Genomic DNA, 72089 nt, shown 5'->3' with positions numbered 1-72089 from the left:
GAAACCTTCTAAGAAAAGCCTTTCTGAATCCCAGGAAAAATTCAAGATGTACCTTACATTATAGTAATGCAGTCCACAGCAGAATTCTAGAAACAAACATAACAAAAAGTGCTGCTGTCCATAAGAATCATGGTTTTACTACAGATAATTGCATCTCGCCACACTTAGACACAAAACACTGCAATTAAAACATTTAAAGGGAAAAATAAATGCACTCTCAAATTAACGTAGAAAATTAAATTGTTAAACACAAACATTTTTTTCCTATACCCTGGATGTGGAGGCTTTCACCAACTCTCTATTTCTATATCTACTGACTGTGAGATCACATAAACTCAGATGAAAGTGAAAGGTATAAAACATACATACAAATCAATTTTTCCAGTTTTAGTAACTATCAAGATCTTCTAAACAAAGTACAATATCTGCAGCAAACCAGGTTCTGATATTCTAAAACATCAGTGACATCAAAATGTGATTCTTCAACTCTGACGTTTTGTAACACAATATGATATCCCACGATCAATTGCAGTGCCCCTAAGAACTCCATACATTATTTATTTTGTTACTTGCATAAGTAAATGTGTTATTTGCTGGATTCCTTTCAAGTATAGCCACATACATGGACAATTAAGTGTAGGCAATCACTCTGCCTCTGGGTAGTGACAGAAAACCCATGCAGATACAAAAGGAATGTGCAAGACTCCAAAGAGGCAATGCAATGGGCTAAGACAAGGACTGAACCTTGAACAGAGAGTTTATCAGTAAGCTATCATGCAATTAACATGTGTCTTCTGCTTCAAGCCTTCCACATAATATGCTAGATATATCACTTGGGTCATAGCACACTTGTTATCTTGTACACAGTATGAATAATTGTTCAGTTTTTATGATCCTATGATCCTATACGGACACAGAATGTCACTTCTCACCTTTTGTTATCTGCATTCCAGGTCACGACAGTCATAACTTTATTAATTATTTAAATTCAGGTTGAACCTTCAGCTCTGATAATCTTAATATTTGCTCCCTTTTACATAGAATGTTATAAGACGGCAACATATTTGTTGTGCATTAGTTGTTTAATCAATTTATTTCTTCTATTCTGTGACATATCCCTGTATCTCACACATAACTGTCCTTGGCTTTGGGGTTACCTGTAAAAATTTTAGTAAGTCCTATATTTACCGCATTTTTAGTCATGATGTGAACAAATATATCTGTTCGGTTCCTCTTAGAGTGGAATATATAACCAGGCTATTTTTAATGCCCATTTATTTTGTTGCCTTTCTTATCTGACTGTATTACATAAACTTGTGTGTGTGTGTGTGTGTGTGTGTGTGTGTGTGTGTGTGTGTGTGTGTGTGTGGTCCCTGCATGGGTATGTTCTGTCACGTGTGTATGTGTGCACATAGACGCTGACATGCAAGAATGCAAGTGTATCTTTTTGGAATCAGATCAATGCAATGTCAAATCCTACAGGAGAACTGGGAGCAAGTGATTCTTCAGGTGAGGTCTCATCGGGACCCAGTGGTGAACTATTAGTTATGTTAAGATAGAACTCATGCCTCTTAACTGTACAGATTTTCACAGACTGTACAGATTTTTTGCCTCATATTTTTTATCAGTTTTTCATAAAATTGCGTTTTTCTGGCAAATTAGTGGCAAATCATTAAAGACCAAAGTTAGAAAATAATGATAGAGTTTCAGACTTCATACCTTTCAGAAAATACATGCTAATGCAAAACCTGTTAGTCTATCAACTTTCTAAGTTTGTAAGAGCAATATTTAAAATTGTGCCTATTTTTGCACCTTTGTCCCACTTTTATTTATAGCTTTGTCCAGATTTCTTGCTCTAAGAAGTTGGAAGGTAGAACTAGTCACTTAGCATCTGACTTTTTGTCTATTTAGTGGCAGTCCTGCAGTGAAGGATTAGATAGACCTCATACATATTGATATTCTAGGCCCACGTCTTTGCTCACCCAGACATATTCCTTTGTGGAGTATATTCTAAAGCAGTTCTTAGTGATCACGTGAAGTAACTGGTATCTGACTATGTCAAATCCTTTTTGAAGATATTAAGGAGAATGGCTTGAAACTGCTAAAACTTGATAGCCACATAATGGATCTGGTACAGTGTGGAACACAGAATATACAAAACACTTCCTTTTGTAATTCACCTATATGTAGAAACAAGATTTATTTGCTGTTCCTTTCAGTTAAACAAGGTCCACAAAACTAAACTACGCCATTTGTGACAGTATGTGATATAGCTAACTTCCTTTTCCCCTTCAGAAAGATCTAGAAGAAAGGCTTTGCTTGCTGTTGCTTTCATTGCTGCCCTTCCCCCACACAATTATATAAGCCTGCAGTGGCGCTGCAGAAATTCTGACGCTGTCCTTCTAGAATTATCCTCTCCATAGTAACTAGGCGTGGAATTGTTTGTTGTCTTAACAATGGTCTGTACACTGGTTTCTTTTGCCAAGCCATACTCTTGCTCATATGCATTTATTAAAATATGTCAGTAATGAATTACATGTAAGAGTGCGTGCACAAACACACAGTGTTTATAACTGGCAGCAAATGCTACTGAATGAATAAATATAGCACACATTCAAACACATGCGCTTGCTACTGGCTTTGCAGACATCCTTCCTCCACCCAAATGTTTATCCCATACCCGCATACATTTCAATGCAGATGCTGTACTGCTTAGATAAGCTTTCAACAGCTCTGCAATCCTTCTTTGTCCTTCTAGCAGCAACTGTTCCTTAGCAACTAAGTGTGCTGTAAAAGTGATCTTTCACAGATCAAAAAAGCTGCAAGTAGATTTCTCTTTACTGACTGTTTTAGAGAAAATACTAACATTATGTACGCTCTCATACAGTCGTATTAAATGTCAGTAATGAATTAAGACAAATAAAAGAAAAAACAGTGTGTACTGGCAGCAAAATACTAATAAAAATCCAATAAATGAATAAATACAGAATGCTTATTCCCCTCCTGTGTTTGCTACTGCCAAAGCCCATCCCCCAGCACAGACATTTTGTGCAGATGCCTTGTAGTGACCTAAGCCTCCAATGGCTCTGCTGCTCCTCTGTTTTTTTCCTTTTATGGTAATGTTTCTGTTGTCGTGGCAGTTGTTTGCACACATCTTAAAACTGCCAGCAGCACTCTTCTTTAAATGATCGTTATTATGGAAATACTCTCATTGTGTACAGTAGATGTGAAAAGTGAACACACCCCTGTTAAAATGTCAGGTTTTTGTGATATAAAAAATGAGACCACAATAAATCATTTTAAAACTTTTCCCACCTTTAATGTGACCTATAACCTGTACAATTCAATTGAAAGACAAACAAATCTGTTAGGGGGAAAAAATACAAAAAATAAAAAAAAAAAAAACATAGAATAAGCTGGTTGGATAAGTGTGCACACCCTTAAACTAATACTTTGTTGTGTGTGCACACCCTTAAACTAATACTTTGTTGAAGCATCTTTTGATTTAATTACAACATTCAGTCTTCTTGTGTACACACCTGCCATCAATTAAGGAGACTCTGATTAAACCAAAATAAAGTTCAGCTGTCCTAGTAGGATTTTCCGGACATTTACAAAGTTGCCTGCTACAGCAAAAGCCATGGTTCGCAGAGAGCTTACAAAACATCAAAAGGATCTCATTGTTGAAAGGTATCAGTCAGGAGAAGGGTACAAAAAAATTTCTACAGCATTGGATATACCATGGAATACAGTGAAAACAGTCATCAAAAAGTGGAAAAAATATGGGACAACAGTGACGATGGAAAGAACTGGACGCCCCTCCAAAATTGATGAAAAGACAAGACAAAAGCTAGTCATGGAGGCTGCCAAGAGACCTACAGCAACACTGACAGAGCTGCAGGAATATCTGGCAAGTACTGGTTGTGTACTACATGTGACAACAATCTCCCGTATTCTCCATATGTCTGGACTATGGGGTAGGGATACAAGACGGAAGCCTTTTCTTACACAGAAAAATATCCAGGCCCAGCTATAATTTCCAAAACAATACATCAAGTCTCCCAAAAGCATATGGGAAAATGTGTTATGGTCTGATGAGTCCAAGGTTGAACATTTTGGCCACAATTCCAAAAGGTACGTTTGGCACAAAAACAACACTTCCCATCACGAAAAGAAAATAAATAGAGCTTTTAGCTACCTTTGTACTTACAGTTTCCAGTAATTAAAATGTGTCATCTATTTTTTTTTTAATCAGGAAATCACGAATATAATGTATAGATAAAGGATGTGCTTGTTTACAAATGACATAATACTTTGTTACAGTATACCTGCAATGTAGCTATAATCAGTGCTTCATTGTTATTAAACAGATTACAAATGTATACAATGAGCTTATTTTGTAACAATCTTTTCAAACATTCTCCTGGGAAGAATGACATTTTGTTCCTACTGGCTTTACAGATGCCCTTCCCCCATGCAATTATTTGCTTGAAGACATTTGAACGCAGAAGTTGCCTTGCAGTTACATAAGTCTGTAATGACACTGTTGATAATTTAAACTGGATCAGTGCAGATCAGTCTGGAAAATTCTGATGTCAGTTTCACGCAAGAGCAGAAAGGTCAAACGTACCTATTAATAATTCACTGCTAATTCCACATTGTGCATTGTTACCTAAGTTCAAAGTTTTTTCCATTCTGGGTCCAAAGGAATGGAACTCCATTCCTGATTCAATACCTTACTACAGATATATATTCTGATCCATAAAAGCATTAATTCACAATGATGCAGAATACAGATTCAGCACTAAAATAGTTACCTAGAAAGGACTGTGGTTGGAGCAGGGAAAGTGGTTGTCCTTTACGTGACTATAACATTATTAAGTATGCAATTTTATTTTTGATCATGGGATAGTCACCTGGTGAAGTGAACACTGGCTCTAGGTGATGGTCACTATTGATGTGACACCATGACTGCGTGTACAAAAATGGGAAAAACGGAGTTGATGTCAGCAACGTACTACAAATTCAGCCTAATATTGTATTGTATTGGTTTACTGTAGTTGCTTAATTTTACTGTAATTGATCTTGTTAATTAGTCTATAAGTTACCTGTAAAATAAAGCAAGACAAAACAAACATGTCTACTTATTTGATGGGTAACAACTGTGCATCATATGTACTTTTAATTCTTCTAGGTGGATACTACTTTTTATGTAATCTGTTGGCATATTTGTTGAACATGAGCACACTATCTTAGAGGTTAAGATCTCACAACTTCTGGCTCTGGGAGTTCAGTCCTGACTTCTGATCACAGCCTGTTTGGAGTTTTCATGTTCTCCCCATCTCTGTATGCCTTTACAAAAAACACATTGGCTACTCTAAACTGACAATATTTACACTTGCCTTTGTAGCCCAGACCCTGGCTGAAAAGGGTCTGAGGACCAGTTCACTTATCCAGTTAAAATTAATAAAAAATACATTACATAAATATGCTGTATTGCATGTGTATTGCGTAATTCATTGTAATTTGTAATGAATTTAGAAGTTTTCCACCCTGACGTGGCCCAATTGGACTTAGTTGCTAGCAGAATAAAATAAAATAAATGACTTTACCATGCATTTATACTGAATAAAAGTTTAGCCGTAATTTCTTCAGTTTTAGCTTATCTTTTCAGTTAACAGAAGTGTGATGTGTGGTCAAAGCATCTCATCATTAAAGATGACAATGCTGGTCGTGTACTCAGCTGTTTCTAATGAAGAATGTCAGTCCAGCATGTAATGCATCAGAAATTCAGATGTCAGTAAATAGTTGATTTGAAAACTGAGGCTGAACATCTTATTAGAATTATAAAGCATTTTCTTGTCAGTACAAACTATCTGCTTACTTTGATTATAGAGGTTCATTGATTAGTACTAGGCTAACTGCCCTTGCGAGCCATTTTAAACCTAGCCAATTATCCCTTGTAAGACTCAAACCCTGTACCTTATGTTTGTAAGGCAAACACCTTAACCATTAGGCCACCTTCCCAACTTGCATATCAAAATACTTACAATATGTCCTTGTATAACTTTCATTATGATGTATATACCCGAATACTTACGATATGTCCTTGTATATCTTTTGTTCAGTCTGTGTGATTATGATATGTCATTGTATATCTAAAGTGTCTTTCCCTCCTGGTCCAGGGTAGTAGCTGAAAAGGGTCACCCAAGCCCACCCACCAATTATTTATTTATTTATTGGTATTTGCTTACTGACTGAGTCGTGTCCTTTTTCGGCAAAGGCCCAGAGAGAAAAATTCCATTATACAGACATCGCAGATGTCATTTGCATTGTTTCATCATTTATAGTCAAGCAGTTGCATTATTTACAAACAGTTTTCATTAAAAATAACAGCTAAATGGGTTGTATATGAATATTTTTTGTAAATACAGGGAGGAATATGCAGTGTAATATCATCAGTATGCAGAGGTCATCATGTTTTATGTAAGAATATTTGTTAGCATACAGACTTAATTAAATAAATACACACATACAGAGTCTATACACACAGACACACACATATATGTTACATTCATGCATTAGCGTGTGTGTGCATATATGTGTGTATGTCTTTGTGCATATGCATATACGTATACACATATGTGTGTGAATATAACTTTATTTTTTAAGAGAGACTTGGATGCATAGAACAACCATACTGAGGGGATTATGGTATCAACAGCACTTAGGACTTTTTAAGATGCATGTGGACAATATATGAGAACTGTAATAGGTATTAGAGGAACATGCTATGAAAACATCATATAAATGCTACACAAATTATCAGACAGGCACCCACTAATATTTAGGTTTTGTTTAGTAGAACTCCACCCTTGTCTTGGTGATACAGTAGTTGAAGTAATGTTTCACTGATATTGTATTTTGCCTTTTGTTTGGTGACACTGTGAGTGATACAGTTTGGCACTGAAACATGTTGCTATCATAGCCCTTTACTGGTCTGATTTGCATCCCTGTTGGTGCTGTCTCCAATTTCCAGTCCTCTGGTTACAGTTCCCACTTCCATTGGAAAGGCTGCACAGCTATCTTGTTTGTGTTACCTCCAGGGTAGCCTACATTATTGTCATAGCATTGTAGGACAGAATACTAGGCTATCAACCCTAAAGGGCCTTTTTAAGCCTAGCCATGCTTCCCAGAAACATTAGGAAGGTAGTGGTCCCCTAGGTTTTGTGGGGGTATATAATGTAGACATGAGTGGTCAAGCATTTACAAAGTGCTTCTGTCTAATAGAGACACAGGTGCCAGACCAGGGGTACCTTTACTGTTCCCCATCCACTGATCCAAATATGGCTTGAATAAGTGCAGGTGATAACATTGCTTCACATGGATGGGAAGGTTGTTCCAGAGAAGCAGTAGCCTCTGAGGCACATACCTGTCTCTCCAGCATGTCCTATTTATGTCGCAGGTGAGGTTTAAGTCCCTGATCAGGTGTTTCTGATGCTACTTGTTTTGTGGATGTGCAACAGGTCCATTAAGTTTGGATCAGAGGATGCTTTGTAGGTCAGGCATAGGTCACCTCTCGGCAGCTTGTAAAAGACCTAGTATAAGTATAAGTATAAGGCTTTGAGGCAGTCTGCATATGACTTGTTTTCTAAACCATATATTAATTTTGAGAGGAATCTCTGTGGACACTCCAGTCATTGTATATGCCTGATCAGGTACATGCTGAAGGGGGACATTGCATTCAATGGTTGGTCTTATGAGGGCAGAGTACAACAGAATGAAGACTTTTTTGGACCTGGATGCCATATCCTGGCTTACAGAGTGTGCAACATAAAATTATTTCCCTATACTGTAGACACACGATACATCTCAACTTCTTAGAGCAAGAAATCTGGACAAAGCCATAAGTAATGGGGAGAGAAAGGGCCAAACTTCCACACCAGTGGTCACCCCCTCATTGGTCAGGTCAGACCATAAGCTAATCACCCTTAACATCCACATCCCATCCCCACCCCCCAGTAAGGAAACCTCCATAAAATCTTCTCCAAAGCCAACTTCATACTACTCAAGTCAGAAGTTACAAACTTCATGACACCCATGCAGAAGGGAACTGAAAGTTCGACTGCGGAGTACTACACTAAGGCACTGTACGAGCACATCCACTCATGCATGAATCATACCATCCCAGATAGAACCAAGATGCTCTCCTCCAAAAAAAGGAAGCCAATCTGGTGGTCTCCTGCCATAAACAATCTTTACAACAAAAGGAAGAAACTGTTGCAGAAAAGAGGAAATCCCAGGATGCAAAAAACTCCCTTACCAGCCTCAGTAAGAAGCTGAGATCCCTCATAAAATACTCCAAAGCTAGTTACGAAAATAAAATTGCCAAAGATTCCAAAAACAACCACAAGGCATTCTATAACTATGTCAAGAATCTAAATGGCTATGCTCAGATCTGCTCTGCGCTACAACAGAATGGCATTAAATATACTGATCCCAAGGATATTGCCAATATCCTGGCAGATTGATTCAGTGCCAACTTCACCCCCCTCTCACCCCCTAAATGGCCCATCTCAATACTGGAAGATTACCAAATTCCGGTAATAATGGCCACACAGGTACAAAACGTACTCTCCAAAGCTAAGAATACAGCATCCATGGGACCAGATGACATCCCAGGCTGTGTACTACATGAACTACAAAATGAACTGGCACCTCACCTACGTGTCATGTTTAATCATAGCCTCACCTCAGGCTTCATGCCCACTGGGTGGTGCACAGCTACAATTATCCCACTCCACAAGGGGGGATCCATCTTGGATCCCGGGAACTACCACGCCATCAGTCTGACGAGCCTGATCTGCAAGGTCATGGAATGTATTACCGTGGAACTTATAAGCAAAGACATTGGCAACCTTAAAACACTGGACCACACCCAGTTTGGGTTCATGACGGGCCGATCTTGTCTCCTGAATCTGATTGACTTCTTTGAATCAGTCTCCAGAGCCATGGATGAGGGGGTAAGGCAGTCTACACAGCCTATCTGGACCTCGCCAAGGCCTTTGACACCATCCTCCACTCTGGAATCATAGATAAATTTACTAAGCTGGGCATTAATCCCTACGTCACTCGATGGGTTGCCAACTGGCTTACTGACAGAACCCACACTGTAAAAGTAGCTGACTCCAAATCCAGCTCCAGACAAGTGACAAGTGGAGTACCTCAGGGTTCAGTCCTGGGACTGCTCTTGTTTGGCATCTACTTTTCTGAAGTACAGGTCAACACTAAGGGACTCTGGCTAACAAAGTTCCCAGATGACTGCAAACTGGGAACTATTATTGAATCCCCAAATGATGTCAGTACTCTACAAAAGGGCCTTACAGAAACAGATGCTTGGAGCCAGAGCCATGGGCTCAAGCTCAATGCCAAGAAATGTATAGTTATCCCCTTTGGGAAAAACATGTACCCATGAATTACCACATAGGTGGCAGTACACTAAACACCGAAAGTGTGATAAGAGACTTAGGGACACAGGCGGATAGTAGTCTCACCTTCAATAACCACATCGCCACAACAGTCAGGAAATCCTTCTATGTGGCACACCTCATCACTAAGAGGTTTTCATCCAGAAAAAAGGAGGTCATTGTCCCACTGTGCTCATCATTCATTAGACCCATTATAGAATACAACACCCCATTTGGTAAGTACCTCTCAAGACATCTGCAACAACTGGAAAGGCCACAGAAATACCCCACTAAAAGAATCACAGGCCTAAAGCAGATGCCCTATGCTGACTGCCTTAAAAAACTCCAGCTATACTCTGTCACATATCATCTACTCCGAGATGATCTCTGCTTAACATACAAGGCCATGTCAAACCCAGAGCTGTTGGACATGCTACACTTAAAGAAATCCCAGTCCCTCAGAGCCACATGCTCCAGGGATCTAAACCTTGTCATCACAATAAACAAAACATGCTGGAGGGATAGGTTCCTGACCCAGAGACACCCCAGACTCTGGAATAGACTGCCCATACATGTCAAGCAGAGCACCTCTTTGGCCCTCTTCAAAAGGAACCTTAATGATTGGATGGGAGAAAGTAAATTCACCCCAGGGATCACGTCAGTCACCCTGCTGACAGGGGCCCAGGGAAGTAAATAGTGTGAGAAGAAATAGCCACGGAATTGTTATGGCTAGGCTCGTATAGGCCCTAGGGCCGATAGCCTAGTACCAACCTATGAACCTATGAACCTATGAAAAATAGGGACAATTTTAGCTATTGGTCTTACAAACTTAGAAAGTTAACAGAATAACAGGTTTTGCATTAACATGGATTTCCTGAAGAGTATGATTTCTGAAAGTCAAATGATGGTCTTAATTTTCTGACGTTAGTCCTCAATGATTTGCCAATAATTTGCCAGAAAACCAAAATTTCATGAGGACAAGACATTCTCTGAAAATCAGAACAGTTGAGAGGTATTGCTTGAAGGTCAAAGGCCAAGTCGCTGTCTACGTGGGTTCCTAAATTCCTGACTACTGGGTCTACTGTTAGGGATGTATTATCAATGTAGTAATTTGCAACAGTGGCCATCTTACCAAAAGATACTATTATGCAATTCTTGGCATTGCGTTTAAAACTGTGATTCTAGCACCAGTTCTGAGTCGTATCAGGCCTTCTTGTTGGGTATTTGTGTTTTGGGAGCATTCAGAATTCAGTGACTGCACCCAATTTGCAATCATCTGCAAACTTGGTCAGATAGAGGCCTTTAATATTGCCCTTGACCTTAGGGAAATTAATGTCAAACAGGAGTTACTCCAGCACTGAGTCCTGAGGCAGTTGACTAGTGACCAGCTTTTTTTGTGGAGGTAAACTGTCCTGTCCTAAATTCTTGGGTGTTGTCTATGTGCCAGTTGGCTATACAGTGGGTGACATTAGGGTTAATACACAAATCAGTGAGCTTGTTTACAATGTCCAGGTGGGGTACTGTGTCAAATGCTTTAGCTAGGTTGAGGTAGGCAGTGTGCAACATTGCTTTGATAACCTTCTAAAGAAATCCATCAGGATGAGAAGGCTTGACATGCACTTGACAAACCAAACTGAGTTGGATCTGGTATTTATACATTTCCTATGTCATCATTTAACATATTCATGATTATTCTTTCCATGGCTTTACACATAAGACTAGTCAGGGATATGGGTCGATAGTTCCCTGGGTCCACTGATGGTCCACCCTTGTGCAGTGGGATAACTGTTGCAGTTGTCCATTTCTTTGGTATGAAGGCTGTTTGGAGACTGTGGTTAAATAGTGCTTCTAGTGGGTCCAATAGTTCAGGTTTCATGTTATTAAGGAGGCATCCAAGGATATTATGAGGGACCACTGATGCAGAAATTCTGGACCATTAAGAGTGCCTTGAGGGCCCGTTCCCCTGTGATAACTGGGGGAGTTATTGTAGTGGATATTTCCTGAGGGCTATCTGGGAGGAAGAGGTGGTTAAAATTGGAGCTAAGTTTGTTGGCCAGTAGATTTGCTATATCTTCTGGCTCAGTACAGGTGAATGTACATTATTATGTATTGCCATTTTTCATTGTGGACATAGCTGAAGAAAACTTTGTTATTGCCCTTATCCTGGGAGCCTATTTTAACCTCATATTTGACTTTTGTAGGCTTGACAAGCCGCTTGAGTTGCTTGTTTAGATTGATGTGATAATATTTACCTTGCAAGGAATTGCACCTCCTAAATTTAACCATGATTTTCCTCCTTTTGTTGTACAACCTATTGATGTCTGAAATTCACCTGTCTAGCTTGTTTTTTCAATTACTCCTGCATTTGTTATGGGTGGGTACAGCTGTCTCTCTACAGTTGTTAATATGGTTATGCTCAGTTTCTGTGAACAATTCTGCATTGGCAGTGGTGTTCTTAGGGTTTGGGGGGTTTCTGCATGATAGTGGTTTCTCTTCTTTCCACTATCAATGAAGGCAGCAATCCATATAGGTTCATAGGTGTGTAGTAGGCTAACGGCCCTAGAGCCTATATAAGCCTAGCCCAAGAAGATTCCCTGGCATCATGCTGCCCAAAGTTAGTCCCCAGTACCCCTGTCAAGCAAGGCCACTGAAGTGATCCCCGGGGTGAACTTCCTATTCCCCATCAAAATGAAGTGCTCTGCTTGATGTGAATGGGCAGTTTGTTCCAGAGTATGGGAAGTCTCTGGGTTAGGAACCTGTCCCTCCAGCATGTTCTGTTTTTTGTGGTAATGAGGTTTAGGTCCCTGGCACGTGTGGTAGTTCATGGGCACCAAATTTTTCCCATTGGGAATGACAATGCACTTTTTGGCACTGAGCTTAAGGCCATGGTTCTGGCACCAGTTATTGGTGTCAGTAAGGCCTTTTTGTAGAATGTCTACATCAGCTGGAGAATCAGTAATGGCTCCCAGTTTGGAATTATCTGCAAACTTGGTCAGCCAGAGTCCCTTTGTGTTGGCTTGAACTTCAGAGAAGTAGATGCCAAACAGGAGAGGACCTAGGACCAATCCTGTGGGACACCACTTGTAACTGGTTGGTAGTCAGATTTGGAGTCCACTACTTTCACAGTGTGGGTTCTGTCAGTGAGCCAGTTGGCAACCCATCTTATGATATAGGGGTTTATGCCTAGTTTAGTGAGCCGATCTATGATTCCCGAGTGAGGGACGGTGTCGAAGGCCTTGGCAAGATCTAGGTAGGCTGTGTGAACTGCCTTGCCCTCTTCCAGAGCTCTGGTGACAGACTCGAAGAAGTCTATCAGGTTGAGCAGGAATGATCTACCTTTCACAAACCCAAACTGCATGGGGTCCCGAGTTTGGAGATTCCCTGTGTCCTTATTTATAAGGTCCATGATGCACTCCATAGCCTTACATATCAGACTCGTCAGACTAATGGGGTGGTAATTCCCAGGGTCTGTAGTCACTCCCCCTTTGTGGAGTGGAATGACCATAGCAGTGTACCATTCAGTAGGAACAAAGCCTGAAATGAGGCTGTGATTGAACAGGGTACTCAGGTGTGATACTCATATGACCTGAGTATTTAAATATACAACAATATAACATTTAAAACATTTGTAAAACATACTGAATACAAGTATGTATATATCAAAAAAACATATTACTAAAAAATGTTACTAAAAAAGTGTGTTACTAAAAAGTGTGTAACTAAAAAGTGCATGTCATAATCTAGACCTACTAAGCTTAACCAAAATTGGTTTAAGGCTCACCATACTGTTTAGGCCAGGTACAGAGTCACTGGCGAGCCTCAGAATCCACCCATATTCCTTAATTTCCAAAATATTATTTGCATCTTCACCTCTAGGAGAGGGCTGGATGGAGTCTATAACCCTAAACTTAAAAGAATGTTGCTGTCCACACTCCAACCTATGCCTATATAGTGCATTCCTATCTCAGATTTGTGTTCTGTAATCCTTATACATTGAACCTAAAGATCATCCTATTTACAGGATGTTCAAATGTACCAATCTCATCATCAATAATATCCTCACAGCAGGAACAATTATGACATTATAATCCTTATAACATAATGAGCTCTTAAGAGTTCTCATATTTCTATAGGCAACAGATCATTAGATGCCATTAAAATTAGCCAATTCTTAGACACAATTTGTTTACTTCAAGCAGTAATGATTTATCATATCCACTAAAAGCAAAATCTGCTAGCATCTCATCTAGCTGTTTTCCAAAGCACTGGTCATCAGTATTAAGTCTACTTAATCTATATAACTGAGACCTTACAGTGGACCTATATATAAAGAGTAAGGACTTTTGTATTTTTAGTATTGATGAAGGATTGTATCCGAAAGCTTTGCTGTTTGTATTAAAGTGTGTTTTTCCTACTGAGTTTTTCATCTAGTGAACTTTGGCATTCGTTTTTGGCTACTCAGGTGTGATGCCAGTTCACTTTGTAATTCATGTAGAACACAGTCAGGGATGTTATCAGGCCCCATGGAAGCTGTATTCTTGGCTTTGGACAGTGCAGTTTTTATCTGTGTAGCTGTGATAATAGGGACTTGGCATTCCTCAGGTATTGTGATAGGCCCTTTAGGGGGTGAAAGGGGAGTAAAGTTTGCACTGAACCTGTCGGCCAATATGTTGGCAATATCAGTTAGTTCTGTATATGTATTACCATTGTGCTGTAACTCAGAGTAGATCTGAGTATTGCCATGTAGATTCTTGACATAACTATAGAATGCCTTGTGGTTGTCTTTAGAATCTGCAGCAATTTTGTTTTTGTAGCTAGCATTAGAGGATTTGATGATGGAGCTCAGTTTTTTGCTGAGGCTAACAAGGGAGCTTTTCCCAGTCTTGGGATTTCACCCTTTTCTGCAACAGTTTTTTCCTTCTGTTGTAGAGTTTGTTTATGGTGGGGGACCACCAGATTGGCTTCCTTTTTTCAGAGGAGAGCTTCTTGGTTCTGTTTGGTATAGCCCGTTCCATGCACTTGTGTATGTGCTCATACAGTGCATTGGTGTATGATTCAGCAGTCATGCACCTATTTTCCATTTGCATGTTTGTTGTGAAGTTAGCCACCTCAGTGTTTAGAATCCCAAAATTGGCTTTGGAGAAGTTTTTTACAGTGGTTTCCTTTAGAGGGGGTGAGGGTGGGATGTGGATATCCATGGTGATTAGCTTGTGGTCAGATCTGACCAGGGAGGAGCTGATTACTGGTGTAGAGCAACGCTTGCCCATGTTAGTAATGATCAGTCAAGGATGTTTCTACCCCTGGTGGGGGTAAGAATGAGTTGGCCCAGGGTGTTGGCATTAATGAATTCCAGAAAACGTTGAGCAAGTGTGTTGGTACATGACTAATTTTCTCAGTTAATGGAGGGGTAGTCTCCTAGTATAAAGGTATTGGGTTGTACCCTAATATTTTCTAGTGTGTTTAGGAATGTGGAGTGGGAGTCTTGGAACATGGTTGGGGATCTATACCAGGTTACAATCTGGACTGCAGTTTTGCCCAGTATTAGTTGGGCTACTAGTCTGGAGGTGTGCATATCCTTTATGAATATGGCGGCACCACCACCTTTAGTGCTTCAATCTAGGTTTAGGGGGCAAAAGGTGTGGTATGAATTATAGACTGGTAGTGCTGGGGTGCTGTCTGGAGCCTTGAACCAGGTCTCGGTCACTGCACAGATATCGATGTTCTCCATTTTAAGGAGTGCTTCGAGTGAGTGCATTTTGAGATTTAGACTTCTAGTGTTGAGTAGCATTACCCTCAGATTTTGTTTGCTTGCAGCTGTTATGGTGGTCATTTTGTCTTCAGGACATTGCCTAAAAAAGGCACTATAGGGGTGGAAAGAGCCTTGGCCAGTATTCAGAATCCCTGGGGTGACAGGTGCAGGCCATCTCTGGTGAAGCATCCAAGTCTGTCAATCATGTCATCCCAAGCAGACAGATACTGGATCTCCTTAGAATGGCACCAGAAACTTAGCCAATTGTTGAAGTCAATCATTTTCTGTTTGTACTGCGGTATCATTGTAGGCGATGGTAGGATGCTGCTCAGGGCTAGGGTCATACCTGCCTTGGCCACATAATCCAAGAGCTCCACCATGTCTCTTTTCATGTAGTCCAGGGAGGTGTGTCTCAGGTCATTCACGTCCACATGGACAATGACAGAGTCATATTTGTACTTGTTGTGGAGTGACCTGAGTGCGTGTGTTATGTGTAGGATTCTAGCACCTGATAGACAGCTGACTGTTACCTTCTCCTTACTCAACCTAGTGAGTGGGACATCAGTGTGCCTCACTATAATGTCACCTATGATTATTGTATTGGGCAAGCTGTTTTGCCTTAGAGGCTTAGGTTGAGGGGTACACTGTGTAGGTGAGCTATGTGTCTTGTGGTTTGTGCTGTGTTGTGGTGGTCGAGTGCATTTCTGCCTTGGAGGTCTCTGCTGTTTGGATAGATTTCTATTGAGAGCCTCCGTGAAGGTTTGTGTTTTTATGTGAGGGCTGTGATGGTGGGTACTCTGGAGGGCTCTGTGTTCCATGTTGTGTGGTGCAGGTGTTGACCTTCTCCTCTTGACCAGCCATTCCAGTCTTGGCCGGAGAGTGCATGGCTTCCAATTTGGAGATATAAATGCATCTCTCACAAGTCTGAGTGTTGGGAAGTAAGAGGAGAGGGCTGTCTCTGTACATGAGGCAGTTGCTACACTACCTCAAAATGCCCAAGTTCATCAGGATAACAGGAGAAAGCACAGGAAACTGACCTTTACACATGCCAGGAGGGATGGTCATCATTACTAAGCACTGGAGCTGTTTCCTTATAGGATGTCTAGTGCTGGTAGCACTTATGTGTGATACAATAATTGCTACAAAAAGCCGGATGAAGTGCTAGGTAAATAAGCTAATTAAAGTGCAAGAGAGAAGAGACCTAGCAAGATCTTAAGGGAAAAATTGAAGAGCAGACTTCTTGGCACCGGTAATATACTTTAAATGCACTGCAAGCTAGCACACTTGAGAGTGAAGCAATATTACAGGAAATGCAGTTAAAATACATGCAGTTAAATGAAAACAACAATTTAAATCAAGTGCAGAAAGCAGTATAATCAAAAAAAAATTCAGTGGGTGCAAAGCAGATATAGGAATGAGAGACCAGGTACTTAAACTTTTTACATATTTAGGAGGTGTAATAACTGAGTGACAGGCTATACGAGTCCTTTTGCAGGAATCAGCAAAGTTGGTGGATATTGTTGCAGATATAAGTGGTGGTATGATATTAAGGTAAGCTGCGAGATTACCTGATTGTCTCGCCTGGTTCCATGGTAGGTCTATAAGGGTTAGGAAGAGAAGGAAGTAGAGAGGAGGGACCAATGGTAGGAAAATGAGGTTAGTATAAGAGGGAAGTGGACAGGATGGAGAGGCAGAGTAAGTAAAAAGACAGGTGGATGTGAAAGGAGGATGTCAGAGTAGTAGAGTAATAGTTGTGATGGTTGAAGTTAGGTTATATCAGATGTGGTGTTAGCACATAAACACAGCCAAGATGAGGAGAGGTGTTGTTTCAGAGTTGTCTTGAAGAGGGTTACTGAGCGGGTGGATCTAAGTGTTTGTGGGAGGGAGTTACAAAGTTTTGTGATGGAAAAGGAGTAAAGCATCTGGGCAGCCAAATGTTTGGGTTTTTCTACATTTACGAGCAGCTGGTTGTTGGATCGGAGTGGTCTGTTAGGATGGTATAAAGTAAGTATAGAAGACAGAGCCAGGCACATGGATGGCTTATGAATGAGCTTGTGAGCTGTAGTTAGTTGGATAAAGGTGAGATAGCTGGGGAGTTCAAGCCATTTTAGGTTGCATAATGATAAGCAGTGGTGGGATGAGTAGGAGGCATTAGTTACAAACTTAGCAATTTTGTTGTAGCATGAGTCTAGTTTGGACTTTAGAGAGGACTGAATGTTGGTGAGGAGGGAGGCACCATATAAAAGAGAAGGTAATATGAAAGAAAAGGCAAGGGAAGGTCGGGCTGATGCACTGAGTAGATGTTTGTGTCAGTAGAGAGTGCCAAGCTTTTGATGTGTCTTTTTGATATTGGACTGGATGTACAGGTCAGATGTGAGGTTTTTGTCTGTGATGACACCTAGGAGTTTTGTGCTAAGTACAATGTTGATGGTGGTACCATTTAGAGATTTAATAGCAAGGTTCTCTTTTTGTAGGGGTATGGACTTTTTGGGGGCAAAGATTACTAGTTTGGTTTTGTTGGGGTTCAGGGCAAAATGATTATTAGACATCCAAATTTCAGTGGTGGTGAGGGCATTTTGGGTGAGTTGGTATAGTTCTGAGGAGTGGTTTGCAGTGCAGATGATAGTGGAGTTATCTGTATACTGGATGACTGAGCCTTGAGAGAGTGTGGTGTGGAAATTATTAATAAATATGCTAAACAGAAATGGGCCTAAAATGGAGCCTTGAAGAACACCAGTGGTGGTGTTTAGGAAAGGGGAGCAAGAGTTCTGCCATTTAGTTGATTGTTGTCTGTTAGTGAGGTAATTAGTGAACCAGATTAGAGTTTGAGGTGAGGTACCTATGTTAGAGAGTTTTATTAGAAGAAGAGAGTGGGATATAGTATCGAAAGCTTTAGAAAGATCAAGAAATAGTGAAGATACGATTTTACCAGAGTCATGGGCTCAGTTGACAGTGTCCATGAAGGATATAAGGGCAGTGGTGGTACTATGTCCTGGCCTAAATCCATGTTGGGTGAGGGAGAGAATGTGGTTGTGAGTCAGATATTCTCAAGAGCAAACTTTGTAGGATGCCTCAAGTTATCTTTATTCCTAGAAAGTTCATATCCTGTAAGACAAACTTAAAAGAACTGTTCCATAAGATAGCTCCTGGACAACTCCATTGCCAGGAATGCTGTCTCCAAGCTAGAGTGCCTCATTTGGAGTAGCTCAATGTGTACTAAAGCAAAAGCACTGGTGATTTCTGGGAATACTGCTCCCATAAGCAAGCCATTATTCAGAGAGGGGAGAATGCTGTCTCTAAGGCTGGATATTGCAAAACAATTGGTTTCTCCCCTGTTGAAATTCATGCTGAATCCATAACTCTATAACTACTTGTTAGAACTGGGCTGGGATGTATGAATTGGTGTGTGTGTGTGTGTGTGTGTGTGTGTGTGTGTGTGTGTGTGTGTGCGTGTCAGTGTGTGCGTGTATGTGTGTGTGTGTGTGTGTGTGTGTGTGTGTGTGTGTGTGTCCAAGCATATGTGTGTCAGTGTGTGTGTGTTTGTGTCTGCATGTGTGTGTGTGTGTGTGTGTGTGTGTGTGTGTGTGTGTGTGTGTGTGTGTGTGTGTGTGTGTGTGTGTGTGTGTGTGTGTGTAAAGCATTGGTCCAAACAGTACTTATGTACGGGAAAAACCATGTACCCATGAATTACCACATAGGTGGCAGTACACTAAACACCGAAAGTGTGATGAGAGACTTAGGGACACAGGTGGACAGTGGTCTGACCTTCAACAACCACATCGCCACAACAGTCAGGAAATCCTTCTATGTGGCACACCTCATCATTAAGGACTTTTCATCCAGAAAAAAGGAGGTCATTGTCCCACTTTACTCATCCCTCATTAGACTCATTATAAAGTACAATGGCATGTACCTCACAAGACATCTGCAACATCTGGAAAGGCCATAGAAATACCTCACTAAAAGAATCACAGGCCTAAAGCAGATGCCCTATGCTGGCCATCTAAAACAAACTCTGTGGCATATCGTCTACTCAGAGACAATCTCTGCTTAACATACAAGGCCATGTCAAACCCTGAGTTGTTGGACATGCTCCACTTAAAGAAATCCCAATCCCTCAGAGCCACACGCTCCATGGATCTAAACGTTGTCATCACAATGAACAAAACATGCTGGAGGGATGGGTTTCTGACCTATAGACTCCCCATAATCTGGAATAGACTGCCCATACATGTCAAGCAGAGCACCTCCTTGGCCATCTTCAAAAAGAACTTTGTCGATTGGATGGGAGATAGGAAATTCACCCAGGGAATCACATCAGTCACCCTGCTAGACAGGGGTACAGGGAAGTAAATATTGTGGGAAGAAATATCCAGGGAATTGTTATGGCTAGGCTTGTATAGGCCCTAGGGCCGATAGCCTAATACCAACCTATGAACCTATGAACCTATGAAATTATGTACGGTATAAAAACTTGGGCTGTGAAGATTGATCAGTTGAGGAGGCTGGAGGTGATGGACAATAAGTGTCTGAGAGGGGTAGTAGGATGGTTGTATATTAGGGATAGAGAAAGAAATGTTGATATCAGTAGAAGCAAAAGTAACTCCAGTTGCAGAGAAGGTCAAAGAGAAGAGTTTAAGGTGGTCTGGACACATGTAGTGGAAAGCAGAAGACAACTGGGTGATGAAGCTTTGGGAGAGACAGTTAGAAGGTAAGAGGAAATAAGGACAGCTATCCAAGAGATTGATGGTTTTCATGGGAAAAGATTTGTGACAGTCAGGCATCACTGTCAAACAAGGTAGGTATAGCACTGAATTCAGAGAGGTGGCAACAGCTGACACAGCACCCTACCTCATGTATTAAATAAGAAAGGGGGGGTGATAATGATGAAATTGAAGGGTAGTTACTGAGTACACTGTCCTCTTTAGGATGTACCTCACTAGAAAAACAAAGCAAATAGAAAAACCCCAGAGATTCCCAACGAAGAGGATCACTGAACTGAAGACCAAGAGAAGCTGGAAGCAAAATGAACTATTTGATGTTTAAGTGAAAATGATTGGGTAGATTATAAGTGATGTATAATGTTTGCAGCTGGGAGTGTGTTGTTGTTTGTGAGGTAAAATGCTTGCAACTAGGATTGTGTTAGTGTTTTGTTTTGATTTATATAAATGTATGGCTCCTATGTCGTAAGTGATGGTTTAATAAAGAGGTTTCTTTTTTAAAAAAGGGCAAGAATTGAATAATTTATGTGATGTTGCTTAGGTTATACGATATATAGCAATACATGTGAAGTATAATGTTTGTAAACATGAAGTTGTTAAAACAGCTGGATTACTTTTATATAAATATAAATTTGCTTGTGTCACAAGTGATTAACCAATAAAGGTGTTAAAAAAAGAGAAGCTGGAAGCACTGCCCTTGCACTCAGTGTCTTGTAGACAGTAGATAGATGATTTACGCCCAGCCTTCCATGCCATTAGACACTCAGTTGTCCTAGACTTCCTGTATTTCTGCAAGTTAAATGATTCTGTTAATCCCAGAACCAGGGACCTAAGTCTTCACCAGCAGATAACTAAAAGACATTAGAGAGACTGATTCATCACACAACACCTCCCTCACCACTGGAATAATTTGCCACATCAGGTCAAAGAGTGTGATACACTATCATTCTTCAAACAGAACCTGAACAATCAGATAAGTCCCTGCAAATTTACCCAAGGATTGACTGTCTTGGAGAAGGGGGCATGAGTGGTCATGAGACTGCATTGTTTTGAAAGGCTGTGATTCTGTGGACAACAAAGAAGGTCACTGTATATATAAAAAAAAGTAAAGGGTTCACCCAGTGTACTTACAGAGACCTCTATAAATGCATGTAATCCATGAAAGGTATAAGAATGATTACTACATTATATTGTTTCTCCGGGTAATGTTTGGAAAAATGCATAAATGACTTCAAATCATGGTGGTGATGGTCAGAGGCTACCTGTTTTTAATCTTTGTGAGGGCCACATACAGAATTTCAGGAATATCAAAGGGGAACATTTAGTCTTAAGTAGTAAAGTTTATGCCTTGTAATGCAATGCATCTTATCTCCCTGCCGATGACATACAGGCACAGTCATGTTTCTGTCTTACCTGGCCTGAAGCAAGCCGGACAGACATCATTCAATACTGGCTTATATCTAACCTAAAACTGACTTTCATTTATAAACAGACCAGTTATTTGCCTGCTAAGACTTGTGAGGAAATACAGTAATTAGAATTCAGCTGTTCTCTCTGCTGCTGAAAAAGAATCAACATCAGTGCCTTGTTGGGATTTTATAAAACTAGGCAGCACAGAGAGTCTTTTTATTCATAAATACCTTGTAAAGGCCAAAGAAGGCTCTGGCAGTCTGAAAAGTGCCTGCCCTTTCAGCCTGTAAGTAACTTTGTATATTTATTTGTTTATGTATTTCTAGTTTGATGACCGGGGATGTCCACTGGGCTCAGAGAGCCCGTTTTCAGTAAAGGCCCGGGGAGAAAAGCTCCATGTTATAAAGTTTAGATACAGACACAATATAGAAAAGAAGAACAATTTACAATTATGTTTCATGCTAGAGAGCATGTGCAATTTCTTAGGTATATGTTACCTTTAGATACAGACACAATGTTATTAATGAACAATTTACAGTTACATTTCATGTTAGAGAGCAGGTGTAAATTCTTAGGTACATGATACAAATTTGATATTTAGAATATGTACATATGTGTGGTAGCCTAAAGATCATAGCTAGAGAGGCTAGTAATGATAGCTGTAGAGGGGGTTAGAAGTGGAGAGAGAATTATAGGACTAGGTGGGGAGACTGCAGTTGCATTTTCTGTTAAAGGTAGGAATGTAACTGAGATTTAAAGTTTTCAAAGTTTGCACAGATCCTTAGAGAAGAAGGAAGAGAATTCCATTTTTTGCTAAGGAAAAGGATAGCAGGAGTTGACCAGCGGGGTGATTGGGTTTTCGGACAAAAATTAGGTTTTGGTGAGTAGATCTGAGAGTTCTCTGAGGGGTGTAGAGGAGAAGGATGTTGCATAGAGCAGGGCACTTAGAGGGTTGAAAGATTAGTTTGTGGGCTGGGGTAATCTGAAGATAGTCTAGATGGTTGGAGAGTTCAAGCCAGTGTAACAAATTAAAGGCAATACAGTGATGGGAGGAGTATTTGGCTTTGGTGACAAATTTAGAAATCTTATTATAACAGACTTCCAATTTTGAAGTGAGTGTGGCAGATAAATTAGTTAATAGTAGATAGGTAATGGCAAATATTTGTCTGTTGGAAGGAGAGAGAAATTTGATGTTCCTGTATAGCATACTAGGTTTTATATGGGTTTTCTTAACGTTTTGCTGGATGTGAGTGTTGAATTTCAGGTGTTTATCAATAGTCACCCCAAGTAGTTTGGCAAAGGGAACAACCTCTATAGTGGAGTTGTTTTGGCTAATGATTTGGAATGAGTTTTTATCAAGAGGGGTAGCTTTTGAGGGAGAGAATAATAGTATTTTGGATTTATTGGCATTTAGTGAGAGGTGATTCTGAAGCATCCAATTTTCAGTGGTGGAGAAAGCAGCTTAGGTCAGTGTCTGAAGCTCTGGCTCTGAGAGGTTGATGGCACTGCAGATTAATGTGGAATTGTCTGCATATTGTACAATTTTGGTATTGGGTATGGCTTTTTGGAAATTGCTAATAAATATGTTAAACAACATTGGACCGAGTATGGATCCCTGGGGAACCCCAGTGGGGGTGGGAAGGAAGGTTGAGGTGCCTGTCCCCCATTTTACAGCTTGAGATATATTGGAGAGGTATCTAGAGAATCAGGATAAGGTATTCTGGGAGAGATTAAGGTCAGAGAGATGGTTTAGGAGATGGGTGTGGGAGATGGTATTGAATGCCTTGGGCAGATCTAGAACAGTAGAAACTATTTTTCCAGAGTCCCGGGCAAGATTTATTGTCTCTAGGAAGGAGAGAAGTGCAGTGATTGTACTATGGCCTGGATGGAAGCCGTGTTGGGTTGGAGTGATTAGTCGGTTATTGGCTAAGAATGGCATGAGCTGAATGTGAATGCATTTTTCTAGTAGTTTGGAAATTGGGGAGAGGATGGATATGGAGCGGAAGTTGGAGATGTTATTGTTTTTGCCTCCTTTATGGAGAGGTAGAATGAAGGCAGTGTGCCATAGTTTGGGAACATAAGATTCTAGCATGGACCTATTGATCAGGATGCTAATGGGAAGAGCGATACCATCTGCGGCTATCTTTAGGAAGGAGGATGGGATATTGTCAGGGGCATTGGAGCAAGGTTTTAATTTGGAGAGTATTTTTTTATATAGGATGTTGAGATGGGTTTAAGGTTGAATATAGGTGGTGGGTTGGTGGCTGAGGGTGTTGTAGGTGGTGGTGACGAAAGGGTGGATTCAGGGGAGGGGTTATTGTTAGGGAAGGTGTTGGTCAGTTCAGCTATGGAGTTAGTGAAGAAGGAGAATTAATGGAGTTCCAGAATTGTTTTGGGCTTTTTAGATTGGTTAGATTGGAGTTTAATATAGTAGGACTTTTTGTCTCTGATGATTTGTGTTTTAGCAAGGTTGCGGAGTTGTTTATATTTAAGAAAAGTTTCAGGCTGCTTGTTTTGCTGATATGTTTTCCAGGATTTGTTTCTTTGTAGCAGCAGAGTTTTTTGGTATCTTTGGTTAGCCAAGGGGCAGATTTGGTTTTTACTCTTTTTGTTCTTGGTGGTGCTAGGGAGTTGAGGATGTTTAAGAAGGAGAAGTTGAAAAATTCTACGGCATTATCTAGTGGAAGGGTTTTTAGTGGGTTCCAATTTGCTTGTTTCATGGAGTTAGAGAAAGTTGTTGGGTCAAAGTTTGTGAGGTTACGTGTATGGATGACTTGGTGTAGGTAAGGAGAGGAGCGGGTAGCTCGGTAGATAAATGCTGGCAGGTGGTCTCCTATAGGGTCGGGTGTGATGCCAGAGTTTAAGATTTTATTGGGATGGGAAGCTAGGCTCCAGTCTAGAGTGGTAGCTGGGGGGGTTGTTTTATTGGGCCTGGTGATGGAGTTAGTAATTTGTGTATAGTTAAATAGATTAATGGATATGGCGGGATTGGAGTTATTGATTTTATGCCAAGTGATGTTTATGTCTCCAAGTATATAGGTCTCCTGCTTAATATTGGCCGAGGTTCAGAGGAGTATGTCCTTCAGGGTAGGGGTGTTGTTACCAGAGGGGATATCGAGAGCAATGATACAAATGCTTTTGTGGTTATTTACTTTTAGCAAGCCTGTTACTTATTCTGCATTATTGAATGTGGGGATAGGATTAGGGTATGGAGTGATGGATAGTAGGTTAGAGTAGATTAAGGCTACCCCACCACCTTTTCTGTTTGGGCAGTTGTGTCTGAGGGATTGGAATCCAGGAGGAAGCATTTCAGAGTCACTAATGTGAGGTTTTAGCCATGTTTCTGAAATGGCTACAATGTCAGGTTGGTTGTAATTCAACCAGGCATGGAATTGGGTTACTTTATTTCTTAAACTTTGTGCATTAATGGTGAAAATTTTGAGGTATTTATGGTTAGCTTTATAGTTTGAGGTGGGGAGATTTGCAGTACAGGTAGTGTTTGGTCCAGGATTTGTATGTATGTCTCCATCTAAGCAGAGGTAGTTGAGGAAGGGTAGTAGTATTTTTGATTTGGTGTTTAGTAGTTGTGAGAAGTAAAGTATTAGCTTAAGAGTGTAGTACTTAGTCGAGGGGGGAAATAATTTTATTTTGAAGTAGTGGAGTGGGTTGGGTTGAACTAGTGAAGCAGATATGTTATGGAAGTATGTTTTTGAGTGATAAGAAAAGAGGTTGGGAGTGGGGGGATAGGATAGGAAGGGTGGGTGGAGTAGGTTGTGGGAGTAGGAGGTAGTGAGATATAAAGGGAGTAAGACTAAAATGCAGATAGTTGGGGTGAGAATGGTTTGAGGTAGGAGTCCAGGCATGGTGGATAAGTGTAATGATATAGTAGTGGGAAATGAATTAGGGAGTTAGGTGGGAGAGGAGGAGTGACTATGATAGGCAGGTGGAGGAAAAGGGGGGTGGGGCTGTGGAGGAGGTGACTGATTGATAGAGGGGGGAGTTAGGTTTCCAATAAAGGTGGGAGTACCTGGGGCGAGTGAGAATTGGGGGCAGAGTAGGGGAGTGGAGTGAGCCCATAGGGTATACGGAGTGGGAAGAGCTAAAGAGAAGTTGGCTAGCTGAAACCAATCAGCCAGCTGAAGCAGAAAAGTGTGCTTTGTGAATGAAGTACAGGGACAGCAGGAGAAAATGAGGCTGAGTGGAGTAAGGTGGTGAAATACAGCTCAAGTCAAGTCAAAGCAGGCCAGTGGGGCAAGTATGAATGGGAGTGAGAAATAGCTTGGGAGAGAAGGAAAATAGATTTGGGAGATCTTAATCAGTCAGTGGGAGCACAGTGTCACCTAGTGGTAAAAATATATATGAGGTAGCATAAGAGGTAAGGGAGTTAAGGACCACTGTAGGCTGCTTGGCAAGTGCGGGGTAAAGCACAGGCACCACGTTGGTGAGCACTAGTAAAGATTGCAGTACATACATTTTATATTTTATGCTGATGGGGCTATAGTTTGTAAGTTTCTTAGAAGGTTGTGGTAGTGTCCCAGAATGGAAGTCCTTTAGGGGTTATTTCCTGGACCATAGTGGGAAGGGTTGATTACATGTGCAGCTGTAGGGAGAAGAGCAGAACAAAACAGGTAAACAAGTAAAAGAACTTACAGAGCAAGCAGAGGGAATGCAGTTAAGGAGTCAGCAGCAAGGAAGAAAACAGTTTGAAAATGGGGCCTGGAGTCCCAGTAGGTAATATCACCTCCTACAGAGGTCTAATTGGTGGGATGGGGGTTATGAGACCTTACAGCACTCTATGTAGGTGGGGCTAGAGCCAAGCCCAGAGTTAAGCACAATCTTTAAAAGCTCTGACAGAATAAGGCTATGACTGTTCATAGTAAGAATAAGAGGTTTTGTTGTGTAGTACTATCAGGTAAGAAATAACTTAAAACAGGCTGGGTAAGAAATATCTTAACATAGGCTAGAGTAAGCATGTAATAGACATAAGTTTGTTGAAACTAACAGGCAGTCTGTTAAGGAATGGGAGAAATGGGGGGGGGTCCTTGCTGCCAAGCTACTTTACAGCTTACCAACTTGCTAGAGAGTACATAGATAATGCCTTAAATAAGTATATTGTATATGTATGAGCACTAACCCCATCTACCGCTTCTTCCCATCCATTTATCCCCACAATGTCTACAAATCTTCACTTCATCAGCGCTATCCATCCTTCTGTCATACAGCCTCAGACACATGCATTCCACAAGGAAGAGTACAAGTAAAGAATGCCAAGCGATCACAGATTCCACATAGGACTGCCCTGTGCAACACTTCTTTCCTGCTAGTTCAACACAGAGAATTTTTCTTTATTTTAGTTACTATTTGTGTGCCTAGGTAAGTGGATTGATCTATTGACCTTTTTCAGCCATGACCCAAGCTCAAACAGCAGAACATGTATCATGGTCTTTCAATCAAAAATGTTATACACAAAACAGGTACATAGCAAAATTCAGAACATACTAAGATTGTATGCAGATAGAGTAACGTTAAGGGTCCAGTCAGAGTGCAGAGAAAAAAAATGTGTGTGTGTGTATACAGAAATACTGAATACAAGTTAAAATGTGCATGAAATACAGTGCAATCATACACATAATACATAAACAAAGCTGTAGATGAGGTTAAGGTGGTTCACACAGCCTATCTAGATCTCGCCAAGATCCTTACAAAGAAGACTATCGGCCTCAAACAGATGCCCTACACAGACTGTCTTAAAAAACTCCAGCTTTACTCTGTCACATATAGCCTACTCAGAGGCGATCTCTACCTAACATACAAAGCTATGTCAAACCCAGAGCTGTTGGACATGCTCCACATAAAGAAATTCTAATCCCTCCGAGCTACACGCTCTAGGGACCTAAACCTTGTCACCACAATACACAGAACATGGTGGAGGGATAGATTCCTGTCCCAGAGACTTTCCATACTCTGGAACAAACTACCTATCTATATCAAATAAAGCTCCTCATTAGCACTCTTCAAGAAAAATCTTGATGATTGGATGGGAGATAGGAAATTTACCCCGGGGATCACTTCTGTGGCTCTGCTTGACCTCTACCTAATAGACTCCTTCTGCACTTGTTTTTAGTCAATCTCCAGCCTCCAGATTTTTACGAAATGCCAAGGTGCCAGCTTGACGCCCAACCTTCAACGAAGGCACGCCCATTTACGCACGCATGTCTTTCGAATGCTACCCAACCGTGGGGAGGACATGCAGACTCCACACAGAAGGCACTCCCAAGCCAAGTCGAGAATTGAACGGGAGAACCTCTTGCTGTGAGGTAACAACGCTACTGCCGTACCACGGTGGCAGTCTACCACCACGGCAGACTCAGGTATTCTGTTCAAATTAAGATTTGCTATGAGAATAGGAGGGACAGTGAGTCATTTTTTGGCTAAGGCAAAGACCATGATATTGATTACTTGGGTTTAATTAGTAGTTTGTTATTAGTGGACCAGACACATTGAAATTGTCCTGTAACTTGGTTTGCAGGTCAGCAGGTCAGAGTGGCTAGTACTGGACTGTAGGAGCAGCATATCATGTGCATACATTATTAATTTAAGATTTGGCAATGTTATGAGGAGATCATTAACAGAAAAAGAGAAGAGGACCCAGCACAGACCCTTGAGGTACACCTGTATTAAGTTTACCAGCAGTAGAGGATGAGACATTGCTATGGACATGGAAGGTTCCATATTTAGGACCACAGACACCATGTTCCACATGAACTCATATACCCCCTTTCTGCTCAAGTTTTAATAACTAAATAACAAAGTAAATAAGTAACTGACTAAATAAATAACCAAAGGAACACAATTTATTATTTATTTTATTTATTTTCAGTTTGATTACCGAGGAAGTCCACTGGGCCCAAAAGTGCCCGTTTTCAGTGGAGGCCTGGGGAGAAAAGCTCCATAAGCAATACAGTAAGGGTTACATCATTTTAAAGGTATAATACATATACAATATCAACACAGTAAGGAAATGCATATGCATAAAAAGTACAGCATACAACACAGTTAACAGATATTAGAGAACATCCCAGTTTACAGGTGTTCTATGAGAACAATTCTATGAGAAACAGTAGTAAGGAAAAGACTTGGACGCAATTATAACTTAGGTAAACACTTTCATTCTCTTTAATATGCTAGAACTTCATCAGAACCTAAAATCCAACTAAATCAACCAGTTTAAAAATAGTACTCAAAAGTCATATGATCTTTGAACAACCAATCAATTTGTTCGCATTATGTTCGTAGAGTAGTAGAAGTAGTGCATATTGCACAATGTAACAGCCTCCATATCATTGTTGGAGCCTTCCTGTTTCCTGACAGAGTGCTCTTCAAACTATCTAGAGATATACAGAGCTGAGTATATTTTCCTGGCACTTAAGAATTGTGTACTGTTAATTGTTGCTTGACTAATTTTATATCATTGCTGGCTGACTTCAGAGTTGTGCACTGTTATTTTTGCTTCACTGCATAGTTTTTCAAATCTCTGCTGAAGGTGTTGTTTTTCCCCTACCCACCCTCCCTATCTTGTTGAAATTTGGAGGCATTTGCAGTTGCCCGCCCCCACTGTAGATTTGATCTGGGACACTCCCCCCAGTCCCATCTCTTTACCTCTACCTAATAGACTCCTTCTGCACTTGTTTTTAGTCATTTTTAATGTAATTGCATTTTTTTAAACTGTTTGGTCTAACATTGCTACTTACTCAAGTGTGCTAGCTTGCACTGCATTTGAATTGATTTTACTGCTGTTTTAGCTACTTTTCTATATATATATATATATATATATATATATATATATATATATATATATATATATATATATATATAAAATCTAAGCCTGCTTCCTACCTTTCCTGTAACTAGTTTAGTCCAGATATAGATTCTTAGTTTTAGCACTTGAATTTGCTTATTCGTGATCAGCACTTGTTCAGAACTTGTTATAAGCATTAAATAACCTACTAATTACTACAGCACTCAAGCTTCCTCATTACCTAGAGGAAAACAGTTTTGGTACTTACTTTCCTCACTTGCTTAGAGAAAAGCAGCTGTTGTACTCACTTTCCTCACTTTTCTAGAGGAAAATAGTTTTTTATTCAGGCATGTCCAAGGGTCAGCTCCCAGTGTTCTCTCCTGTCTATCTGATGAATCTGGGCATCTTGGGGCAATGTAGAAATTGCCTCATGTACACAGACAACCCTCTCCTCTAGCCACCCAACACTACAACCTGTGAGAGATGCACTTATCCTGCCAAACTGGAGGTAAAGCTTTCTCCAACCAAGACTGAACTTGACAGTCAGGAGGAGAAGGTAAACACTTGCACCACACCACACTCATCACATAGTCTCACTAAATCTACACCACCAAAATCCACACATAGAAACACAAAAACATTTGCGGAGGCTCTCAATAATAATAATCTGCTCAAGCAACAGAGACCTCCAAAGCAGAAATGCAAGCAACCTCCACCCCCCAACACAACACAAATGACACATAGCCCGCAGACTCAGTGTGCCACTCAACCACAGCCAATAAGGTAAAACAACGTACTCAACACACTAGTCATAGGTGACTCTATAGTCAGGCACACTGATGTCCCACTCATCAGGCTAAACAAGAAGAAGGTTACTGTCAGCTGCCTGTCGGGTGCCAGGATCCGCCACATAACCCACGCACTCAGGTCACTCCACAACAAGTACAAATATGACTCTGTCATTGTCCATGTTGGTGTAAACGACCTGAGACGTACCTCCCTGGACTACATGAAAAGAAACATGGAAGAGCTCTCCAATCTGGTAGCCCAGGCAGGTATGACCCTAGCCCTGAGCATCACCCAGAATGATACCACAGTACAAGGACAAAATGATTGACTTCAACAATTGGCTAAGCTTCTGGTGTCATTTTAAAGGGAGCCAGTATCTGTCTGCCTGGGATGACATGGTCGACAGACCTCGATACTTTGCCAGAGATGGCCTGCACCTGTCACCCCTGGGATTCCAGTTACTGGCTAAGGTTCTTGCCACCCCTATAGTGCCTTTTTTAGGCAAGGTTCAAATGACAAATTCATCACTGTAACAGGAACAGGCAAGCAAAAACTAAGGGTGATGCTACTCAATGCTGGAAGCCTAAATCTCAAAATGCACTCACTTGAGGCACTCCTTAAAATGGAGAACATCGATATCTGTGCAGTGACTGAGGCCTGGTTCAAGGCTCCAGAGAGCACCCCTGCACTACCAGGCTATAACTCATACCACACTTTCCGGCCATGTAACCTGGACTGGAACACCAAAGGCGGAGGTGTGTCCATATTCATTATGGATATCTACACCTCCAGGCTAGTTGCTCAGCATAATGCATCCGAGGTTATCCAAGTACAACTAACTCTGGGCAAAACTGCAATTCAAATTGTAGCTTGCTACAGATCCCCCACCATGCCCCAGGATTCCCACTTCTCTTCTCTTGATGTACTGGAAAATATTAGGGTTCAACCAAACACCCTAATAATGGGCGATTTCAACTACCCCACCATTAACTGGGAAAACTACTCATGTACCAACTCCTTCGCTCAACGCTTTCTGGAATTCATAAACTCCAATGCCCTAGATCAACTTATCCACACCCCCACCAGGGGCAACAATATCCTAGACCTAGTCATTACCAACATGAGTGACCAGTGTTCCACACCTGAAGTCAATGCCTCATTGGTCCAATCCCACCATAAGCTAATCACCCTAGATATCCACATCCTGCCCCCACCTCCCATTAAGGAAACCATGGTAAAAAATTTCTCCAAAGCCAACTTCATGCTTCTTAAGACAGAAGTGGTGAACGTCATGACACCCATGCAGATGGACAATACAGTTATGACTACTGAATCCTACACAATTGCACTTTATAAGCACTTACACGAGTGCATGGATTGTGCTGTCCCAAACAGAACCAAGACACTATCCTCCAAAAAGGAAGTCAATCTGGTGGTCCCCTGCCATAAACAAACTGTACAACAAAGGAAGAAACTCTTGCAAAAGAGAGTAAAATCCCATGAGTGGAGGAGTTCCCTGGTCAGCCTCAGTAAGAAGCTGTGATCCCTGATAAAATCCTCCAAAGCTAGTTATGAAAACAAAATCGCTACTGATTCTAAAGACAACCACAAAGCATTCTATAGCTATGTCAAGAATCTCAATGGCAACACTCAGATCTGCTCTGAGTTACAGCACAATGGCACTAAATATACAGATCCAACTGATATTGCCAACATCCTGGCAGATAGGTTCAGTGCTAACTTTACCCCCCTCTCACCCCCTAAAGGGCCCATCTCTATACTGGAAGAATGCAAAGTTCTTGTAAGCACGGCTGCACAGGTAAAAACCACATTTTTCAAAGCCAAGAACACAGCATCAATGGAACCAGACAACATCCCAGGCTGCGTTCTACATGAACAACAGAATGAACTGGCACCCCACCTAAATACCATGTTCAATCATAGCCTCATCTTAGGCTTTGTGCCCGCTGAATGGCACACAGTGACGGTTATCCTACTCCACAAGGGGGGAGCCAGCATGGACCCCAGGAACTACCGCCCCATTAGCCTGACGAGCCTGGTCTCCAAGGCCATGGAACGTATCATCATGGAACTTATAAACAAAGACATTGGTAATCTCCAAACTCTGGACCCCACCCAGTTCAGGTTTGTAAAAGGCAGATCATGTCTCCTAAACCTGATAGACTTCTTTGAAGCAGTCACCAAAGCTGTAGACGAGGGTAAGGTGGTTCACACAGCCTATCTAGATCTTGCCAAGGTTTTCAACACCATCCCCCACTCTGGAACTATAGATAAATTCACTAAACTAGGTATAAATCCCTATGTCACAAGATGGGTTGCCAACTGGCTCACTGACAGAACCCACACTGTGAAAGTAGCAGACTCCAAATCTGACTTCAGACCAGTGCAAGTGGAGTACCACATGGTTCAGTCCTTGGTCCTCTCCTGTTTGGTATCTACTTCTCTGAAGTACAGGCTAACACAGAAGGTCTTTGGCTAACGAAGTTCGCAGATGACTGCAAACTAGGAACCATAATCGAAACTCCTAACGATGTGGACATCCTACAAAAGGGCCTCACTGAGGCAGATGCCTGGTGTCAAAGCCATGGCCTCAAGCTCAATGCCAAAAAGTGCATTGTTATCCCCTTTGGTAAAAACTCTGTACCCATGAACTACAACATAGGCGGTAGTATACTTAACACCAAGAGTGTGATAAGAGACCTTGGGACACAGGTGGACAGTAGTCTCTCCTTTGATAATCACATCACCACAGTAGTCAGAAAATCCTTCTATGTGGCACACCTCATCACAAAAGGTTTCTCATCTAGAAAAAAAGAGGTCATTGTTCCCCTCTACTCATCACTCATTAGACCTATTATAGAGTACAATGCCCTTTTGGTATGTATCTCACAAGACATCTACAACAACTGGAAAGGCCGCAGAAATACCTCACAAAGAGGATTACCGGCCTCAAACAGATGCCCTATGCAGACCATCTCAAAAAACTCCAGCTTTACTCCGTCGCATATCGCCTACTCAGAGGTGATCTCTGCCTAACATACAAAGCTATATCAAACCCAGAGCTGTTGGACATGCTTCACTTAAAGAAATCCCAATCCCTCCGAGCTACACGCTCTAGGGACCTAAACCTTGTCACCACAATAAACAGAACATGCCTGAGGGATAGATTCCTGTCCCAGAGACTTCCCATACTCTGGAATAAACTACCTATGTGTATCAAACAAAGCTCCTCATTAGCACTCTTCAAGAAAAATCTTGATGATTGGATGGGAAATAGGAAATTCACCCCGGGGATCACTTTTGTGGCTCTGCTCGACAGTGGCACAGCAAAATAATTTTCTTGGGTGGCAAAAGCCAAGGTACTTTTTTGGCTGGGCTTGTATGGGCCCTAGGGCCGATAGCCTAGTACCTACCTATGAACCTATGAACCTATGTGGATCGTGCCTGTGATTCTATGTGAGGAAAAACTATCAGAAAATGTATCCGCAGTATCTAAGAACATAATTTAGCTATTAAAAACAGAGATCAAAATAATACATTGACAAGAACAGGAATAATTTGTTCAGGTTTTAAAAAATTCAGCTTTAGTGTATTGGAAACTGTCTTTATGACTGAATTTTCAGAGAATTACAAAGTATGGCTTGAGTGCCATGAGTCGTATTGACAGATTAAGTTAAGAGCTGACAAGTATCCTGGACTCAATGACTGTATGAATATTAAATATTTCTTGTCAGCAAAGAAACTCTACTCTGTTAGGGTTCACATTTCTGCAATTGACTTGATACCATGTTTTTAAGTACAAGAAGTGATTTCATTGCTTCAGTTTCTGAATGAACTAAATGATTGGTTGTTCAAAGATCATATGACTTTTGAACACTATTTTTAAACTGATTGATTTAACTGGATTTTAAATTCTAATGAAGTTACAGTGTATTAAGGAGAACAAAAGTGATTAACTATGTAATTGCGTCCAATTTTGTCCTTACTACTGTTCTTTGTATAATTGCGTTCCTTTGCTATCTTGGGCTTTACATTCTATGCCATTTGGTGGTGTTTTCATTGATTACAAAATAAATCACTTTATTTGTTGCTCACTTTAACTATATATAATATATATATATATATATATATATATATATATATATATATATATATATATATATATATACCAACCCTGAATAACTCTTAACTATTCAGTTAAGAACTTGTCTGTACTCTCTCTAAGAGAAATACATGTAACACATGACTTTTCACCTCGCCATGCTTTCTATTTCTACCCTCCCACCCATCCTCCTCACTCATATATTTCTTATCTTTTTTACCCTACTTATACACTACCATACATCTGTTACTAGGTCAAAGTTAATCAGGGGATATCCTACACTAATTCTCACTTTTCCATACCTTTCCCTTTTATTGGACTATGACTTTTCCTAATGGCCTATAATCTTGTTAATCTTTTAATGCCTATTAGAATTGTTATTATCTGTTATCTATGTATTATATACAAAGTTATGACTACACTGTTTATTATCTGTATGATTGGAGCTTTTATTACAATATTTTGTATGTTATCTAGTTAGCATTCTATACCAAGATATACTGTAGAATGTTATTCATAAGGCCTCTGCTGAAAATGGACATGTAGTCAACAAATGTAAAATAAATATATGTATATATATATATATATATATATATATATATATATATATATATATATATATATATATATAGTTTATTTATTGACATTTGATTACCAGGAAAAAGTCTGACTGGGTGGGAGCCCAATTTCAGTGGCGGCCCAGGGAGAAAAGCTCCACAGTATTACAAACCATTTTAAGAACAATAATTTTACAGTCTTCAAAATAATACAAACCCCCCCCAACTACAGTTTAAATAGCTATACCGGATTAGACATTATATGAAAACATTGGTTAAGAATAGATTCAAGTAATATGACAATGATTTAATAGAGAAATTCTAGCCAGTTTATAGAGAAATTAATGGTAGGTTAGTATCATACAAACAGGAATTGCAAATCAAAGTGAGAGAAAAGCAGGCTTATGGCATATTTAGAGAGAAAACCAGGGCAGAAAATTTGATAGAGGTAAGGAAGCGAGTGAAGAAGGGAGAGTAAGGAGATGTAAGGAATGAAGAGGTATTTGCTCACATTTAGGGGTATAATTTATCCTGGTGGTCAGCAAGAAGAGAGACATCTTTTGGGTAGGAAGTCTTTCAGAATGGTTTTGAAGGATGGGAGGGAGGCTATTGACCTGTTGGATACGGATAAGGTGTTCCAGGCCTTAGCAACATGGTACGAGTACAGACAATGCCCAGCAGATTTGTATAGGTTTGTGTACTGACAAGGAGTTTTTGGTCAATGGATCATAATGATCCACTGGGAACATAGTTCTGTAGAATGGTATTTAGTACTGGACAAGCAGATGCAGTCTGGATAATTTTATAAGTGGTAAGAAGCTGTGTATTTCTTAATTGATGGGGTAGTGCTAATCAATTTAGGCTTTTTAGTGCTATACAGTGGTGGATTCTGAAAGGGGTATATACTAATTATTCCTTTTTTAATGGCAGCTTCTGTTCTAAATTCTGCTAAAAACTCTGCCAGTGCTGGTCTTTTATTTAGGACCTCTCTATTTCTTTCTCTTTGCCTATACTCTGATATCAATCCTTGATATGGAAGGCAACCTCCAACCTGCAGTCCAAATAAATTATTGGTGCCTTCTCATTCTATCACCTTTCCATGTCTAGTTATTTGCTTCCAATACCTTGGTTCCTTTGCCAGTTTTCTCCAATAAATTCCATTCCCCTCTTGCCTATTGTCTATATCTCTATTTGCAGTCACCCCTATGGGCAGAATCTCCTTTCTCCATTTCTGTGTTGGCTTAGTTCTCAGGATACTTAAGGGTGGGCTGAGAGAGACCTACTGAGGACATTGAAGTAGACGTTTGCTGTGACAAACTGTATCGAAGGCTTTAGACAAGTCTAGAAATAAGGAAGAGACTAGTTTGCCATTATCTCTAGCTTTATTGACAGTATCTATAAAGGTTAGAAGTGTAGTGGTAGTACTATGGGAAGGAAGGAAGCCATGTTGTGTGGGGGATAGGAGTTTTTCCTGCAGGAGGTAGCTTAGCAATTGTTTTCAAATACATTTTCAAGTATTTTGAGGAGGGGGCATATGATTGCCATAGGTCTAAGGTTAGTAATGTCTGTTGAAATTCCTCCTTTCTGCAGAGGGATAATATGTGACATTGTCCAGAGATAGGGAATGTGGGATTCCGAGACTGAACAATTTATAAGAATTGACACAGGACAGGCAATATTATTGGCTGCTATTTTTAGGTAGCCTCTTGGAAGGTCATCAGCTGAAGAAGAGCATGGTTTAAGTTTGTTTAAGAGTAGTTTTATATAGGATATGGGCAGAGGCTTGAAGATGAAAGTGGATGTGGTGATACATGACTGCTAGGCAGGGCTGGGATTAGATGGATGTTAGATATTGAGGAAACCATGGTTAGAGATGCCATACTATCTATGAAATAAGAGTTGAATTGCTTTGTGGTTTCAAGTGATGAGTTACTGGAAGAGGGGTTAGGGTTAAATTTATAATACTAGTTCATTTTCATCAGTAGCCACTTGCAAACTGCGGCATTCTAAGCAAATCACTTAACTGGAGAGTGCTTCTGAGTCACACCCAGAAAGGGACACACCTGCTCAGTGAAATTACCTCAGTAATGAACAAAATAAAAAAATCAGTGATTCCTAGTCTCAACCACATTAAGTAAACTCTGATACTCATGTACTGTGTCAATCTGCCACATCCGTAGAACAAAACAATCCAGTGGTTTTTAGGTAAAAATGACAAAAGATCAAGAGCAAGTAAGCTGACCTTTTTAAAACAAAAAGTCAAGTAATGACAGACCTTTGGTCTTACAAACAGAAGAGAATTTCATTGTCAGTCCTCTATACTGTTTCTGACTGACAACTCCTAGCAGCAAACCCACTAATACACAATTAAAGTGAAGCAGAATGGGGGTCTGAATCCATGGGATTTGTTGCCATCCAAGAATTTTTATTAAACTAATTCTTCTTGATATCTCAGCAGGCACAAAATCTAAACAAACAGTGGACTTCATGGTACTCCTGTGAAGTTCACAGGCATGCTTCAGTAAGGGCAGGTAGAAACCATTCTCTTTAACATAGTTATCACCATTAATTCATTCATCATAATCTGGTCAGACAGAATGAAATGCTCTGCATATAAAAGGATGTTTTCCCCAAGTCACTTTACAGCCAACTGAAATGAGCTATTGTCTGGCCAAGAGCCTTTTGACTAGATCCTTTAATCCACTCAATCCAGGAAACAAAAGCAAAGCACTGATTAAATTCCAAAGCAGACTTAAATGGCAGGGAATGTTTGCAATTAATGTCCATCTCACTTCTCCATAGGCTCTGTTTGACAACCTGACCTTCTAAGGATGACACCATCACCTCCTATGTGATTATTCACTGCAGTTTTGCCTCCATTACATACAAAAATTGGTGTTTGCTCAGCCATTAAGAATAGTTTGCTGAATGAAGATGACTTTGTCATCTCTTTAGAGAAATCAGATATATCATGATATTCCTAACTAATTGCTATGCATCTAGCAACAAAAGCATTGAAGAGTCAGAAATATTTAATGATTTCTGTTACGCATAATGCACCACAAGTAAGAATGTAATGTTTCTTCTGATAATTTTTGGAAAATAATAGGTGAAACTTAACAAATCTATATGTATTTATTTACTTACAGTTTGTTTACCAGGATAGTCGACTGGGCCCAGAAGAGCCCATTTTCAATGGAGTCCCAGGGAGAAAAGCTCCATAAAGACATTGTACAATGTAAACAAATCATTAACAATTAAGTAATACAGGTGAAGAACATAGTATTAAATTACAGTTTACAGCAGAAATTTAAAAAGAAAACCTAAGAAAGACATTAGTAAGTATTTACAAATACATTTGTTCATACAATGGAATATAACAGCAGAGATGAAGGAGCCTCACACAGGTATCCTATGAGGGTTATATTAGGGTAAGTAGGAGGGGTTTAGTGTAGAAGTAGGAAAAGAGCGAGTAGCAAGAAGTAGAGTAAAAAGTAAGGAGGCGGAGAGAAAGGTGGATTAGAAGGCACTTACCTCAGTGTGAGGTGTGAGAAGACAGAGGGAAGGAGAAAACAAGGTGCAATGCTGAGGGAGTTATATGGGGGGAGAGCAGGAACATTCCCAGAGGGATATGAGATGGGAGCGAAGCAAGGTCTTAAAGGCAGAGTGGTTATGGGTGCTATGGATAAGAAGTGGCAGGGAGTTCCAAAGGCGTGCTAGTGAGAAGGATAGTAGATGTTTGTCTGGTGGGTGGGCAGGCTTGTCCAGTTCAATCAGATTCTAGTTATTAGATCTTAGAAGTCTATCAGGTAGATGCATTTTATGAGAGGAGGCAAGGAAAGGGCAGAGAGAGGGACTGAAGACAAGTTTCTAAGCATGACTGAGTTGAATGTAGGTAAGATGATTGGGCAGCTCTATAGCCAATTTAGTTTGTGAAGGGCATTACAGTGGTGGGTGCAGGATTTGTAGCCTGTAGCGAACTTGGAAATTATGTTGTAACAGGAAGAGAGTTTTGTCTTGACAGAAGAATGTAGGTTAGTAAGAAGTGGGGCACCATATAAGAGGGAAGGAATGAGGTATGTGGTAGAGAGAACTAACTTAGTAGAGGGAGTGAGGTAGCGATTGTGGCGGTAAAGCATACCAAGTTTCAGGTGGGTTTTCTTGATATTCATTTGTAGGTGGGTATCAAACTTAAACTGTTTGTCAATGAGGACACCTAGAAGTTTGGTATGGGATACTACCTCGAGAGATGTATTTCCTCAGAATGACAACACTTATAATACGCAGCGCCTGGAGCTTTCTCTTACTCATGCTCTCTGGTTTGTGCTTTTTTGTTACATTTTAAATATACTGTGGCAAACCTTTCTTCTTCATCTGCTAAATTATATACAAAAAAGGAATCAGTTAATCAGGTAATTACAGATACTCCTCCTCATTCATAAGATCCTAGTGGGTTACTAGGCTAACAACCCCTGAGTCTTTTTAAGCGTAACCATTCATGCCCCAACTTTCTCATTTATCAATGCCCACACACTAGAATAGCTTTGGTATAGGCCTGTGTCTTTGGGCATCTACAAGCTGCCCCTCTCCATAAGAGATAGAAGTGACAAGCCAGGGATGAATTTGCCATTTTCCATCCATTGGTCCAAATTGCCTTGGAATAAGCTTAGGGAAGAGCTCTGCTTTACATGAATTCCAGAGAAAGGGTAAACCCTGAGACATATACCTGTCCCTTCAGCATGTTTTGTTTGTGTCACAGATGAGGTTTTGATCCTTAAATCAGGTAATTCTAGTGCTGTTTATTTTGCAAATGTGTAGCATCTCCATTAGGGCTGGATCAAAGAATGCCTTGTAGGTTAGGCATAGATCACCCCTCAGTAGTCTGTAGGAGACTGAGAACAGGGACAGGGCTTTGAGGCAATTCACACAGGACATGCTGTTTACACCCTGTATTCTTTTAGTGAGGAACCTCTGGGAATGCTCCAGCTGTTGCAAATGCCTGGAGGTATATGCCAAAGGTTGCACTCTACCCAATTATTGGTCTAATCAGGGCTAAGCGCAGTGAAACTATGATCTACTTAGATCTGGATGTCATGTCCTTACTTATAAGTTGTACCACATAGAAGGATTTTCTCACCACCATGGATACATGGTGATTAAAGTTCAGGTTACTGTCAACCTGAGTTCCCAAGTCCCTTGCCACTGGGTCTACTCTTAGCAGAGTGTTATCTGTGCTGTAGTTTGGAGTGTGGTCATCTTTTTAAAGGGTGTAATAATGCATTTATTTTTTGCATTGTAGTTTAGGCCATGGCTATGGCACCAGTTATTTGCCTGTGTCAGACCTTCCTGGAGGATATCTACATCTTTGGGGAATTCAGTGATTCCACCCAGCTTGCAGTTGTCAGCAGATTTTGTCATCCAAATGCCCCCTACATTTGCCTTGACTTCAGAGACGTATATTCTGAACAAGAGAGCTCTCAGTACTGAGCCCTGTGAGACACCACTAGTAACAGGCCTCTTGGAAGAAGTGGCTTCCCCCACCCTAACTTCATGTGACCTATCCATGAGTCATTTGGTTATGCATCAGGTGACACAGGGGTTTATGCCTAAATTTGTGAGTTTATCTATAATACCCGAGTGAAGTGTTGTGTCATTTGTCAGGTCAAGATAGGTAGTATGTACCATTTTATCCTCATCCATGGCACTAGTGACCTTCTCAAAGAAGTCCACAAGCTTTAGTAGGCATAACCTGCCCTCGACAAAACCGAACTGTAATGGGTCCTATGTTTAAAGATCTCCTTTGTCTTTGTTTATTAGGTCCATGATAATTCTTTCCATGGCCTTGCATATAAGACTAGTCAAACTTATGGGTTTGTAGCTCCCTGGGTTTGTTGATGGTTTCCCATTGTGTACAGAGATGACTGTTGCAGTCCCCCATTCCCTAAGTACGAAGCCTGTCTAGATGTTGTGATTAAAGAGATTCTAATGGCCTAACATGTCATGTTTTAAGCTATTTAGGAGGCACTGTGGGATATTATCAGGATCCCTTGCTGCAGTGTTTGTAGCTTCAAAGTGTGTAGTAGAGACCTGTTCTTTAGTGATAGTATGGGACAAATAGTAGAGGGTATTTTCTGGGGGGGGGGGGGTAACTGGGGGTGATGGGGGTGAAACTGGAGCTAAATTGATCAGCCAGCAAATTTGCCATATCCTCCTTTTCAGTATAGGAAGTTCCATTTATTATTAGTTCAGCACACTGTTGGGTGTTCCTCTTAATGTTGCATATGTAACTGAAAAGTGTATTACGATTAGCCTTACCCTGGAAGGCTATTTTTGCCCCGAAGTTGGCTTTTGGTGGACTTGATTAATTTTCTGAGTTCCTTATTGAGACGGCGGGAGTTTTTTGTCTGTTGGGTATAACCCTTCCTAGTTTTGGACAGGATTTTCTTTCTTTTGTTGTACAACTGGGGTCCATGAAGGGGTCTTGTTTTGGAGTTTGTCTTAAGTTTATTTCAGTTTGGTACTGCTGTTTCTATGCAGTTATATGCTTGTACAGGGTTTCTTTAAACACTTTTACATGGGCTACAGTATTCCCTGATTTTGGGGGCTTGGCTTTAGCTATGCCTTTACTTATTAGGAAGTAGTTAGCCTTGGAAAAGTTCTTAAGGGGTCTGGGGTTTGCTTGAAGTTTGGGCTTTATATTCATTTCAAGTGTAACTGCTTTGTGATCTGCTCTGACTAGTGAGGACATTACACAAGGGAGAGCAATGTTCCCTCATATTTGTGAATACCAGATCCAGGATATTTGCACTTCTAGTAGGTGTGTAGACTACCTTCTTTCAATGTGTTTGCATTAACAAAATTCAGGAATCTATGAGCCTGTTTGTTAGTGGTTGTGTAGGTATCCCAGTTTATGGTGGAAGAGTTGAAATCACCCAAGAATATGGTGCTTCTCTGAAGGATGAGTGACTCCAGTATATTCAAGTACGTGGTATGGTTATTCTGGGTCATAGATGGGGACTTGTATCTACCAAGGGTATAGTATGGGACTTCACCTAAGGTTAGTTGGACATGGAGTAGCTCAAGTGCATTATATTGTTTGACAAGTCTTAAGGTGTGCTTACTTTTTATGTAGATTGAGACACCTCCACCTCTTGTCCCTTCCTGTGTGGTAATTTGTCTAAATGTGTGGAAGGCATTATAGCTTTGCACTACTGAGGTGCCTTCCACAGATTTAAATATGTCATGTTTCAATAACTGCATTGATGTCAACACTCTCCAGGGTGAGAAGCACTTTCAGGGGGTGGAGTTTTTTGTTGAGACTCTTAGCATTGCCTTTAGTTTTGGTTGAGTAGAATTGACTATGTCAACAGGTGTATCAGATTGGCATTGCCTAAAAAGGCACTTTGAGGTGGATAATGTTTTGGCCAATATCTGAAAGCCTAGTGGGGTCAGGTGTAGACCATCCCTGTTAAAGCAGCATGGTCTGTCAATCATGTCCTTCCAAGCTGACAAATATCAGACCCATTTAGAATGACACCAGTAACTAAGACAATTGTTAAAGTCAATCATCTTCTATTTATATTGTAGTATCATCCTTGGAGAATGTAGAATGCCGCTCAGTGCTAGGGTAATTCCTGCCTGGGGCGCATAGTCTAAAAACTCTATAATTTCTCTGTTCATATAATCCATGGAAGTATGACTCAATTTATTAACACCCATGTGGACATTGATAGAGTCATACTGGTACTTGTAGTTCAAAGTTCTGAGAGCATGTGTGATCTGGTGGATCTTTGCCCTTGATAGGCAACTGACTGTGACTGTCTGTTTGTTATCCTAGTGAGTGGAGCATCAGTGTGTCTCACAACAAAGTCACCAATGACCAATATATATTGTGCTTTGTTGTAGTTTGCCTTAATGACTTAGAGGTTGAGACATTGTGAGATGCAGTTTTATGTTTCCTGGAGAGTGTTGTTTTTGTAGACTGTTTGGAAGTTTCCTGAGGACAGTGTATGGGAGGCCTTTGAGGTTTGGGCAAAGTGCATTTAAGAGCCAAGCCATATGGGAGTTTATGTGTCTGACCCACAGTAGAAATAGTATGTCTGTTACTGGCAGTATCAGTGTCTGTATGGAGACCCTTGCCTCCAGAAATGTAGTGCATACCTCTCAACTGTACACATTTTTGCAGAATGTCCAGATTTTTGCCTTACATTTTTTGTCTGTTTTTCATAAAATTGTGGTTTGCTGGCAAGTTAGTGGCAAATCATTAAAGACTGAAGTTAGAAAATAATGACAGACATTTGAGTTTTAGACTTCATACCTTTCAGAAAATTCATGCTAATGCAAAACCTGTTATTCTATCAACTTTCTAAGTTTGTAAGAGCAATATTTAAAAATTGTCCCTATTTGTACCAATTTTTCATGGCTTTGTCCAGATTTCTTACTCTAAGAGGTTGAGAGGTATGATGTAGTGCAATTACATCTCTCATATACTGTGCCAGTCTGCTTAAGTATAAAGTAGTTGTCAGTAAACATAAGATAATTGCTATATTGTCTCATGATGCCAATTTCCACCAGGTTGGCAATAGAGACAGTAAGAAAATGCATATTAATGGCTGCAAATCCTTTTTTTTGTTATCTATAAGAGCCGGTGGAAGAAGGATTTGTAACTGTTGAAATTTGGAGTTGCTGGGCTTGGGGGAGAGGTTTAAGATTTAGCTTAAATAACAGTCTTGGAGTAATGCTTTTCAGCATGCAACACTCAGCTAGATACTTGAGAAGATAGCAGAGGAAACCTTAAATGGAAATTTACAACTCTAGGTACCTGCATCTATACAGGGCATTGCAAACCACTGCTGCACAGCTCAGCACATGTTATAGGAGACGAACTAGAGAGTAATCCAATCAGTAAGTAGTAAAAATTAAATATAAGTGTATTTATAAGGCTCAGATCCCACAGAAATTTACAGTTCTTTTACTATTCTGAATGATACCACAAGACTAAGATCTTCAGCCTAAGTAAAATGTAAACAGTAAAAATGCAGTAGAAATACAACTGTGGCTTAGATCATGCAACAATTCATAATTCTATCAATATTGTGAGTGATACTACAAGACCAAGTAAATGCAATCAGAAAAAGAATGCAGTAGAAATGTAATCAATGAGGTTCAGATTTTGCAGCAATTCACAGCTCTCTCACTATTGTAAATAAAACTACAAGACTAAGTACTACAAGACTAAGATCCCAGACCAAGTTAAAAATGCAAACAGATGACATTTGGTTAAAACAAGGAAAAATTGCAGAAAAGAATAATACACAATTCAGATTAATGCTCTGAATATTGCAGTGTGCAGTAATTGAAATGGGATGACATGAAACAGAGGCCAACTCAACCAGCAAGAGTCTAATGGAAGTGGCTTATCAGTTTGAGCTATCAGTACCCACTAGAAATAGGACTGGGTGGGGCTTCTAAATTCTAATTTACAGTAGGGGCAGGCAGCAAAAAGCCACAAAGTTTAAAAGTACAACAAGAACTGTGTGGATGAGTAACAAAAAAATCCAAAAATCAATCTAGTCAAACAGCAGTTTTAAACTCAGAGTTCTTGTAGGTGGGGAGGAATGTAGGTGATTACCTTTAATAAGAAGACTGTTTCTCAGCTCCTCTCACTAATTAGCTATCTTTAATGCCTATTCAATCAATGAATGCAAAATGAATGTTTCCTAACTATACCTAGACAACAAATTTTAAGAATCAGTCTCTACTTGTGACTTTATTAACATGTTTCTTCACTTTACAGGAAAAGAAGTGTCAATTCCAAAGACTCAACATGGTTTTGGCTCCAGAGGATAGGACAGAAGTCATCTGTAAATGACAGAACACAGTAGAAGACTGAATAGGTTTATAATCCCAGTGGGTGTACACAAGCATGCATATACATAAGTAAGTAAATAATTATACAAACAAATATATAACATGTAATAGGTAAGATGAAGTAAAAATGAGAGAGATAAAATCCAAAGGGAAATGTTATGAGATATCATCCCAAACCAATACATTGCAAACGGAAGAATCTGAGAAGTACAGACAAGTCACAGAAAACACTAAATAACTAGGTCATATTTTTAAATATGTGGGAATTGCCAATATACTGGCTGACAGAATCAGTGCCAATTTTATCCGCCCCCCCCCCAAGGACCAGTCAGAATGTCAGTAGATTGCCAGGCACCCAGTATTACTGCTGCACAGGTCAAAATAGCACTGTCCAAGGCCAAGAATACAGCTTCTATGGAACCTGATAATATCCCTGTCTGTGTTCTACATGAACTACAGAGTGAACTGGCACCTCACCTGTGTGTCCTGTTCAATCACAGCCACACCTCAGGCTTTGTCCATACCAAAGGGTGCACTGCTAAAGTCATCCTTCTGCACAAAGGAGGAGTGACTACAGACCTTAGGAACTATTGCCCCATTAGCCTGATGAGTCTGATATGCAAAGCTATGGAATGCATCATCATGGATGTAATAAACAAGGATATATGGAATCTCCAAACTTTGGATCCCACACAGTTTGGTTTTGTGAAAGGTAGATCATGCCTGCTCAACTTGGTTGACTTCTTTGAGTCAGTCTCCACACCTGTGGATGAAGGCAAGGTGGTTCATACAGACTATCTTGATCTGGCCAAGGCCTTTGATACTATTCCCCACTCAGGGATCATAGAAAAACTCAGTAAGCTAGGCATCAACCCCTATATCACTAGGTGGGGTGCAAACTGGCTCACAGATAGAACCCACAGTGTGAAAATAGCTGACTACAAGTCAGACTGCTGACTAGTCATGAATGGAGTCCAACAGGGTTCAGTCTTGGGTTCTCTCCTGTTTGGTATCTATTTCTCTGAAGTCCAGGCCAACACAAAGGGAATCTGGCTGACAAAGTTCGCAGACAATTGCAAGTTGGGAGCTATTATTAACTCCCCAAGTGATGTTGATATCGTACAGAATGGTCTCACTGAGACCAATGACTGGTGTCAGAACCATGGCCTTAAGCTCAATATTCAAAAATGTGTCGTCATCCCCTTTGGGAAAAACCCGGTTCCCATACATTACCATATCAATGGTAGTCCACCGAACACAGAAGGTGCTATAAGAGATCTGGAAACACAGGTTGACAGCAGCCTCTCTTTTGATCACCACATTGCCACTGTGGTCAGAAAGTCCTTCTATGTGGCACATCTCATTACTAAGGGTTTTGCATCCAGGAAGAAAAAGGTCATTGTCTCCCTCTACACTTCCCTCATTAGGCCAGTCATCGAGCAAAATGACCCATTTGGCATGTACCTCACTAGACACCTGCAACAACTAAACAGGCCGCAAAAGTACCTCACAAAGAGGATCCTTGGCCTTAAACACTTGTCCTATATGGACAGACTCAAAAAACTACAACTATTCTCTGTCTCATATCGCCTACTTAGAGGTGATCTCTGCTTGACTTACAAAGTCGTGTCTGACCCAGCTCTGTTAGAAATGCTACATCTAAAGAAATCCCAATCCCTCCACACCACATGCTCCAGAGACCTCAACCTCATTACCACAATCAACAGAACTTACTGGAGGGACAGGTTCATAACCCAGAGACTGCCCATGCTATGGAATAGACTTCCCATACATGCCAAGCAGAGCACCTCACTAGCCTCTTCAAGAGAAATCTTGATGAGTGGATGGAAAACAGAAAATTCACCCTGGGGATAACTCCAGTGGCTCTACTCGACAGAGGCACTGGGAACTAAAGTTGGGTGGCAAGATGCCAGGGCAATCCTATGGCTAGGGTTGTAAAGGCCCCAGGGCCATTAGCCTAGTATACACCTATGAACCTATGAATTTACGGTTAATTTTACACAGAATAAAATGCACTCTGGGAAAAAGAAGTCCTATGTTTAGAGTGTAGGTTTCTTTTAAGTGTAGTGGATGACCAAGCCCTGTCTCTTGAAGGATAGATAACCAACCTTTACCTGATCATGATTGACAACAGCATTATAGAGGTAGAATGGTACCATTTTTTGATGCCAATTACTGCTCCAGCCGAAACAGAACCACATAGATGCTACCCAGAGTATTTTATTGAGATATCTTTGGGAAATAAAAATAAAAAGTTGTGATGGAAGCTGCAAATGGCACATGAGGAACATGATGCATTTAGGTCCTGATATGTCAAATCTATTAGCAGTAGAAGCCCAAGGAAAAACATTCCAGAAACCCAGTGATAAACAAAGTACTGCTAAGGTGTACAGCCATTATTCATAGGCAGTGTGCAACTGTCAAGACTAACAAAACATAAATATCACATAAAGCATCATATGTGGGTATTATTATATGGAATGGAAAAAGCATAAGTTAGCAACAACTACATAATTTATATCTATCATCTATCTATCTATCTATCTATCTATCTATCTATCTATCTATCTATCTATCTATCAATCTATCTATCTATCTATCTATCTATCTATCTATCTATCTATCTATCTATCTATCTATCTATCTGTCTGTCTATCTATTTATCTATCTATCTATCTATCTATCTATCTATCTATCTATCTATCTATCTATCTATCTGTCTGTCTGTCTATCTATCTATATATCTATCTATCTATCTATCTATCTATCTATCTATCTATCTATCTATCCATCTCTTTCTAGCCTGAAAATAATTTTCATACAGTGATTATACAAAAATTCTGCTACTAAATTATACCTCTGTGCACTGCTTATCATCTGACAGACATATCGTCGAAGGATAATACAATGCAAAAGAAGCATGGGGAGGAAGGCACTGAGAATGGAGAATAGAAGTGAGAAAAAAAAGGTTAAATGAAAGAGAGGAATATAAATACAGAGTTTCCTATTACATGATCGAAGACACATTTTGTTGAATGCATCTGGATCGAACATAAAAGAATGAAAAGGCAAAATAGCAAAGCAGCTTTTAAGCGAATTCTTTCCCTGGGAAAGAATTTGCTTGGCAGCTTCCATTACTTTGCCATTTTCGGCACTGTAGTGCGATCTCGGCATTGGTATATTTAAGTAGGGGTGTGTGGGGGGCAAAGCCCCCTTCTTTATGTAATGTTTTAAAGGGGTTTTTTTTGTTTGTTTTTTTTTTTTTGGAAAAGCAATTTTTTTCCCTTGGAAAAAAAGCACTGTTCTGAGGTTTCTATATTGTAAGCTTTTGCTTACATGGGATCGATTAATCATTGTTATCTTTTTTAAGCGTTCGATGATGTAATATAGACCCTGAATACAGGAGTGTAGAGATTGTCTTCAGAAAGATAAATTAATACAAGTATGTAAATCTGAGTACCTAAGGTAATGTGATTCCACAGCTACTTGTCCATTTCTGCACTCAAGGTGAATTTCTTGACATAAATTTATCAAAAACATAAAAAAAAAAACAGTTAAGTTTGGAGACCCAACCATAATACCCTGCCTCTTCCATTTATAATTAAGCAGTATATATCACTGAAATAGTTGGCATACTATATTTTACAGATGACTTGTCTTTGATAGAATACAACATGACAAACATTTCAGTAAGGTTTGTTTCTATTGTATATATTTTTTTTCAAATGGTATTTTAAATAAATACATTATATGGTCTTACTTTGTCTTGCTTGTGGTAAGTGCTAACACAATGGAAAACAAAACTACAAAAAATATGACTAAAAAGCTGTTTATCAAAAAAAAGTTTAGCACTTTAGTAATGCATACTGTATGTTGAATCAGTGCACTAAATGTACACATTAAATATTGGCAATAACAGCATACGTCAATTTTTCTTCTTTGCTATCACTTTCTGTCAGTTATAAACAGAGGAGAGCAGCATAAATATGGTTGAATAGTGATGGGGTCGAGTGCTGTACTTGTAGTTGTCTTTGGTGGTCATATGTGCAAAATATGATCAAGTGCTGTAGTGATTCATAGTTCAAGGTGCTGTATGGGTGATTGCCTATATAAGAGGAACATGCTCTTACTTTGCATATGGATGAGCATGGAGTTAGCATATATAAGTCTGTCCTAGTCGGACTTTCCTGGTCAACAAATGATAATTAAATAAATAAATAAATAAATAAATGTGGATGTGGGGATAAATGAGAGGTACAGGGGTGTTTTTTAATGGATGTGTGTCTGTGTATGTGTGTGCAGAAACACACACGTGTGCACACATGTGCCTTTGAGCGTACATGTGTTTATGGGCGCATGTGTGTCTGTGTTTGTACACACTTATTTATATGTGTGCAAGATATAATAAAGGATTTTTTCCAGATGAAAGGAACACATTTTTCAAATAGAGATCTGTTTTATCAATATTGAAGCTGAAAAAGCAACTGCATCTGCAGCCTTTTTAAGTAGTCCGAGGGGAGTGCACTTGATGTGCTGAGTTAAAGAGTATGTGTTGTAGTTTGTGCACGTGACAATAGGAATATTTTTGATTGCGTGCATGCGTTACAAGTTAGTGGGATATATCTGCATAGTGTTATGACTTTGGGGAATGATTCTGCTGCTGTGTTAAGTATGTAAGTGCTGTGTACATGTCAGTTAAATGTGCATTGCCAATAAATGGCATGTAGCATATCCTGGTATTGGTAAAGATGTATCAGAAGTACTTCTGAGTAATGTGCATGACATAGTATACAGATTTCCCTTAAGAGGACTCAGAATGTCACATCATGCTAAGTTTCTGTGTACTGGATGCTTGTATGAGGTCATTAATCAGTCTTGCATATTAAAAATCATCTACATAACTTTGTTGTGATAAGAAATTAAACACTTTTGTTTTTTATAGGAATTTTGGAATAGGACAAAATGCTAAATAAAACATGGCAAACAAATCTATTATAGCATCCTCCAAAATAAACATCAAAACAACCCAAAACTCTTCTGGACTTCCATAAACAAACTTTTACATCTAGGCTAAACAACCATCCCACCTCTACATTCAGCAATACTACTGATTCAGTTCTCACACAGTTTAGCAACTATTTTATACAGACATTAGTGTGTCTTACAAACATTAGCACCTCAGCTACCATCTCAGTACATGCAGCCTGTACTAAAGATCCTCAGCTGTTTGACTTTAGCTCAGTAACTACCTCCACCTTTAAAAAAATAAATCCCACATAAGCTAAAGCCAACCACCCTAGCTGCTGACCAACTCCCCTCGGGCTACTTAAAAATGGCTGCAGATGCAGTTGCTTTTTCAGTCTCAATATTGATAAATAAATCTATATTTGAAAAATATGTTCCTTTCATCTGGAAAAAATCTTTATTATACCTTTATACGAAGGTGGCACATCTACAGAGTTTAATAACTACAGCCTATTGCAATCTTCTCCTTCCTATTAAAATACTTGAAAATATATTTATGCTCAGTTTCTGTATCACCTAAATTCAAATAATCTGCTTTCTGAAACACAGCATGGTTTCAGACCCCATCACAGCACAACCACCACCCTCCTACACTTCACTAACATTGTAAACCTGGTCTATATCAGATAACCAAACTTTTAATAGTTCGAATCACCAAGCATCGAACACTAGTGATCAAACTATTAAAAGTCCAAATACCTAATAAAATTATTAAAAAAAAAAAACTAAAGAGTGTAAGGAGGGGGGCAAGCCTCCCTGCACCAACCACGTGGGGGGCTGTGCTCCCCACACCCCCGCTACTTAAATATACCAACTGCGAGATCACGCTACAGTATAGGAAATGGAAATCTTCCATTTCCACACTGTATTGCACTAAAGTGCAATCTCGAAGTTGGTATAGTTAAGTAGCGGGGGCACAGCCCCCCAAGTGGGGGTGCAGGGGGGCTTGCCCTCCTGCTTACATCCTTTAGTTTTTTTTTTTTGTTTAAAAAATAGTTTTATTAGGTATTCAGACTTTTAATAGTTCGATCACTAGTGTTCGATGTTTAGTGATTCGAACTATTAAAAGTTTGGTTATCTGATATAGACCCTGTAAACCAGTGTAGGAACAATGGTAATCTAGTATCAGCTGTATTCCTAAATTTATCCAAAGTGTTTGACACTGTATCACACCAGCATTTACTTACTGAACTCCCTTCTATAGGTCTCTCTCAATCCTCCCTTACATGGTTCCTTAGTTATCTATCCGGAAAGCAATAAGCATCAAATGGCAACAAGACCTCTCCTCCGCTCACCCAGTTACCATTGGTGTCCCTTGGGGCTCTATACCAGGATGCCTTCTCTACAATATTTTTATAAACAAGCTTTACACTGCCATAGACCAAGCAAATACAGTGCAATATGCAAATGATTTAACTTTAATATGTACAGCCACCACAATATCTAGACTCCAAGAAATTAATGAAATGTCTTTCTGTTCAATTGAAACCTGGCTGAAAAATTCAAACCTGCTCCTTAATCCCAATAAAAAAAAATGATGCTCTTCACTATAAAACATTATCTTAATCAGAAACAATCTTTCTTGGTAACATCTGCAAATAATATTGAAACCGAGGTAGTACCACATACTAAATTACTGGACATTATAATAGATGAGAATTTTAAAATTGATCAACATATTCTTCAAACAATTAAAAAGACCCATCAGAGACATGGCTCCCTTTACAGGGTATAACAGTACCTTACAGACCCAGCAAGAAAATAAACTAGTCTCATCCTATTTGCTTCCAGCCCTCGTATATGCCTCAACTATCCTTACAAACCTAAGATCTACACTAAAATCCAAACTAGCCTCTTGTTACAACAAACTAGCTAAATTTGCTTTCAACACTGCTCACCGAACTCACCTCTGCCAAGCCTTAAAGCATCTAAACTGGTTAGATCCAAAGAACAAATGATGAAAATGAAAAAAATGATAGACGTTCTAGGTGCAACTCCTAGTTTTGCTTATAAGAATAATAAATCACTGAAGCGTTTACTTTGCTAGGAGATACAGCAATCAGGGTGGAATCTAAGAGAAAAGGTACTTTTAGCTGTCAATCTTGTAATTATTGTTCATATATGGCTAACAGTAATAAATTCATCCATCCTACTACCAGTAAAGTCTATGAGTTCACCCATTAACCAGATTGTAAGACAAGGGACTTGGTATATTTAGCTTATTGTACCAAGTGTCAGGCATTTTATGTAGGCAAAACTATCCGCACATTACATGAGCGTGTTAGGGAACATTTATATGCCATCAGCAGGGAAGATGAAAGTAACGCCTAGCTAGGCACTGTCCACGATAATGATCTGACTCAAATTTTTATTCTTATTTTTGGAACTTATTAATAGGGGCTTTAGATTAGGTGACTTTAAGAACACCACGGAGAAGTCCGAACTTAGGTGGATTATTAGGTTACAAGCGGACAAAGCACATGGGTTGAATGATAAGGTATCTCTGAAGCTGTTTTTAGCAGTTAGGTCTTTAAGGCATTAGATTCATTCTCAGGAATATTCTATTTTTATTCTTTGAAAACTCATCAGTTATATGTTAATTTCACACATTTCAGTTTTATACATATTCGTGTTTGTTTTCAGGATAGTAGCATGGATATTTATATTCACATAGATCATTGATGCTTTGCTAAATTACTGATGCTTTTTATATATATTTATTTTTATTTTTTAATGTTTTAGATATTTATTATGCATTGTTTTCCTTTTGATAGTCTTTTAGACTGTGTAGTTATTCCATACACATCATATTCCACTGAGATTTATTAGTTTTATGGACTTGCATTATTTTTTAAGTTCATTTGTGCCATAGGTTAGCGAGCTCTTCAGTATTCATGTAACTAGATATCAGGTATTGCGAAGAGTGCTCGTAAGAGCTATATTGTTTATTATTTGTTGTCTATAGTGTCACGGTTTGAACTATACCATGATGCCCGATGAATGGAATGGAGCATAATACTGTTCATGTATTATATTGTGTGTTTTTTTGAATAAGCTCATATTTGGAATTTATGTTTCTATAAGTTAGATTTTTAATGATAGCTCACTGGATTCATCTTTATTCGTTTATTTCTCAGGATAAATTGTTATAATATATTCAATTATACTGCCATCTGCTGCCATTAGTTTGGCAATGCAATGTCTCTCACACACACACACACACACACATATATATATATATATATATATATATATATATATATATATATATATATATATATATATATATATACACATTTTTGGTTTAAGTTAGTAAATGGCCCGGAATGGTCTGATACGTATCTTAGACAATGCATTGAATATTGTTTTATTTAGTGTGCTTGTGGATGAGGTGCTGTTAAGTGTTTTAGATATGTAGAGTTTCTCAAATGAATATTTATATGCACTATTTGTAGGTATTTATAAATCAAAACAGCTGATTGGTCAAGCTATAGTGATTAATTGACTGAGTAACATTTTTTGTTTAAATAGTAGATGTTGTCATGATTTTTAGAAGTCTGAAGAAGCATCCAAGTTAGATGTGAAAGTGCTTACTGACATTGTTTTTTTACTGAGGTGGTGGTGCTGCGGTAGCTTTGTCGCCTCACAGTAAGAAGCTGTTCGGTTCGATTCTCAGCTAGAGCATCTTCTGTGTGGAGACATGCGTGAATGGGTGTTCCTTCGTTGAAAGTTGTGCGTCAGAGCTTGCAACTCGGTATGTAAAAATCTGCCAATCATTAGCGGACCGGAGTTCTGTATATTACATTAAAAGAACATATTCATAGTGCCATATTCAGATAAAATTTCACAGAAGGTTTCAAAGCAAGGGAGAGAGTGAAGCCAACGAGTAAAGGGGCAGAAGTATATAGTGAGGTAAGTTGTGATTGCCACATAGGATAGTTTAGCAAGAGGTAGGGAGAAGAGAGAAACGTCAGGCAGTAAAGGGCAGCAATATATACAGATGTAAATTGTGACTGCCACATAGGATAGTTTAGCATGAGGTGGAGAGGCTATGGAGGTTTGATTGTTGTGCAGAGACAGGATAAGTTTTTTTGGTGGTGTAGTCTGAGTGATGATTTAAAGAGTTGTGAAGATTCCATTAGAGTTATATGGGAGGGTAATGTGTTCCAAAGTTTGGCTATATTATAGGAGTATAGACCTCGTCCAGCTCTTTTGTTTGGTTTTATAACCTTTATTAGTTGTTTCTGAGATTATCTAAGTGACCGTGCAGGATAGTAAGTTTGTATGACTGAGTGAAGTGCTGGGCAGAGGTGGGGTTTGGAAATTTGTTTATGTGCTAATGTTAGTTGGGTATAAGAAAGATGGCTCGAGAATTCGAGCCAGTTGTATTCTGCAATTGCTTCACAGTGGTGTGTGCGGTTTGGTTTTCCTGAGGCAAATTTAGCTATTTTATAATAGCAGGATTGTAGTTTATTCCTAAGGAAGGAAAGTAGGTTGGTAAAGCTAGCACTTCCATATCGCAGGGAAGGGAGGAGTAGGGTACTTGCTAGGTTTGCTTGTAGAGGTATAATTTGTGCCTATATAGTTTGCCTAATTTGAAGTGTACTTTTTATTGTGTTATGAATATGTGGCTCAAAGGTAAGTTTGTCATCTATTGTTATACCTAATAGTTTGTCATTTCTAGTTATTTCTCTTTCAATTCCATCCTTAAAAAAACCTTAAAGTCTGTGTTTGGTGGTTTTGAAGTAAATAGGAGTAGTTTTGTTTTTTTGGCATTTAGTAGTAGTTGAGAATTATTTAGCCAGGTTTCTATTGAAGTAAAAGCTTTTTGGGTTATATTGAGAAGGTCAGAGAAATTGTTGGTAGAAGAAATAATTGTCGAATCATCAGCGTATTGGATCAAGTTACTTAGTTGAGAAATTTTGTGAAGGTAATTGATAAAAAGATTGAAGAGTAGTGACCCTAGAATGGAGCCCTGAAGGACTTCTATGTTGTTTCTCTGATAGGTCGATTGCACATTTTGCCATTTTACTGATTGTTCCTTATTGTTGAGGTAGGAGGGGAACCATTTGACAGAATTGGGGGAACATCCTAGTTTTGATATTTGATGACAGATTTTTTTTCCATAAGTTTGGGACATAGCATTCAGAGAGAGATCGATTTATTATATACTGAGTGGGTATGCAATTGCGCTTGATGCTAGCTTTAAATATTCGGGGGGGGGGGGGTTTGTTAGCAGAGAGAGAGCAGGGTTTAAGTTTATTTAGAAGTTTGCATATTTGTGAGGTAGGAATGGGTTGGATGGAGAATGAAGGTGCTGTTGGACTATTAATGCAGGAGTCTAGAGTAGGGGAAGTTTTATTATTATGTGAGGAATCTGTTGTAGGGTCTTTGATTAGGTTTTGAATAGTAGTAATGAAATGGGTGTTAAAATCATGAGAGATTTGCTGTGGGCTTTTGTCAGGTGTGGGGGGTGAGTTTTGTAAAGTACCAGGATTAAGTAATGTGGAGAATGATTTCCAAAACTACAGGCACAAATCCAGTGATTCCAGGACCAGAAAAAAAAACAATGTCCACAAGTGTTACAGGTATGAAAAAGCTTAGAAGGGCTAAAGACCTTTGCTTTTTACTGCTAAAAATAAATATTAACAGGCAGCAAAGATAGGATGTAGCAGAAGCAAGCATTTGGGTACTTGTAGAATTTTGTTTAGCCAGAAATTCTAGACTAGCAATGCAGTATGTGTTAGCAAGGGTTTCTGAGGAGAAATATAGAGTGTTTGTAACTATTGGGTAAGGGAGTGGAAGCATGCTGCTTTCAGAAATGCTCCTTATAGAGGTGTTATGCCTCCAAACTCTGGAACACCATCCCTACTCACGTAAAAATGACTAACAAAACTCCCAAGCTATAAAATCCATTTCAAACAGTACCTTACCCAATCCTGGCCATGCTCCATGTTCATCACCAGGTTGAGACCATTAGTAAAACCATACACGCCTTATTACTTATTGCTAACTTTTTTGCCCTCCTGCACTTGAATCAATTCACCCCTCTTACCCCCTCTCTTAAACACCATTTCTCATTTTGCTCTTTTCCTAACTGCCCCATCCACCACCCTATCCTGCTATTGCATTTCTGGGTATACCTAAGTTATAAACCTTCCACATACACCTACCTGGAACAGGCAGCCTAGATAGAACTACTCCTATACCCTGCTCTCTCACTCATGTGGTATCACCAGTGTCCTGCTGTACAATACTAACAGCTCCTCTTCTACACCATTTTATAACTTACTTCATTATAACTTTTAACTCTTTACAAACCTTTCTGTACTTGAATGTAAGAACACAAAACTTGTACCATGTACCTAAGAATTTACACCTGCTTTCTAACATGAAATGTAATTGAAAATTGTTCATTGATAATAATGTGTCTGTATCTAAAGGTAACATATACCAAAGAAATTACACCTGCTCTCTAGCATGAAACATAATTGTAAATTGTTCTTCTTTTCTATATTGTGTCTGTATCCAAGGGAGCCCGCAGGATTTTTTGCAGGGGGGTGCAAACCCAGAGCCCCACCCACATAGCTCACCCCGCCCCCTTCCAACACAGCTCCGCCCAAGTCCACCCACCCCAAGCCCCGCCCACACAGCCATTCCAGTGTCCCATTACTTGGCTATTTCTCCCCATTTACTGTAGACACTGTTCAAATCTGTGTGCATACTGTTTTATGCTTTAGTTCTACAATGGATTACAGGCAGTTGGATTTAATTTACAACTTTTATTTCAAACATAGCCCAAACACTGAGACATTTACTAAACCTAAACAAAGCAATAGAGTCTTACAATGAAAACAGACTTTGCATTAAAGCTTCTACTTTTGAAATTTACATTCAATGAAACAGCATTGAAATCCACATTCAAAGAAAATGCATCTGGCCAGTGGCAGGTTATTTACCTTTGAACTGTTTTCAAGCAATAGGCTCCTTGCACACCGTTAGGGCCATGCAAAAGTTATTTGATATATAATTGAATTATATCCTTGTATTATAATATATCATTGAATTATATCCCTTGTATTATACAGCAACACTTGTTTGAGTGTCTCTGCCAAAGTAAAAGTAATCTGAATAATTCCACATTAAAGATATCTGAAACTAATGAAGATGTTGTTGCTAGAAAACTGTATATTTCAGTGTTTCATCTACAAATTCAGTGCCTGCTGCCATCAAAGAATAAATTGCCTATGTTAAATTAAGAAAATGGTAAGCTGGTATATTGCAATAGAAAATGGATGACAAGCTGAAAAACAGGTTTATAGTTATTAGGCATCTCATCCAAAGGAGGACATCCTGAGGACTGCAGCATACAAATGTATATGCTGTAGGAATAGAACCTCAAGCCTTTACATTAAGATGCAAGTATTCTACTTGTGGTCCTACTAACATAGCTTTAAAACTTTATACCACAATAGAGATACCATTTGCTAAACAAAACAGTTGCGCATTGTAAACAGACTTGGCATGAGCAACAGTAAACTTCGCTTCCTTAAAACTCACAGTTCCTTGAAAATTCCACCTGCTAACTCTAACTTGGGCATTTCACTTTCTCTCTCTTACAAACATACCACACCCCTCAAGGCCTCAACCTTAATGCAAGAAATCTTGAAGAAATCTTGACAAAGCCTAAAATAAATAGGGACAGATTATAAATATGGCTCTCAGAAACTTAGAAAATTGCAAGAGTAACAGGATTTGTGTTAGTATGCATTTTTCTAAATGACATGACATCTAAAACTGAAATGTCTCATTATTTAGCAACTTCAATCCTTTTTAAGAGGAATATGGGGCAAAAATCTGGACAGCTGAGGGTATGCTACCTCCCTCTTATACACACACCAAATAATTGTGGTCAGACTTGAATTAGTTCTGGGAAGGTTGCACTGAACGGCACCGTGCTTGATCTGAAGTGGGTGAAATCCTCGTAGCTAGTGATAACTGATCTGCAGCTCAGCAATGTGGAGCATTAAAGCATTTTTAGCAGAGTTTTATTTCATCACTACCTATTGTGTTTGCACATAAGCTGTAGTCATTTCAAACATTTGCCTTTTTTGATTACTACAGAGTACATTTACCCACCAGAGCTATTGTGTTTTGACTTCAGTGTGGAGCTAGCTGTTGCAGAGCTTGGCTTTTAAGTAAGGTAGCAATGCTTATTTACCATATACCATTAAAGCCACCCAACTACAAGTGTACTGACACACAGACACTGCTATAAGACACTGGTCTCCAATAAAATGTAATGAGCTTCTGAAAATATTGTAATCCTGTCCTTTTATTACAAATACTGTCATATGCATTTCAATATCCAAGGCTTATACATTATCTAGTCATGTAAATATTCTCTGCATGGCAACAACGAAAAGGCTTTCAATGCTGGTAATTCTTTAACAATATGCTTACTAAAGCTTACTTGCATCTTACAATGTCCAACAAGCTTACTAAAGCTTACTTGCATCTTACAATCTCCGACAAGCTTACCTGATGTTCATTAAACCATGGCTACTTAAACAGAGCAACAGGGCACTGTGACAGCATGCAGCTCCTGAATAATAAGAAGCATAAATCAACAGTATAAAAATCTGATAGAAAACCAGAACATTTTGCAAAATCAAGGACAGATGAAAAGCCACGGTCGTATTTGTGATCTATCTTGGATGGGGGAATACTCTGCACACTTACACTGCATAACTGCTCCTTGCCTTCCTTGGACACGTCCAGAGCCACTACAATGGGGGGTGGGGTGCAATAAGTATGTCATAATTTGAAATGTCTCTGGCTGACGGTGATGGCTCTGACACTCATACCTCTCAACTTCAGAGCAAGAAGTCTGGACAAAGCCATACATAGAACTAGAAGTGGGACACAGGCCCAAAAATAAGGACAATTTTTAAATATTGCTCTTATTAACTTAACTAGAACAGGTAGATCTTGCATTAGTACAAATTTTCTGAAGGGTATAAAATCTGAAACTCAAATGTCTGCCATTATTTTCTAACTTCAATCTTTAATGACTTGCCACTAATTTGCCAGAAAGCCACAATTTTATGAAAAACGGACCAAAATGTGATGCAAAAATACCTGTCAAAAAGGGACACCTTTTAATATTAACAGTTAACTTGAAGCAGCTAACAAAATAAGAGCATCCACATGCATTTCTGAAATAAAGGTAATCTATAACTGATCATTACAGTTATAATTGTAAACCCTCCACATTTTCTTCCAAAATTGCCATTTTGGAGGAGGGATTATTAGGGAGAGCAACATTTTGAGCCAGACTTGGGGACAATTGAGATGTTTGGATATTCCTGATCTACAAAGTGATTTGCACGTACCTCTCAACCTCTTAATGCAGGAAATCTGAAAAGGCCAAATATATTGGGGAACATACAAACACTACTGAAAATTGCTCTTGTATAAACTTAAAGACAGTCTTGCATTAGCATGCATTTTTCTGAAGGTTATGACATCTGAAACTCAATGTCTGTCATTTAATGGCTTCATTCTTAAATGACTTGCTAGAAAACCACAAATTTTATGAGGAACAAACCAAAAATAAGCAGCAAATATCTATTCATTCTGCAAAGATATGGACAACTGAGAGGTATAGTTCAACCAGGGCTGTCTGAGTTTGCTACCCCTCACAAAATCATGGTCAAATGGAGCCTCCCCCCTGCAGCCATTCCAATGTCCCATTCCTTGGTTATTTTGCCCCATTTACCATAAACACTAATGTGCATACTGCTTTACTTCTCGATGATTTAGGATTTCATTTGAAAGTTTTATTTTGCATTTTACAGCACAAACCCTAATACATATCTGATAAAGCAATGCAGTCTCACAATGAAAATAGACTAACATTAAAACTTCTCTGCCCTTGAAACTCACATGCATTGAAACAGCACTGAAACCCACTTTCAGAGAAAATACATTTTGCCAATGGCAAATATTAACTCTGGGCTGTCTTCAAAATCATAGGCCCCTCGAACATAACATACACATGCTCTTTGATACACCTTCCTGACTGTATTACATTATATTCCTTGTACAATACAGTACGGTTGTTAAAGGGCATTTTAAATTTATTGTTTTGAACATTTTTCCAGTAAACAATGAAAAAAAAAGCATCCACCAGTGACAAAACTGCCCAATTCAGAACATTTCCATCATAAAAAGTCTACTCAAGTTCACCAGTATCAGTAAAAAATATACACAATCTCTGAAGTAGTAAAATCCACATTGAAGAAATTTGTAACTAATAAAGAGGTTGCTGCTAGCAAACACTTTATATGTCATTGTTTAATCTACAAATAAAGTGCCTGTTACCCTTGAAGAATAAATTGCCTTTGTTGCATGCAATACAAAATGAAAAGCTAGTAATACCGCAATAGAGAATGGATGGTTCATAGTTACTAGGTATCTTTGCCAAAAGGACTGCAGCATCCACCCCCTTTACAACACAATACAGCATCAGCAATGCATTTACCTTCTGTGGGAGTAAAACCCACAGCCTTCAGCATCTAAAGCAAGTACACTATCTGTTGTGCTATTAACAATGCAAGCAGACTAAACATAAGCAGCACTAAACTTTTGCTCCCCTGCAGCTCTCAGCTCCTTGTAAAATCTACTCGACACTCAGCTGTATCTCTGCACTTTGCTGTATCTCTGAACTTTGCAGTACAAGAAATCTGGAAAAAGCCAACATTTATTGGGGGGGGGCAAAAGGCCAAAAACCAGGGACACATTTTAAACATTGCTTGTATAATGTTTGAAAGTTGCTAGAATAAAATGCTGCGTTACCACCATACATTTTACTGCCACATCTTGAACCCAGGGGACCCCGTGCAAAACAGTCAAAGCAACATACCACTACGCCAAATCAGCTGTTTTGTGAAAGAGGAAGACTGAAATTTTACCATTTAGTGAATTCAGTTCTCATCAGCACAGCTGTCAACCTCTTAGCACAAAATACCTGAACAAAGCCAATAATGGGTGACTACAACCACCAAACATTCAGTGAATTCAGTTCTCACCATAGCTCTCAACCTCTTAGCAAATAACACCCAGACAAAGCCAGTAATGGGAGAATATAGCCCCAAACATATTCAGTGAAATCAGTTCTTACCATAGCTCTCAACATTAGCAAAAACCTGGATGAAGCCAATAAATACCTGAACAAAGCCAATACTGGGTGAATACAGCCCCAAACATATTCAGTGAATTCAGTTCTTACCATAACTCTCAACCCTAGCACAAAACCTGGATGAAGCCAATAATGGGGGGAATACAGTCTCAAACATTACCTGAACAAAGCCAATACTGGGTGAATACAGCCCCAAACATATTCAGTGAATTCAGTTCTTACCATAACTCTCAACCCTAGCACAAAACCTGGATGAAGCCAATAATGGGGTGAATACAGTCCCAAACACAGGATACATTTCAAATATCCATCTTGTACACTTAGAAAATTGCTAGAATAAAAGCTTTTGTCACCATGCACTTTCTGAAGAATATGAAGTCTGATATTGAAATGTGTTCATTTTTAACATTTGTTAACCAGGAAAGTCTGACTTTGAAAAAAAAAAGCTATTTTAGCAGAGGCCCAGGGAGAAACAGTCCAGACAGCCAAGAATAAAACCAGAGAACATGTAGCTGTCAGGCAACAAGGACACAAATGCAGAAACCACAGAATATAATACATTGGATGCCTATATCTTTGTGAATCATCAAGTTAGAAATACGTTTAATATGGTAACTGCTTTCATTTGCTACTCACGATAAAACCAATTCCATATTTGACCCATTTAAAAATTCCTTCATTAGGTATAAAACCGCACTGTTGGAAAAGCAGCCAACAGTCTGTAGGGCTAGATGTTGCTTCTTGTACTCGTTTCTTAGAGGCAGCTCTAACTTGCACCCATGGAAAAATCATGCTTTGCTGATAAATAGCCATGCAGGAGGGAAAAACAGCAAAATTGGGTCAATTACTGATCAACAAATTGACATAATATGTAGTATGTCCTGAGCAGCTGAACAAACATGACACTCGCTCGCTGTCTGTCTAGAGCTGACAGAGCGATCCGTTATAGCAACTCACAATGCTAATCTATTACCGAAGGACCTAAACAAAGACTCACGGGCAGGAACATAGCAAATCAAAACTTGAACTAGCAAGAATACATCTATTTTACCAATCAGCAATAAAGATAGGTGGTGCTGGCCAGGAAGAGAGACTGAAATATTAGTGAGTCTTTAAAAGCTAGTATTTGTCAGGCTTTTACAACTTTTCCCCATGAGCAGGGTTCAAAATGAAGAACATGAGCAAAGATTTGGAAAGCAGCTTGCAAAAGGATTTAAGGAACAAGCTCAAAACATGATCTCTGATAAATATAGCAAAAATCTCAACAGAGAATGTAGAGCACCGTAATATAGTAAACCGTAGTTGACTGTTAATATAAAAATAATAATAACAATGACAACTGCAATCAGCTTGTTTGACTTGGCCAATTTGTCCATTGGCACCCCAGAGATTGGCACAGTTAATTTCAATGCTCTTCACACTTTGTTGCATGCCATCCTAAAGAACCTTAATATTCAGTATGTCAATGATGAAATAAGAGAAGAAGACAGAGAATTCTTCAAACCTCCTCCAAGCTTGTACCTACAGAAATCAACCTTAGAAACAGAAAAAGACATAAAGGAAACAAGTCCATGCCATCAGATGGAGAAAGAACTAATAGAGATTGAGAGGCAAATTGATGCCCTAAACAAACTACCTAGTAGTGCAGAACTTTAAAAATGAGCAGTGGACTTGAATAAACATCCCCTGTTAATGACATGTGGAAATTCATGCAGATGCGAAGGAAAATGGATGCCAATGAAGAGGGCATTTCAAAGGTAATATATTTAAATGCTCTTAAATGATCATTTATCCAATATAAACTCACCATACCTTGGATTTTGTAAACATATTTGGATTTGATTCGTTTAACACCTTCACTGGTAATTTATCCTTAAAATGACATTTATGTTTTCATGATTGATCGACTGTATTGCATATCAATATTATTCTTTCATCTAAAGTATTTTTATTAATACTGTTTTTAACCATAACGATCTTGTGTTTCACTGTGATGCATGTATGCCATAACATGCACATATACATATACATGACATACTTGTTTTCTTCTGTTATCTATCAGGGACAGTTATGAAAAGACTTTTCTTTGCCGAGGCTGAACTGTACTATGCTACTGTATATTTTCAAATATGTAAAGAAAAATATGTAAAACAGGGAAAAGATGCAGACAAAGATCAATTGAAGCTATATTTAGTAAAATACAAGGCTTAATAAAGCAATGTTTAACTTAATTTTCAGTCGGGTACTATGGAGCTTTGCTGTGGAAGGTTGAGGTAGTGGGTATTAATACAGTCTTACTCCTGCAAAAAGAACACACCAGTTGTGTTTTTACACAGCATTTGCATATAAATATTGTACTCTAGATGATTTAAACACGGCTTTATATTAAATATTAAAACATTAATTTTCTTAGCTAATAGCGGACCCACAGCAAGGTGTGTCTACACTGATATTTATTATGCAGCTTTCTGAGTAAATGAATAGAAGCTAGATGTAAAACAATAATTTTAGGCTATGTTGCAGGAGCAATTATATTAGACACACACCTTTACCTGAAAGTGTCCCATCTTCTGTCCGTCTACTCCCGCTTGTTATTCCGTTTCAGGTCCCATCTTCCATTCCCGCTCGAATCATCCCTCTTGTAAAACCGTCCGTGTGAGTTCCCGCTCACAAACTTCCAAATATGAGCGATGACGTCAGCACACCCGCGACTGGACTGTTAGTGCATTCTTTCTTCTTAAAGAAGAACGCATGTAAAAAAAAAAAAAAAAAAAAACTTTTTTTTAAATTATCTAGTCAGCCGATTCCAGGGGGGTGCAAGTGCACCCCCTTGCACCTGCCTGCGGGCGCCCCAGGCCTCCACTGAAAACGGGCTCCGTGAGCCCAGTGGACATCCCCGGTCATCAAACTGGAAATAAATTAATAAATAAAACTTCTTCATGTTTCCCTTCTACAGTATAAATCCAGTTACTTCCTGCAAGATTTTAGAGCTACCAGAACTATACAGACTTATAAATATCGATGTAAATACTTTACTGTATATACCTGTCATGTAATTGTTTGTTTCTGAGAAATGTAATTGGTTTTCTGAGAACTGTCTGTTATTTTAAATGTACCGTGATGAAACTTTTTTCCCCAGGCCTCTGCTGAAAAATGGCTTCTGCCCATACTTCTCAACTGTCCAGATTTTAACAGAATGTCCAGATTTTTGGCTCCTATTTGTGGTCTGTTCCTCATAAAATTTGTGGTTTTCTGGCAAATCACTGAGATGATCTGAGGATTAAAGTCACTAAATAATGAGATACATTTTAGTTTCAGACTTTAAATCCTTCAGAAAATGTACATTAAAACAAACCCTGTTACTCTAGCAGCTTTCTAAGTTTGTTAAGAGCAATATCTAAAATATGCCCCTATTTTTGGGGCTTTGCCCCCCCCCCCCATTTTGTCAGACTTTGTCCAGATTTCTTGCACTACGAGGTTGAGATGTATGGTTCTGCCCTGTTGGACTCTCTTGGTTAACAAAGAAAAACATTAAATAAATAAATGTTTGTTAAAGCTTGGTTCAAGATGATTGCCTCTGTTGAAGTGACACCCCGACCCCATGTGCAAAACATGGGAAAAGGGGTTGAGGATGGATGGATAGATGAATGGATTCTATTATTGCACATTTGCTCCAACAATGCACCTATTTAAATTACATCAGACACAAGATTCAAAAAATATCCAAGACATAAAGTCCAACCTGTAGCTCTCAACCTCCTCAAGAATCAGAGATAAATTCAAAAATAATTAGGACCTAAGATCATGACGCATGGACATTTTTAAATGTTATTACTGATTTAGAAAGTAAGCAGAATAGAAGGACTTGAATTAGCATGCATTTCCTGATGTAAAAGAAGTCTGCAGCCGTAATGTCTGTTACTTATTTGAGAGGTATGGCCTAGCCATTATGACCGAGTATAAAGAATCCAAATCTTCTTTTCTCCTTCACCTATCTCCCGTCTCCATCTGTCTTAACCACTCCTTTATTTCTTGTTCTGCCATTTCATCCTTAACTATTTGTTCTTAAGTTTGTCTTTTGAAGATAACCTGTCAACAAATCTCCAGAATGTCTGCTGTATGAATAAGTGGCCTCTGTCATCCACAGTGAACTCCCCCCAATTTCTGTATGCAGTTTATCTGCTATTTGTTTACTGCGTAACCATGTGAGGTCATCTGCTGTTTGCTCAACACCTCTTGAAATGCTTTGTTTACTGTAGTGTAGGCACTGCATAAGGAACCTTTTGACACATGCACCAGCAACGTGTCACATGAACGTCTGACTAACATATGTATACACTGGATAACTACATATTTTCTTCTCACACAATTTAACTATCAGCTCTCTAATTGTTGTTCTGTGGAACTTTTTTCTCTTCCTGCTTCCTTTTGAAAGAGGGTGTTATCTCAGCTGGGCATTCCTGATTACTAAAGAGAAAGAAAGAAAGAAAGAAAGAAAGAAAGAAAGAAAGAAAGAAAGAAAGAAAGAAAGAAAGAAAGAAAGAAAGAGAAAAAGTTTTTTTTCATACTCAAAAGGAAATTAAAATATTGCTATACTTCTTTATGTCTAATTCAGGTTTTCTAACACTTCAATGCAAACACAAAGATTTATAATAGTAACAATAAAATTCAGTATTACATTGGTAATGTGATTATACAGAACTAGGTCAAATAATCTATTTCACCCAGTCAGTACCTGCAAATTTGTCAGTTGTGATCAGTGTACCACCCCAGTAAGTAAATGAAAAATAAAATGAATAAAATATGTTGTAACAGTCAGAAGTAATTTTATACTTGATGAAGCCGTGGTGGTGCAGTGGTTAGTGTTGTCACCTCACAGTAAGAGGTTCTCTAGGTTGATTCTTGGCTGGAGCACCCTCTGTGTGGAGTCTGCATGTCCTCCCCATGGTCAAGTGATGTTTAAAGACATGCAGGTAGGTGCATGCATGAATGGGGTGCCTTCTTTGAAAGTTGGGAGTTGGGCTGGCAACTCGGCACCATAAAAATGCACTGCCAATCATTAGTGGACCAGAATCCGCTGTGGTGACCCCTAACTGGGAAAAGCCAAAAGACATTAGGTTAATGGATTATCGATGATGAAAAGTTAAACAGTAAGGTAGTATTAATGTCACAGTACTTTTCCCCAAACATTGCTTGAAAAACAGACAACATACTACATTACAAGAAACTCATTATTTAAATTTTTCATAAGTTGGTAGTACTGACAAGAGCTAAACTTAGATTGCATTTCACTCGTGAGATTGTGATAACCAATATCACTTTATCCAGACAATGTAGTCCTTGGAAAACAGATTATGTCTAAAATTGCTTAAAGAAGTTATTAAAAACTGAAATAAACAGACTGAATTAGATGGATTAGAAAATAGCCATACATTTCTGAAGTTAAAAAGAGTCTGAAAATGGTACTATTAACAAATGAATAAATAAAAATGCATGACTTTCCTTAATAAGTTTACCTAATATAACTTTTATTTAATGTATCCGTATAGCTAATTGGTATTTTGCTCTGTGTGTATATTAAATGTACCGCTCTGTGTGCATATTAAATGTAGTTCTTTTCATAGAATAGTTCTGATTTGAGTAGTTGCATCCTGAGGAAAAAAAATAAAAATGGATGTCCTGATATTTTGGGATGAAACTTTTTTTGTACGTTTTCCTCGAAATCTTGCATTTAACTATGATACTCTATTTTCACCACCTCGATATAATATACAGCATCAGAAAAAAATCTAAAATGCAGCTGCAGAGATTCATTTTGGCCCTAGTGGTTGTCATACTAGTATACAACTATGAACCTATAAAATGCTGCAGTGCACAGCAAAATCACCTGAATACTCTTACATCTGCACAAAACCTACACAGGCCAACCTATCACTACAGGCTTATCTGTAAGGTGCTGTCTTTTATGCTATTGTGTACACCTTGGTAATTAGTTGAGAACAGCCTGTCCTGAACTTACAATGCCATGTAGGCAGTAAGAAGACACAAAACAGTACTTGCTGTAACATAGCTTCATCTTTCCAAAGTCCTGTCCTCCCGTTTTTACAAGGAACCAACTTCGATGCAGCTAACTATTCACTTGTCATAAATTGTAACCACCAGCACTCCAGCATTCCTTATATCAATGTACATATTACAGCGTATTTACTGTCTACTCTGTTGACTGCTTTAAAGTGGCCTGATATACATTGTATTTACCCATGCCGTCATAACTCATACCAAGGCAGAAAAGGTCTTGTGAAGTACCAGTTCACTTACTAATACCTTTATTAATTTAATTAGAACTGTGTATACTTTATATACATTATGATTGTTGTTGTGTTTGCACTGTAGAAATGCCTGTTATCTAAAATTATATATGCTGAATGAACAAATATTCTAAAATATTTTAATTGTTTATTTACTTTTGATAACAGGTTCTGCCTTGTTAGGCATGTGTTCTTGTTTTTCTTGGGAGACCCAAGGTAGTATCATAGGATCATAGGATCATAGGAGGTTACAAGGCTAATGCCCCTGATGTCCTTACAAGCCTAGCCAAGAGTTTATCCCCAAAAAAAGAAACCTCATTCAGCACCTGTCACGCCTGTCAATGAGGGATATAGTTGGAACCCCTGGGACAAATTTCCCATTCACTCATCAAAGTTGTGCTTGAAAAGGGTCAGTGACGTACTCTGTTTGACATGTATGGGAAGTCTATTCCAGAGAAGCCACAGCCTCTGGGAGACAAACCTGTCTCTCCAGCAGGTTTTGTTGATGTCGCATATTAGATTTAGGCCTTTCATGTGGGTAATGTGTGAGGAGTTAGATTTACAGATATGGAGCATCTCTAATAGGGCAAGGCCCGAAATTGCCATGTAGGCAAGACACAGATTACCTCTGAGCAATCTGTATGATACTGACTACAGTGATAGTGATTTGAGACTGTCCGCAAAGGAGATGTGATGGAGGCCATGGATTCTCTTTGTGAGAATTTGTCCAAGAATTTAATTTTCTTACAGTAGACGTATGTCATTTATATACTTCTATCCCCCAGGATACAGGTATTGAGTGGGTAGGCGACTTGTTGAGAGCAACAGGAGCACCCGAAAAAGACCAAAGACTAATAGAGGAATTGTTGGGTATTGTACTCAAGAACAACTTTATTACATTTAACAACGAATTGTACCTCCAAAGAATAGGGATTACCATGGGTTCATCATGCGAGGCAATTTTCGCCAATCTCATGATGGCCCATTGGGAACACAAATTTGTTATTAACAACACATTCATAGATAAAGCAACCTCTTTCTATACTAGGTTCCTGGACAATATTTTTATTATCATAAAAGGAGACCATAGGTTGGCAACAGATATTGTGAATTATTTTAACAATACAACTAATTTTTTGAAATTTACTAGCGACTACCAGGAAGAGAGTATAGCTTATCTAGACGTTGAATTACACAAAGATATACATCAACAAAGGTACATAGCAAAGTTGTTCAGCAAAAACACTAATTCAAATTCATTTCTACACTTCACAAGCTCGCATCCACTCCACCAAAAGAAGTCGGTGGTTAAAGGACAAGTGGTGGGAGCGGCTAGAATGATCACTAGGGAGGAAGATTTTGAAGATGAATGTTTGAATCTTAGGCGCATGTTTTCACATAGAGGCTACCCAGAAGAATTTATATCAAACATTATTATAGAGGTTCAAATAAAATGAGAAACCAGGACATACAAACCCATATCACACAAAGGAAATACCGTTATAGAGATGGATGTTGGAACAATGGTACTTCAAAATATATCTGAGGTGTATAATGAAGTTAACACCAAGGAAAGGGAGATAAATTTCCTTTGAGCTTTGTTCTAACATTCAACTTAAGTGTTAAAGAAATACAGAAAATATTAAGGAAGAACTGGAACATACTGTCTACAGATAGGGACATTATACAGAAAGTAGGTGAATACCCAGTCACTACTTTCAGGAGAGGTAAAAATATGAAAAACTTGATAGAGAAACTATTAGTGCATACACACAGGAATGTAAGGATGTACTGTTGTGAAATGTGTAACCAATGTAAATATGCTGGGATAGGAGAGAAATTTACAATTAGAGATAGGAATTACCTAGTTAAGAGCAAATATAATTGTAATTTGAAATCCATAGTATATCTGGCCCAGTGCCAGTTATGTCCAGCTTTTTACATTGGCAAAACAGACCGTAGGTTATGAGAGAGAATTTATGAGCATGTATACGCTATTAACAGGTGGACAGTAGTCACATCGCCACAGCAGTCAGGAAGTCCCACTACGTGGCACACCCCATCACAAAAGGGTTCCCATCCAGGAAAAAAGAGGTCACTGTTCCCCTCTAATCGTCACTCATTAGACCCATCATAGAGCACAACGCCATTTCTGAAATGCATCCGACAAGATATCTGCAGCAGTTGGTATTTATGGGCATAACTTATTTGCATTATTAATTTTCTTTGTAATATGTTAATATTTAGATATGCTGTAGGAAAACATGTATGTGCAACATCACAGGTCTTGGTAAATGTCATCAACTTGCAGGAATGCTTTTCTGATACATTTTCAGTTGATTACTACATTGTGATAGCTGGAGATTATTTTCCTGGATTTTCATTGAAGAGGAAATTTGCCCTCCTAGATCAGCCGAGAAAATAAATAAATACATAATTTAAATAAAACAAGCTTGCTACATTTTGGGATAAACCTAATGATTTCTATACAGATATAAAATATTTTAATAGAGCTGGTTTTATCCTTACATTGACGTGCTGTTGTGCTCTGACTCTGCAGGTGTATCTTGTTTACATGCTGTTGTGCTCTGACTCTGCAGGTGTATCTTGTTTACGTGCTGCTTTGCTCTGACTTTGTAGGTGTATTTTGTTGATGCACCGCTGTGCTCTGACTTTGTAGGTGTATTTTGTTGATGCACCGCTGTGCTCTGACTTTGTAGGTGTATCTTGTTTACATGCTGCTGTGCTCTGTCTTTGTAGGTGTATCTTGTTGATGTGCTGCTCTGCTCTGACTGTAGGTGTATCTTATTAACGTGTTGCTGTGCTCTGACTGTAGGTGTATCTTATTAACGTGTTGCTGTGCTCTGACTCTGTAGGTGTATCTTGTTTATGTGCTGCTGTGCTCTGACTTTGTAGGTGTATCTTGTTTACGTGCTGCTGTGCTCTGACTCTGTAGGTGTATCTTGTTGATGTGCTGCTGTGCTATGACTGTAGGTGTATCTTGTAAACACGCTGCTGTGCTCTGACTGTAGGTGTATCTTATTAACATGTTGCTGTGCTCTGACTCTGTAGGTGTATCTTGTTTATGTGCTGCTGTGCTCTGACTTTGTAGGTGTATCTTGTTGACGCACTGCTGTGTTCTGACTTTGTAGGTGTATCTTGTTGATGCGCTGCTGTGCTCTGACTATAGGTGTATCTTATTAACGTGTTGCTGTGCTCTGACTGTAGGTGTATCTTATTAACGTGTTGCTGTGCTCTGACTCTGTAGGTGTATCTTGTTTATGTGCTGCTGTGCTCTGACTTTGTAGGTGTATCTTGTTTATGTGCTGCTGTGCTCTGACTTTGTAGGTGTATCTTGTTTACGTGCTGCTGTGCTCTGACTGTAGGTGTATCTTGTAAACACTCTGCTGTGGTCTGACTCTGTAGGTGTATCTTGCTTATGTGCTGCTGTGCTCTGACTTTGTAGATGTACCTTGTTTACGCGCTGCTGTGCTCTGACTCTGTAGGTGTATCTTGTTGATACACTGCTCTGCTCTGACACTGTAGGTATATCTTGTTGACTGGCTGCTGTGCTCTGACTTTGTAGGTCATCAAACTGGAAATACATAAATAAAACTTTTTCATGTTTCCCTTCTACAGTATAAATCCAGTTACTTCCTGCAAGATTTTAGAGCTACCCAGAACTGTACAGAATTATAAATATCGAAGTAAATACTTTACTGTATATATCTGTCATGTAATTGTCTATTTCTGAGAAATGTAATTGTTTTCCTGAGAACTGTCTGTTATTATAAATGTACCATGATGAAACTTTTCTCCCCAGGCCTCTGCTGAAAAATGGGTTCTGCCCATACTTCTCAACTGTCCAGATTTTAACAGAATGTCCAGATTTTTGGCTCCTATTTGTGGTCTGTTCCTCATAAAATGTGTGGTTTTCTGGCAAATCACTGAGATGATCTGAGGATTAAAGTCACTAAACAATGAGATACAGTTTAGTTTCAGAATTAAAATCCTTCAGAAAATGTACATTAAAAACAAACCCTGTTACTCTAGCAACTTTCTAAGTTTGTAAGAGCAATATCTAAAATATGCCCCTATTTTTTGGGGCTTTGTCCCCCACCCCCCCATTTTGTCAGGCTTTGTCCAGATTTCTTGCACTAAGAGGTTGAGAGGTATGGTTCTGCCCTTTTGGACTCTCTTGGTTAACAATGAAAAACAATAAATAAATAAATGTTTGTTAAAGCTTGTTCAAAGATGATTGCCTCTGTTGAAGTGACACCCCGACCACATGTACAAAACATGGGAAAATGGGTTGAGGATGGATGGATGGATGAATGGATTCTGTTATTGCACATTTGCTCCAACAATGCACCTATTTAAATTACATCAGACACAAGATTCAAAAAATATCCAAGAAATGTTTTGGCACAAAGTCCAACCCGTAGCTCTCAACCTCCTCAAGAATCAAGAGATAAATTCAAAAATAATTAGGACCTAAGATCATGATGAATGCACATTTTTAAATGTTATTACTGATTTAGAAAGTAAGCAGAATAGAAGGACTTGAATTAGCATGCATTTCCTGATGTAAAAGAAGTCTGCAGCCGTAATGTCTGTTACTTATTTGAGAGGTATGGCCTAGCCATTATGACCGAGTATAAAGAGTCCAAATCTTCTTTTCTCCTTCACCTATCTCCCGTCTCCATCTGTCTTAACCACTCCTTTATTTCTTGTTCTGCCATTTCATCCTTAACTATTTGTTCTTAAGTTTGTCTTTTGAAGATAACCTGTCAACAAATCTCCAGAATGTCTGCTGTATGAATAAGTGGCCTCTGTCATCCATAGTGAACTCCCCCCAATTTCTGTATGCAGTTTATCTGCTATTTGTTTACTGCGTAACCATGTGAGGTCATCTGCTGTTTGCTCAACACCTCTTGAAATGCTTTGTTTACTGTAGTGTAGGCACTGCATAAGGAACCTTTTGACACATGCACCAGCAACGTGTCACATGAACGTCTGACTAACATATGTATACACTGGATAACTAC

The sequence above is a fragment of the Protopterus annectens genome, chromosome 6.part1, assembly GCF_019279795.1.
Source record: "Protopterus annectens isolate FY-2018-M chromosome 6.part1, PAN1.0, whole genome shotgun sequence".
Lineage (NCBI taxonomy): Eukaryota > Metazoa > Chordata > Ceratodontiformes > Protopteridae > Protopterus > Protopterus annectens.
Note: the sequence above shows the minus strand (reverse complement) of the source record.